This window comes from Copadichromis virginalis, linkage group LG18 (assembly GCF_057382275.1).
Source record: "Copadichromis virginalis isolate Kocher_CV1m ecotype Utaka linkage group LG18, C_Virginalis_male_GT1.1, whole genome shotgun sequence".
Taxonomy (NCBI): Eukaryota; Metazoa; Chordata; class Actinopteri; order Cichliformes; family Cichlidae; genus Copadichromis; species Copadichromis virginalis.
Window position 1 is genome coordinate 26,353,217 of NC_140635.1, and position 70,040 is coordinate 26,423,256.

Sequence of the window (70,040 nt, forward strand, 5' to 3'; positions counted from 1 at the left end):
TTAGACATGCCACCTTCCCATCTTTGGACAACAACAACAACAACAACAGCTGGTTACATGCTAACATTATACCAGCTAATGTAAGACTCAAGGTTCTACTTTTAAAATAAATAAATAGAATACAATTATTCATTAATGCGAGAAAAAAGAAGGACATTTTTGGATGCTGTGTGGATTTTCAATTTAGGGCTCAATGTGACTGCACCTGCAAATGTGCTTATTTATCATTGCAGGTTCAGTCACACATAACACTGAGGGGAGGGGATCCCTCAGTAAAAAAGCTGACAACCCACTCCACTCTTAATTAGGCAAGGGCCTGATGAGACGTGGAGGAGACAGGTAAGCCATTTTAAACATAGAAAAACAGACTGAACAACTCTGAGGTCAAAAAGGAAGAACCAACAAAGAGAAGATACTTCCAGCTGCGCCCTTATTCCAAGCTTGACTCACAGTTAGGAGTCCACTAACTTTTAACTCCTGAGGCCAAGACTGTGTCCCCTCTTGGTGTTGAACCTGGGATCTTTTGCGTGGAAGGCAAATATGTTAACCGCTACACCAGTACAAATGATAATAGAGTTGTGATATTAAACCTCTAATGTATTCACCACCCCCTGAAATTTCAATCAGTGATACTGCTTGTCTTCAATGGCAGGTCCTTCAATATCTCCCCCTCAATTACGAGAAGACTCAGATCCTTCACTTGAACGTCCTGCATGTCATTGATATTCCACTGTCTGTGTGAGTTTTCTTAGTCTGCATTTCATCTTCAGATAATTCACTCTCTTATTAGCTTCACTAACATCAACATGATATTCCTAAAGATAAAGTATGGAGTTAAATATGTGACTTATCATGAAACTGAGCCTGATTAACTGCAGGAATTTAGAGATTACAAGCATAAAATAACCTCTTATAACAATAATTTGGCAGCACTGGTTGACATTTAAAGTCATAAACAAACTATTCATATATTTCATGCTACATGCCACTTTGCTCTCTCTCTCTCTCCAGTTTCTCTGGTTCTCATTTCAGCCTCATTTATTCTTTTAAAACTAGACATTCAGCAGACCAAGCTGATGAAGTTTCAATGACCACCCACCAAATGTTTAAAATAGTTGTACAGGTGTAAAAACACAACATACAAGTCAGCCGTACAAACAAACAAAAAAAAAAAACCCTGCAAAGACACTCCCATACTGTAAACCTATAATGACACATGGTATTAATGGTGTTCTGTAAAAGCAGCAGGAGGATTTATTGACGTATTCTCTAAATAAATATTTCACATCATTAACAAACATCAACTTCAATTAAAATCCAAGAATTTTAGGACATTCCTGGTGATATCTATTAATGCTGGATTCTCAACATTTTCTTTCACATTCCTATTACTAGGACCTGTACCACATAAGTAGTCATTTCAACATTCCCAGGATTAAATATGAATATATATAATACAAGCTGAAAGGAACACAGCTGTTGCCAACAAATCAGCTACAAGAGTGCTCTTAAGGGGCAAATTACAGTACTGAAAGTACTGTATAAATGTGTGTGTGGTTTAAGTGCTTTGGTCAGTGAAACTGGAAAAAGAGTTGCTAAAAGTAACTCTTCAAGTGCAGCTTATTTAAAGCAAGGAAGAAAAGCTGGAAAAAATACTGTGTAAGTTAAGGGACTTCTCAGTGTTACACCTTAAGGACATGGGATAATCAGAACGACTAAATCATGTTTAGGGTGTAAGACAATTTTCTTTTTTCAACTCCAGCACTGATGGTGTTTAACAGCAAGTAAAGAATAATTATAAAAACAGAATTCAAAAGTAGGCTTAGAGAAAGTGTCAGCTTCACGTATCAAGGCAAATAGAACAACAAGGAGAAAAAAAAATGAAGGAGGAAGAAAATAAACACTCTAGCCCTAAGTATTATCCACAAACCAAGTTCAGAGGGATTTTCAAAGAGTGATGAAACATTTTGTTTGTTTGTTTGTTTTTACAGAGAACTGACTGGTCAGCATGTAGTGATTTTGTACCTGCTGATCTCTTATCTCAAATGTAAATAGGTTATATCTGCAGCATAAGTTACTACGGTGATGTAACCCTGTACGAATACAACCCCTTTGTAATACTGACAAACACTGGGTTAAACCTGAAATTACCGCAATAAGCCCAAATCCTGCTCCGTACTTTAGACTTCTGGTTAGACCACAGATAAAAGACTGCTGTGCTCTTCTTTAGAAGAGTCCCTACACTAGGCATTAGCGATATAATTTTCAACACAACCAAGAGAAAGACACCAAGCAATACCTACGGAAGGGGGTGGGAGGGCAAAGGAAGGACAATAAATAGTGATATGTGTTACCCATGTGATCGTGATATCCTCAGAGGCGCATCATAGCGCTTTTGTCCTCGGAAACAATTTTCAGCCCCTAGGAGAAGAAAAATACAAACATAAATGCCCCATTACAAAATCAGTAACTACACTACAGTTCATTATACATACAAAAGCTGCTTGGTGTGTAATCACTCCTTAAAACAAACAAACAAAGTGAACAAAACATATTTTCATATCTTTTAAGTTTGATATGAAAAGTCAGACTCATGAGTGGCACCCTTATGACTCGCAGCCCAACTCTCCCCATGTAGTGGAGGTAAATAATCTGCTCCAGCTTTCTGAGAACCAGACAGGCCCTGCCACACATTCATGTGGGACACAGTTTCCCTATCAGTGTCATGACAAATTACCCTACTGAGAACAAACATTTTAGCAATGGCTTGTTAGCAAGTGGATGAGAAGGCAACCTGAGTAAAATGCTCTGAAGGAAGGGGCGTGTCACAAAACAATGAGAGAATCTAGGTCAGCAATGCAAAAAGCTGAATACACAAAAATGGATATGTGTGCCATGCCTGGCACCAATCCCTGCAGTACTTCTCTAAAAGAGACGCATGCCTTAAATACACTTAAATAGTAAAAAGGAAACGAAATACAGATGTTCCACTGTTGATTCAATGTAATAAAGGCGGCTGTTGCCTAGAATATTAACAAACAATTGCTCACTTCTTCGTGTGGTATTTTGCATATTAGTACTTTCAACTGGGCAAATCAGATTTTGTTTGGTTACCATTTTAGGCGAAAGGTCGTCTGTCTGACTGGAGCCAAGTTAAATACATTTGTCATCATGTTAGTCTGCAGGGAGCTAGCGATGAATGAACGAGTTGAACTTTGGTGTGTGACAAGTCACTATCAGCACAGTGTGTGCTCATAAATTACTCAAACTGCCCCCAAGTGCCTTTAAGACAACTCTGTTTAAAATAAACTCTCTACTATCAGCACATCTATTAACAGAGTAGCAATAAATAGACTTAAATAGTTCCTGCTGTATTTGTAGGTAGGCTGACAATTGTCCACATGTCATGTGTCACGGGGAGATGCGAATGTGCGAAAGGGCGCTACCGGCCTTAGCATTCCAGATATAATTGTCAAATGAAGGCTAATTACTTGCGTTTCATTCCCTTTAACTTCACCACCAAAGAATAGTTCAAAGTTGTGTAGATGCAATTTTAACGTGGTGTCTAGTGTGCAGTGATAAAAGCTAATCAAAAGCTAACGTGCGAGTTAACATTAGTTTTGCCTCAGCGGCGGCCGTACCCGTCAGTACACGCCAGCCAGGCAAGGCGGTCTGTACTTCATTTAATGCTCCTCACAAGCACTTAGCCGCATCTGCTAATCAAATATTTTAAAGTTCTATTAACCCGTAACTTTTTTTTAATTCATACAAAAATATACGCAATTCACGACAACAGAGTAAAGTTAGCTTCTCTGAAACTGCATTTCAAACGAATACAGTGAGGTCGTCAGCCCGCTGCCGCTCTGAGCCTTCCAACAAGCTAACTAGCTAACCTAGCATGCTATGCTAACAAGTTAGCTACAATTTCCTACCTACTTGGACAAAAACCTCTCAATTGGCGATATCTTCCACAGCTCTCGTGTTCAAGTCAAACCGTGTCATCTCTTTAACCGACTGCAAGAATGGTGGTTTTCCCACATATATGAACTACGATAAGGTTATAGTATTAAAGCTAAAGGTAGGCGTTGAGAGGCTGTAACGGCTTCAGACATTAGACACATTGGAGTGACCCGACATGCAAAAATGAGCTCCTGTAACAACTGTTATTTCAAAGCGGCGCGGACTAAAGATCAATATAAAGATTAACCCGTGACGACGGGAGCCCATTATGCAAAAATATTCCACGTGTGTTCCGTTAAATAATCAAAACTAATAGCTCACTCATGTTAGAATAACAGGGTATTTTATAATTCCGTCCACATGTAATTGAAACACAACCATAGAGCGGTAACTAACCTATTTCCCTCAAAAAAAAAGCCACCAAAAATCACGCCGGGTTTTGCAAATGCTGAAACTGTCCTCGGAGTTGATTAAATATAATGTCTTCGCCCGTTTCATATGTTCACGCCAACATGGAGCCGCATTTCCACGCAGAAACCGAGCGATAAGATGGGGGGGGGGGGGATTAGGGAGAAGAAAAAAAACATACCAAGGCCTCAGCGAGTTTGTCCCGCAGCCAAGCACCAGTCATAACAGTGTCCTCGCCCATCCCCCACTACACCCCATTTTCTCTTGGCGAGTCACCACTAGCCCTGGATTAATGACACCCCACCCCCTATCCTTTCCCCAGTCATTCAGACTGGGAAAGTCAACAACAGCTTACATCATCATTGCGATCTGTGTTTTACACAGATTTATCAGAGCGCTTTTTTTTTTAGCTGCACACATAATCCATAATCATGCTAATTCCGGCCATGTGCACGATGAAAATCACAGTCACGCTGTACTGTAATCATTTAAGATTTATAGTGTCTTTAAAAAACACTGCTTTAAAAACAAATCCATCTTCATAATGCAATCTAATGTGTGCTGTATTACAAAGTGAATTGTTTGAATGTGACAAACGAATGCCCCCATTTAAGTCTTACACACCGGGGTGACGACACCAGGTGAGATGTCTATTACACAGTATTTAGTACTGCCTTTGTTACACTGCATTTCCCGGTTACCACTAACAATGGTGTTTGAGTGGAACACTTTAATTCTCACACGTGTTCATAACCCGACCGCCACAACACAGTAATGTGTGGGTAATTACCAGCGACTGGTCATTAGTCACAGCTAAATAGAGTTCTGCCAAAGCTGCCGCATCATCTGTAACCAAAGCAGCGCTGATAATACAGCAGTAGTGTAGTATTTGCATGTAATCAGAAGGAAGCCGTGTGAAACGGGCATTCATTTGTATCTTATTAACTGTGTAGCTGAGAGATGGATTTGCCTGTAGCAGATAAAGTATGATAGTGCAGTGCTTTTTTTTTTTTTTTTACTCCCCAGCCTCTGAGCAGTTTGATCCTCCCACTCAATAATCTCAGAGCTCGTCTTGTCCATTTGAAAATTCCTTTCCAATACCTTATGCCATGCATTCACATGTATGTATGGGTTGATAATATGTAACAAGACTTTTAAGTGCAGAAGATATTAGATTCGAGATGCACTGATATAGCAACTTAATACTGATAGCGACAGATAGTGGCCAGATTGACTGAAGCTATTTTCACCTATCCTTCTTCACAAGAGGTCCCCAGAGCAGATAGCGATGCACATTTGATTTGGTAGATTTTAACACTGTGTGCCCTTCCTGTCACAACCCCTAAGGGATTTGTGTGTCCCCTCATGATTAAACCAGGGGTTGTTTGCTTGGCAGAGCAATCATACAAATCACTACGCTACGGATCCACTATTAGCCAAATAGACTGATATTGATATGTCGGTGGCCAATATTTATTGTTGTGTTGTGTTACTGGGTATGTGGAGAAAAAAATGTAAAAAACAAACAAACAATAAATACATTTTTGTTTATATAGCTCCCAAATCCCAACAATAATCACCTCATGCTTCTTTATCTTGCAAGGTAATGGAGAGAAAACCTCAAGAGTCAGACGACTATCTACAAGCGAGCACTTGGTGACAGTGGAAAAGAAAAACTCTCTATTAACAGGAAGAAAGCTCCAGCAGAAGCAGTAGGCATTTGTCGTGACTGATTGGTGTAGAGGGGAGGCCAAGCAGAAAAACCTATTGTTTGCTTGCAATAAAAATGCAAATATCACCATCACCCGAGGTTCCGGGTGATGGTTGGTGTTGTGGTTAGCACTGCCACTTCACAATATAAGCTTCCAGGATCAAACCCATTTTCTTCACACCTAAGCAGAAGAAAACTGATGGATGGACAGTATCAGCCCAGAGCTGATGCATCCCCAGTCGAGATGGAGCTCCACGAGGAAAAACAAAGGACCACAACACAAAACTTTGCTATAAAATCTCACAAAACATGGCACCAGTGCTGTTTGTCTCCATTAGTTAATTTCCGAGTGATTTCCCACGTTCTGCCTCTGGTGCTCTCTCCTCGAGCCATGAGAAACAGAAATATGTGCTCCATCACTCCCACTGTGTGAGGGTGTTTTGGCTGCCAAGTGAAGAAATGTGAAGCAAATTCCTCATCTCCAGCGCCAGCCTTTACGCAATACATGATTCACTCCAGAGGCAAATATTGTGAATCGACTCACCTTTTTCTGCAAGTGTAAATCCTGCTCACCCATTTTCACCTGACCCACGTGCACATACTCTATACTGTATGTGAATATATAGATATATATGTACGGTATTTCTGCATGCATGTGTGCAGAAACCCCTGGTTTACAAAGTCTGCTTGTGTTTCAGCTGTTACCCCTTAAAACAGGGTTAGCACAGCTTCCCTCTATAATTGTGAGACTAGGAGTGTGTGTGTGGGCGGGAAACTAATCTGCAGGACAATAACAAGACCAGGCTTTATCAAGTGCCTTAGCAACTGCAGTATGCCTTTTTCTTGTGTGTGTGTGAAAGATCATGAACAGAAGATTAGTGGGTATATTTTAGATAAGGACAAATAATTTGACACTAGTGGGTCAGTTTTTCTTTCTTTGTTTCTTCTGTTTTTTGGTGTTTGCAAACCTGTCAGAACAAGCAACGCCTGCTTCTGACCGCTTTCTGAAGAGTTCACATGCAGAACTTTGAGCAGCTGATGTTAATGTGTACATTGGAGGATCCCAACCTTTAGACTGGAGTCTCATGTTGCCATTTCTTTCAGCGGATGGATGCACAGGTGACACGCCAGTCAGCACATAAATATTAAAACCGGGCCCTGCGTCCAAAGGTGCTCTGTGTTGACAGCAATTTAAAGACAGGGGTGGAACAGCTTGGCCCAAAACGCCGCTCCGCGCTGGCTCTCCAAGCCACCTCCCGTGCACCGTTAGGGTGATGCATTGTTGTGTGTGAGAAAGTGAGAGATGGAATAAGAATGAAAAAAGGGAGCAAGAGAAGGGACTGCAGCTCAGCTTCACTGCCTGCTCAGCATGAGCTATTTTTAGATCCAGAGAAACAAAGACGCAGAATCGCCTTTCATCCCCCCCCCCCCCCCCCCCCACACACACACACACCCACCCATCCACCCCCCTGTTAGCATGTTATTTCACCTCCAAATGTGGTGCTTGAAGACAGCCTGCACTTTGTAGCTAAGTTTAGATATAACCTCAAATAAATACAAACGCCTTTCCATCTGCCCTTGAGCATTTTTCCCCCTCATCCTGCTATATCTATGCACAAATTCTTCCTGCTGTCTTACTGTACACGCAGAAGGGACCATTATTTTTAAGGACCAAATCCAAGGCCAGGGTATAATTACAGCAGCAAGCATGTGAGCTGAGTGGCAGGAAGGAGCTCTGTGGTTCTTCTGGGAGGTTGTCTTGTGTTACACTGTACAGTGTACACTGTTAATCAGCTGGACGATGCAGAGAAAGTCAAGTAGTGAGCAGTGACAGTATCAGATCTTGTGCTATAACTGAAAAGGGCAGACGTTCGCTCAATCGCTCAAAACCAAACGGGATGAGGAGAGATTGCAGTCAAGATGGCTCATCAGCTAGGGTCGGTGAAGTAAAATCCACCATCTGGTCAGGCTGTTGAGGAAATTACTGTTTAAAGGGAAGTGGTAAAAACAGGTTAAAAACCCTCCCAAAAAACTCTACAGATTTAATCTGCAAATTGTGTTTTATTTTCAAGCTTAAAAAAGCATTTGTGTACAAAATCTCTACTCATGGTTACTTGAAACAGTAAAAGCCTTATAAAATACATCACATGTGATTACATCACTCAAGATTTAGAAATTTCGCAGATTAAATTCTGAGCGAATGTTTGCTCTCACTCTTTCTTTCTTGCTATCTTTAGTCTTTATTTTTTAAGTGGATTTAATTGTCATTTTTGCTTTTAATGAAGAGAGCCAGAAGTTTAAAAAGCAATAAGATTCCCCCTTATAGAATAAAAGCAGGGATATCCCAGCGATGTGGTTTGCCTGATCAGCATGATCTTTTCACACACGTAATAATAAATATATCCCTACAAAAAATAAATAAATCACACTTTAACACCCATGTCTCCACCAGAGTGAAAGCATCACCCCTCATAATGAATTGAGTTACATGTTTAATGTTCAATCAGTGGATGGAGAGCCACCCTCCACGTTTATCTTTTTCCACTTTTTGAGGTTGCAGAGACACCTTGTGGCCACAATGTAGCTGCAACTTCTTTTTTTGTCTTGTCACAGCATTTGACTTTGAATTTGCCTAAACGTCCTGTAAATGGGGAAGCACTATGGTGCAGTGTGTAGCACTGTTGTCTTACAGCAAGGGTTCAAATCCACCATCTGTGTGGTTTTTGCATATCCAACCCGTATCTGTGTGGTTTTTATCCAGGCGCTCCAGCTTCCTCCCACAGTCACAAAGACATGCAGTCAGTGGTTAACTGTGATTGTAATAGGTGTGAATGTGAGTGTGAGTGGTTGTCTGTCTCTGAGCGTTAGCCATGTAACAGACTAGTGACCTCTCCAGGGTGTAGCCTGCCCCTGAACTGGATAAAGGAAAGTAAATGGATATAGACATATGTACAATATAAGGCCAGAAGCGTTTGAAGTAACTGCTGCGCACAAACATAGTAACAGGCCCAGTCAGAGGTCTGATCATTGTGCTGCCCAACACATTTTAAGGCATTGTAAAGGGAACTCAAATTACTGACCCAGGTATGGCAGGCATCCTGTTCACTTGGGGGTAAGAGTTTAAATAAGACGTAGCCAGCTGCTGTCCCCAGGAGCCTGGGCAGCATTTGGAAGAGCTTCTGCTGACAGTTGTACACCAAAGACTGGATTATCACAACAAGCCCCCCCACCACGAGCGACAAAAGGTAGGACTTCACAGAATTGACATGTTATCGCTGCGGTTTCAATTCAGCATAAGCTAATTCAAAAGTTGGGGCTTACTTCACTTCGGCTTTGAAAAGAAAGAGATTATCACGGACACCGGGGGAGAAACACAGGCCATGTGTGCTTAAAAAAAGAACCGGCACACAGCGGAAAGCTGACATTTAGCACAAAACGGATACAAAAGAGTTTGAATCTTTTACAGATCTGGTGCATGTGCTATTTATTTCTAAGCGATCAGATTTAGATGCAGTGCATTGACCTGTTGAATGGAGCACACTGTGATTTTCCTCCTGGAGTGGCCTAATGAATCATATGTTTTTTACTCAGTCGGAGGAACAGCGCTGCAACCTTCACAACTGCTGCAATAATAAATAGCTGATTTAGTTAACATGCAGCTCACTTTCCCCTGCATATTATACAGCATTACTCTGTGGCCCTCTGTAAAGCGCTTATACTGTACCTATGTGGGCTGCTGAGGGGCAGGACCAGCACTGGGACACATGATGGGAAAGCAATAATCACTGGAAGGACAACATGAACATACCTTTGTTGTCATCTCTTCACTGCCTCCGTTTTGTGCACCTTTGCAATCTTTCTAAATCTCTCTTTTCTCATTTTTTATTTTTTGGTCACTTGTGTTTCTTTTTTGTGGCTCCACAATTACGCGAGCTACCACGTGCCAGCTCTGTTCACTATCATTCAGTCTCGCTCGCGCTCACGAGATTGAAGCGAGGCAGCTGGATGAAACATGAACTAAGGACACACCCGTGAAAACATGAGGGGACGCTGGCTGATCGTATCGGCCTCTGGCTCAGGATGTTCATTAAAATGATAACAGGAAAGTGTGAACAATACGTTCCTGCTGCTGTAAGCATTTCCACACCAGCACTCGGTGCTGGAAAATCTCTTCAAGCACGCAAAAACTGTCACCCTGCAGAGCTTTGTGGGGTTGGACAGTATGCAGACCAAGTAGACTTTAAAAAAAAAAAAGCAGAGACATGAAGAAATTCGTGTTTTTCGAAACTGTCGACAGGCTCTTTGAGCCTCTAACACTATTTCACTGCAGTTTGAGACATTTCACATAAATAGCACATCTCCAGACATCTCTAGAAATATATTTGAGTTAACATCACTTTTAAATAAACCTCATCAGCTGCATTTTTGGTTAGCCTCACTTACCAGCGAGAACAGTCGAGGCCCATTCCTCACAGGCTGTTGTGCTGCCAGTGTAAATCAAACCTGCACTGAGCACAAGGCTCAGCTGCCAACACGTTTACAGCTTTCAAAGCCTTTAAAATGTTTTGCTTGACAGTTAAGTAGACACATGGAGTTAGGGGGTCTCTCTCTGAAATTGTGTGTGCGGGTGTCCACGTTTAGCTGAAATCAATACAGTTATGCACCGAGCTTGAGGCCCTCGAGGGGCAACGGCAGGGTGTGTGTGTGTGGGGGGCTGGTTAAAAGTAATAAGACACAGCGTAAAATTTGTGTGAGTGACTCCCTTTGTTGTGGGGATGCATGCAAATTCGTGTGGAGTGTTTGGAGAGAAGCGCATTTTGTTGATAACATTAATGGTTTCCTTCAGATGTCTTGTGTCACACTGGAGCTGTCTCTCAGCTACATTTCCCCTAAGCAGCTGGGAATGTGATACAATAAGGAAATTACTCATCTAAGAGGAACTTGCTGGCTTGTTTTCTAACTATTCTGGTCCCAGCATTCTGGCAGGGTTGTTATCCCCTCACAAACAAAAAAGAAAAAAAAGAAAGAAAAGAAAGAGGCCGTGTTCATTCTGCTTCCATTTTGAGCCTTGAATGAAGCTAATGTTTTCTTTGGAGGGCTGTTGGGGCGTAAATAGAAGCTTTTTCTAAATAAATTCCAGCCTGCGGAGGAACTGATTTTTGATTTTCAAATAAAAGCAGTGACAATATGGGAAATTCACCCCAAGTTACAGCGTGCACATGCAGTCTTAATAGTGTTTTAAGAACTTAAAGATGACCAATTACTCCTAATGTCTCAGGTGCTTATTCAATTACATGAAAGCTAATGATATTAAAGAAGCTGTACGTACAGCGGCACTGAATGCTGCATGTTTTCTTGCAGTGGTAGGACCTGTGGAGGAGGCCCATGCAAGGTGTTGCTCTTGTGTCTCAATAGGTGCAAATGACTTTGTGTTGACAGTGTTCAGAAAACAGCAGGTAGGTTTTTTCTTTTTTTCTTTTCACGTGTGCCACGTCAGCATGAACGCCTTTCATCAGTGGCAGTCCATCATCTTGTAGAATTCTTTGTGTTCAAAATGAGATGTTTACCTGGCGGGGCGTGCCATATCAAGTGCAGCATAATGAGGAACTGTTGTTCGAGGGCTATTTGAAGTAGTGTTTACTTTATCCGGAACGTAGTGCGTTTTGACAGCCAATATGCACCAGAGGTAAAGCGTGATTTGCGATTCTCACGTCTTACAAATCTCCCTTGGAACCACCGACTCGGGATTTGTGCTCTGTTTAGGACAGCGGTTCTTAACCTGGGTTCGATTGAACCCTAGGGGTTCGGTGAGTCGGTCTCAGGGGTTCGGCAGAGCCTCCACCGTGACATGCACGGCTCATTTTGTGCACCAATAAAAAACAAATCTATGTCTTGAATTTGAAAAAAATCATATTTTATTTTTCACTAAAGAGGGGTTCCGTGAATGCGCATATGAAACTGGTGGGGTTCGGTACCTCCAACAAGGTTAAGAACCACTGGTTTAGGATCTTAAAAATAAAACCGGCTGCACTCTTTCACAGGTCTTTCCAGCAGCCTTTCCATTCTGCTTCATCAGACACAGGCGGACGTGCATCACCATCATTGTCGTCGCCAGGAAAGATGTTCTTTGTGGCAGGGGCCAGAAATACAGCAGGATCGGGAAGAGGAAATGAAAGGAGGTAACAGATTCTCATCATTTCAGGCTTGAAAAAGTATGAAATGTCAAGAGGACTTCGATTGCCAAAAGTATTTCAGCTACAGCTTTAAAAAAAAAACTTAACTCCTTCTAATTTTCCATCATCAGGACAATTTACCAGAAATTTCGAGAGGTAGATATATTGGACAAGAAGAAGACGGTGACCGCTCTGAAGCCCGGAGAAGATCGGGCCATTCTTCTGGGACTTGGGATGATCCTCTCTTCAGTCATGATGTACTTTGTCCTGGGTATCACCATATTGCGGTCCTATGCAGACAGGTACAGGCCTGCTAGTGTTTGGAGGAGGCGGCTCTGATATTTCTTTCAGAAACATGTTTTATTCATCAGATGTGCTTGTTGACAAACTGTTTCTTTGCTCGTTCAAGCGGGAAAAATGCAAAAATGAATAATTTATGAAACCAGATCTCCAGGAGCAGATTACACTTTCCAAACTGAGCTCGTTTCATGGCATAACATCCCGAATGCTGTCTTTCTTTCCTCTTCTTCTTTTTTGTTGTCGTAATAAATTGGATCTTCCTTTAAATGTCAACACAGCGTGTGGACGGAGGAGGGTGTGTGTATTGTTCTCAACTCCACGGTCACAGCAGACATGAACTGTTCCTACAGCTGTGGGTCAGACTGCTGGAGGATATCCAGATACCCTTGCCTGCAGGTCTATGTGAGCGTCAATAACACAGGCCGTGTCAGCCGTTTATCTCACAATGAAGAGACCCGTGATGCCAGCTCTGAAGTGAGTACGGTGCCAGAGAGAAAATACTGGGAATTACTGAACTGTTTCAAATGTTGACAATGGCTGTCAGATGTTGGCCCGGCGATAGATGCCCAATTCAGAAATGTCAGATAGCGTGTTGTGAAATAAAACAAAAGTAGCTCTGAGTGCCAAAAAACAAAAAAGTATGACTGGCTGATTGCCCTCTGGATGACCTCTGTGTCCCTCACTCCTGTCCTTGCAGTGTTTCTATGTGCCCAGGTGTCAGAAGGACAGCACAGCCATGCACGCCATGATTTTGAACATTTCTGAGCGACTGAAGGCGAACCAGCAGGTCCCGTGTTACTACGACCCCAGCGAGCAGCAGGAGATGACTCTCTTGATTCGCCTGTACGATCACAGCACCGTCTTCCACTCGCTGCTCTGGCCGTCTTGCACGCTCGCAGGAGGGGCCCTAATCATCATGATGGTGAAGCTAACGCAGTACCTCTCCAGACTGTGTGAAGAGATAGGGAAGCTCAAGACATGAAAAAATCAAAATAAACCAAGAAATTGATGGTTTGTGAGGGACGCACGACATAAAGGAATTGCTGGGAACCAAATGAATGTTTTGTTGCATCTCGCAAACCGTTCTCTTCAGCTGAGACATTCAGAGCAGCTGATTTTCACCTCAGAGCAAGTGTATAAATGTGAATGAACTGTCAGCTGTATAAAGATCTGAGCGCGGTTGGGAAGATGTTAAAGCATGGTAAAAATGTCTGAGAGTGCTTGTTTACAAGTGTTACATACCCGACGAAAACGAATCAATATTTGAACCGATGGAGAAAAACATCGCTGTCTGAGCAGAAGTGTCTGTGGCTGATGATGTCGAACAATGTGACAATGATAGGAAAGCATTTTGATAAACATGTGCCGCTTCTTCTTTTGTTCATCAGTTGTCCAGTTTCTTCAGATTTTTTAAGGCTACACTCCACAGCATGCCATGATAAGTGAAGTTTTCAGCTAATAGCTTTTTTGTTGGTTGTATTGTTTTATGCCTGTCAAACTGTGTTTGGCAACTAAAGAAATGGGAGCAAATTGTGTGTTTTTGTGACAGACTACTAGTAACAACATGGCAGCGCTGCCAGGTTGTCTGTTCTGTGGTGAATGATTCATAGATGTTATGTGGCTTAACAAACAAATAGAACATTGTTTTGAAAATGTTCATGTACAAGGACTGGACTGAAAATGAGTGAAAAATCAGAGACATCATGACACAGCGTACATGTGCGCTGACTCAGCCTACCAGACTAAATAAATTGATTTTGTATTCCAGGATCACAATTTTTATTGATTACATCTCTATAATAATTTTCTATTTGAAATTACATCTTACATTGTGGTAGTTCGCTGGCTGTGTCTGGCTTGTAACTGTAACAAATGATCAATCCCTCAGCATTTACAAGGTAGAAAACAAATACAGATGCACCTCTGCTAAATGTTCACAGCTTTTTTATAATGAAAGAGAACCTGATTTTTAAAACCTGCATCACAAACACAGGCGGCTGCCTGACTGCATATCCATATGCTTGAATATGGCTTCTTCAATTATCAATTTTTCAAAGTTTTAAGCTGCTCACACTCTAATCACTCAGTAATCTTGACCATTTAATCTATTCCTTTGCTTATTGAATATAGACTGTTTGTTTTACAGATACTCGAGAAATGTGTGGAAATATAATGCCCTGAGTGTACATATATAATTAAATAAAATAGTGCTGCAATCGTATTTTGTAGGCTTGTTCACTTCACGTTTCTATAAAGGGTTTGGACTCTGCATGTGCAATCTGATAGCTTTTCTTTGGAGACATTTCATTTCAAGAAAACAGCGAGCAGGCAGTTTCCCGTCAATTCCCCAGTCTTATCTCATGACAAACTCCTCCACCAGCTCGGTCAGTGTGGGAAGGCGGTCCGAGACGATGAGCCTGTTAGCATCCCTCGAACAGGCTAGCTGTGTGGAGCTAGCGTGTTACCAAGCAGTGCAGTATATTTTCGGGACGGCACGATGACGAACAACAAGAAGTGTTATAGACTTACTCCACTACAGAATATTGACAACCTCGGTGGGAGCTAGGGACGTGTTTCCTTCTGAAAAGCGGCACTGTCCCGACCACCCCGTGTCACTCTTCGGATGGACTAAAGTAGCGCGGCTGCTTGGGAGTTCTGGAGCGGATGGGATTTACTCAGCTAGCCGCGGCTAATGATTGAGCAGTCCGACTAGCTTTACGGCTAACCGGTTGCCGTTAGCTGACACAGGTAAACCTAACATGTTAATTTTGTTGTTGTTTTGTTTTTTTGCAGTGTGTTTGGTTTTGCTGTTGATCGATAAAGCTATCCAGTTACTCACACAACACTGTTCACTCTTACCCTTTAATTACATTAGGGCCAGCGTGAAAATAGCGTGTGCATGAGGAGAGGTCTTCATACTGTATATGACATTGATCTTCTTGGTGAACTTGGCTAGCGTGGCTAGCTAGCTCGTCAAAGAAACATTATCTAAAGTTAAACCACCAGACAGCAGTACACATCCAACCAGTCAATGTGTATGTCAAGTTCAAGGCTTAGCTGTGTTAGCCGTGATAAACCAATATACGGGGAAATTTGCTAGCTAACAAGTTTGTTTACATGATTCTCAAAGACCTTTTGAGTCCACAGCCCTGCATCAGTTCATTTCTGTCCACTTTAACTTGAGCTAATTCAACACCAGCTGACACATGTGGTCGATTTTGCGCATCTGATGAGTTGACAATTTTTGTTATCATTGGATCAGTTTGTAACGTCAAGTTGTTGGCATATGTTGTGCTGCCGCTCTTGTGCTAACCGAGCCAAAGAAACATCTGTTATATAAGTAGCACACAAATACTAAAGAGTGACACTACAGGTATTCTACAATTATTTTTGTTCGCAATTCTTCTAAAATTCTTCATAATCAGTTAAAGTTTGATGTTTCCAACTCCCTTGGATATAGTTACATTTTTGTATATCCTGTCACTGAGAAGCAGCTGCCATAACTGTAGTGAAATATTTACCACAGGCGTAATTCTGCTCCTTTCTGTTTCTCAGTTGGTCGAAATTGCTCATCTGGTAATTACTGGGCTCAGAATAGAGAGGATCTGCTGGCGAAGCCATGGCTCCCAGACCATCATCGGGAGAACTATGGGGGATGCACTTGATGCCCCCCAGCATTCTAGTGGACTGCCTTCTGCCAAATGGCATGATTCTCACGTTGGAGTGCCTCCGGGAGGCCACACTTACTACAGTCAAGCATGAGCTTTTCAAAGAGGCCAGGAAGTACCCTCTCTACCATCTGCTGCAGGAGGAGAGCTCCTACATCTTTGTTAGTGTCACCCAGGAAGCAGAGCGGGAGGAGTTTTATGATGAGACCAGGAGGTTATGTGATCTTAGGCTTTTCCAGGCCTTCCTCAAGGTTATTGAGCCAGTAGGCAACAGAGAAGAGAAGATTCTCAACAGAGAGATAGGTACAGTTCCTGAGTTACTATGCAGTTAAAAACAGCCCGTATTTATTTGGTTATACTGTGTGTTATATACACTGTATTGTGTTGTCGTTGGCTCTCCTTTTTAATACATAATAACAAAACGCAATTGCTTTTTTTCCCTTTCAGGTTTTGCTATTGGTATGCCTATATGTGAGTTTGATTTGGTGAAAGACCCTGAGGTGCAGGACTTCAGAAGGAACATTTTAAACGTTTGCAAAGAAGCCGTGGACCTCAGAGACAGCAACGGACCCCACAGCAGAGCATTGTACGTCTACCCTCCCAATGTTGAATCCTCAGCAGAGCTTCCCAGGCACATCTATAGCAAGCTAGACAAAGGTGAGGCATTTTACTCCGAGGTGGGCAGCACCCCTCACTGTGCTGGAACTGTTTTGCCAATGCTTTTGCCCTCCGTTTCATCTGTTACTTTATTTCCCTCAGGTCAAATCATTGTGGTCATTTGGGTCATTGTTTCGCCCACCAATGACAAACAGAAGTACACCCTGAAGATCAATCATGATTATGTACCAGAGCAAGTGATTGCAGAAGCCATTCGGAAGAAGACGCGCAGCATGCTGCTCTCCCAGGAGCAGTTAAAGATGTGTGTGCAGGAGTATCAGGGAAAGTACATCCTCAAAGTCTGCGGCTGTGATGAGTACTTACTGGAGAAATACCCTCTGAGTCAGTACAAGGTAATCTAATTAAATCTTAGCTTAGCTGCAGCTGATTCTATTGTACTTAGAGGGGGAGAGACAGATCCACCTCACATCAAATTATCATCCAACACAAATGTGTTCGACACTTAGGGCATGAAATTAAATTTCTGAGGAAATGTTCGGCCAGTCAAGTGTGCACGTTCGAGAAAAGCCCCACACACATCACACAAGTGCTGAGTGCGTCAGTTATTGCTGAGCTGCAATTATAAATTCTTGGAATTTACATTTTGATAGGCCCAGATGTGTACGAATGGCTTCAAAATGTCAAAATGACACGAGCGGCGTCAAAATGTCACAATCGCATCTACTTCAAAATGTCACTTTTATCTGTCCTCAACAGTATGTGCGCAGCTGTATCATGCTGGGAAGAATGCCTAACCTGATGCTAATGTCAAAAGACAGCCTGTATTCCCAACTGCCCATGGATTTCTTCACCATGCCGTCATATGCAAGGCGAATATCCACAGCAACACCCTACATGAATGGGGAAACAGCCACCAAGAATCTGTGGACTATCAACGGAACGCTAAGGATTAAGATACTGTGCGCCACTTATGTCAATGTCAACATCAGAGACATTGACAAGGTACAACTGCAGTACATTGTTGTCATCTTGTTTTTCTTTAAAGCTCATCTGGCTTGTTTCTCATTTGAGTAAAATTTATTCTGACTGTAATATTCCATCTCAGTAGCTTGGAGATTATTAAAAGATGTTGCACTGCGTCTAGCCGTCTCTCTCAGTCAGAAATGTGCTGAAAGAAATCGTTATCGCTTCGATTACTTTATAAATCTTTTGATTTGTTGCTGATCTAGATCTATGTCAGGACTGGGATATACCATGGTGGAGAGCAGCTGTGCGACAATGTCAACACGCTACGTGTGCCGTGCTCAAACCCCAGGTTGTGCATAATCAAAGTGTTTTGTACTCTATGATTTTACTGAGCTTTGTGGCACTAATGTGACTGATTCATATCTGTGGTTATGTTCCTGTTTGTGGCAGGTGGAACGAGTGGCTGACTTACGACATGTACATTCCAGAAGTCCCCCGAGCTGCCCGACTCTGCCTCTCCATTTGCTCTGTCAAAGGACGGAAGGGAGCTAAAGAGGTTAGCACTGAAATGTCAGCATTTTATATTAAAATCTTCAAGGTATTGTCGTAAAATTCGCATATTTTCTTTTTAAAAAATCCCGAAATTGAATCAGTCACGGCACAGTAAGTGAAGTTGGCCCTTATAATGGTCCAGTAGCCAAAGATGGTTGTTGACAGTAAGGCATTGTTAGAAATTAATCTTTCATCAACTGCTTCTGGGACCTGTGTTCGCCAGTCAGCCAACTGGAATGCAACTACAACTCATGCCCCGATCTACTCGACACGGGCACTTGTTAAAAAACAAACTAGTAACAAACAAAAAAAAAATGTTTGGGATGCCAACCAAGAAAAAAATGTAGCTGATCTTTTAAAATGACATGCTCTTTAACTATGATCGTGTCTGTGCCAAGGAGGGTGTAGCAGAGAAAGAAACAGCGTCGATGTTGCGTTGGTGTGTCATAGCCTGTGATTCAGTAGGCATTGTCAATCACGCAACCTCATGCATCGAACTCGACTGGTTTATTCTATCCGTGTCTCATCGTGTGACTTACAAGGGTTGAAAAACAGCCTCAAAAATGGTCTTTGCTCCTCTTGAATCAAACCTTTAATATGGAGAGTGAATAACAGCCTAATATAAACCAATCAGTGCCTCAGATGTTATCGAAACTGTTCTCAAAATTATTCTCTGCACCTCCACTGAATTTGGTGCAACAGAAATGAAGCACATTAATCGTAGCTATTGTGTTTTTCTTGTACCATCTCATTAGCCACAGAGTGGTTGTTTTGTTTTGTTTGCCCCCTCTGGGGTGAAAGAGGCCACGATTTAACACCTTGTTGATTTTGGCCAACAAGTGTGTTTTAATATTACAGCAAGCACTCGTGGAGAAATTATTCTGTCAGAAATGTATTAAAAGCACAAGTGGTGTATCTGCCCGACAGCCAAACAAACTAGCATGGTTTTAATTAAGAAGTCAATCAGTAATTGGCCCTTTTCCCAGCAGACCAGCAGCAGATGCGATTAAGTTTCATGGTGCGCGTGGTTTAAATGGATTTCCATACAGGAGCAGGGCAGCAGTTGGAGCTGTGCAGTCTGCCTGCTGCAGCTATTTTTTCTCTTCTTGCGGTTTTTTGTTTAAAAACCATGTTTCTATTAACAGTTATGATCAGCCAAACCAATGATGCACATGTACTTTGGACATTTCATTATCGTCTTACCTGTTCTTACTTTATTATCACCAACTTCCCTGTTTGTTTTTATTCCACTGCACCTGTCTGCTCCGTATCCACCAGATGTTGCCTTGCTGATGATTTTCACATGGATCCTTTTTACTCGTTTCCTGTAGGAACACTGTCCCCTCGCCTGGGGCAACATTAACCTGTTTGACTACACCCACACACTAGTAGCAGGGAAGATGGCTCTCAACCTGTGGCCTGTCCCACATGGCCTGGAAGACCTGCTCAACCCTATCGGTGTCACGGGCTCCAACCCTAACAAGGCAAGTGGCAAAACTTTCTTTGTTGTTTGCACTTCCAGTGTTTCTCTGTTCTGTATATACAAACATGTTGATAATAGTAGCATTGTATCTTTAATTTGCATAAACCTGAATGGATCAGGATGCAGTTTATAAACACTTGAGTTTTTGCCAGCATCTGAAGCTTTTCACATACACGCATTATGCATAATAATAACTTTTAAGCCTCGTGACCCAGTTATAGCAAAGCTGGCGACACCTTGTACAGTTTCAGTAATGCAGCAGCTGCTGCTTAAGCTGCTCGATTTAAGCAACCAAGCTCCTTATCCCAATTAATTAATTACTCATTGACACGGGCGCCTTAATTTGATTACAATAAACACCTTGAATGACCTTTTCCCCTCTTTACCGTTTTCTAAACATACAGGAAACCCCATGTCTGGAGCTGGAGTTTGACCATTACAGCTCCCCTGTCAAGTTTCCTGATATGTCTACCATTGAGGATCATGCAAACTGGAACATATCCAGAGAGCTTGGCTTTAATTACTGCCACACTGGTTTGGTAAGAGTAAACACGTGTTTGTTGGTTTCTGTTTTGCTTTGCTGGTCAGATACATGAACACATTATCTGACGTGATTTTCATTGAAGAGCTGCCACATCATAGTTCATGTGCACTCTACACAGAAAGTATGGGGGCCTATAAGGTTTATCTTTCTGTTAAATATATACACAGTTATATAATAAGGTCATTTTCTTCGCCTCTTGGCTCTGTGATGTGATTGAGAGTGGATATCCCTAATAATGTCATCTCAGGGACTCAATCAGGTGCAGCCAATCAGAAGAAAGGTTTTCCTTAAAGGGAGAGGAGCTGAAACGGATCGTTTTAGACAAAGGATGAACCGATGGGCCTCACCAAGGCTCAGTACAAGATAGACTTAGACTATTTTGAACTGTGAATCATGCAGTCACTATAGCAAATGTGGAGCTGGAAATGAGAATAATCATCCCGCTGTTATATGACAAGTGGCTCTAGAACCGACTCTGACCTCCTTGGTTTGTTTTGCTAAACTGTGTTATTTTGGTGTCATAGAGTAACAGACTGGCACGGGACAACCCCCTGACTGACGGCGACAATGAGCAGCTACGGCAAGTGTGTAACAGAGACCCGCTTTCTGAAATCACTGAGCAGGAGAAGGACTTCCTGTGGAGACACAGGTAATGATGTGTGCTGGTATGCTTTTATAAAGGGCTTTTGAGCTAGTACCCACTCGGGGCGATTCGTCTTTACTCTGCTTCAGTCTTTTTCCATTACAATTGAATAGCACCTAATGTGCCGACATCATTTGTATGCAACACAATAATGGAGGATGTAGAGGAGAGGGTACACCTGAAGCTCAGTGTATGGCTTTTTCTCAGACTGGGGTAGCACGATTTTGTTTTTTGTGTAGCCGTTGCCGGCTCTCACGACGCCACTGTCCAGTCTAATCAGTGGCATGCAGCCTGTTGATGTCACGTTTTCAGATTGACTCAGTTCGCTTGGATCCCTGGAAGAGTAGGCAATACAATACACCACCAGTACCACCTAATGGAAAACTCTAATGACAAAATGAGCAGTAGGACGAGTAGGTACTAGTGGAAGAGTTGGCCCCTGGTTATCAAAGCTGCTAGATTTGTACACAGAAGTCTTTAATGCTGATGGTGGAAAAAGTTATAACTTATTTGTTTTGTCACCAATTTTATTTTAGACATGACTGCATCAATATGCCAGAGATCCTTCCCAAGATCCTCCTGGCTGTGAAGTGGAACTCCAGAGATGAGGTTGCACAGGTGAGTGCGGGGTTTCTACAGCTCATACACCTTGATATCACTTTTTAACAGTGATTGAATATGCTTACTCAAGTTCTCGACCTGTTTTTGCACATGAGCCACAGCATGACTTTTCTAGACCCAGCAGGGCTTGATGCGAGAACCTAAATGTCATACTCAGATGGATTGAACTCGAGCAGTCTTCACCCTGCCAGCTCCCTAGTACAAAGTCTGTGTGATGTCAGATTGAGCCAGTGTGAGAATAGAGCAGGCAGGCTGGAGATTTCACGGGGAGTGAGTGAGTGTAATGTGTCCTGCCTCCTTCAGCAGCTACCTAGGGAACACTACACACCTAAATCTATAGGAGAACTTTGCAGTGGTGAGAATACAACTCTGACACAGAGAATCTGTTGTCTGCAACATGTATGAAGGGGCAACTTCTCATAGTCCTTATACAGCTGTGTATTACAGGGTTGTTCAAAATCTGTGTTCTGTATTTAGCTGCCTTTTCTCATTTCAGATGTATTGCCTTCTAAAGGACTGGCCTGCTATCAAACCAGAACAAGCCATGGAGTTGTTGGATTGCAACTTCCCCGATCCTATGGTCAGAGAGTTTGCTGTGAAGTGCCTTGAGAAATACCTAACTGATGACAAACTCTCCCAGTATCTCATTCAGCTGGTTCAGGTGTGTTTAGATCAAACTAAGCCGCGGGAGCCATTTTCATTCTGCCATGTTTTGCTGATGAGTCACATGTTTTGCTTGATGGACTGAAGGTATTTTCAATATATTCTCTGTGGCCGTGTCTTAGGTTCTGAAGTACGAGCAGTACCTTGATAACCCACTCGCACGGTTCCTGCTGAAAAAGGCGTTAACCAATCAGAGGATAGGACATTTCTTCTTCTGGCATTTAAAGTGAGTTTATTTAAAAGGATTTTCTTTCAGGAAGTTGGAACTGTTTGTAAGCGAAAGGTTAAAGTCTTGAGTGTTTGGCCTCGGGTACGGATGAATTTAAAAAACATACTTTGAAGATGCCTCACATTGGTTTATGTTTTAGGATTTCCAGGGAGGCAGAGTGTATTTTCTTTGGGACAGAACCTCTTAAACTTTTTTTCTTTCCTTGTTTTTATGCGTGAAGGTCAGAGATGCACAACAAGACAGTGAGCCAGCGGTTTGGTCTGCTTCTGGAGTCCTACTGCCGGGCCTGTGGCATGTATCTGAAGCACTTGAGCAGACAGGTGGAGGCCATGGAGAAGCTCATCAATCTCACTGACCTCCTCAAACAGGAGAAAAAAGATGAGGCTCAGAAGGTAATCTGACAGCTGGCAGCTGTTTTGAATGTGATCCACTGAATCGTTTGGTTTAATCTTGACAACATCTGGACCGGCCTGGCCGCAGGGACACCACATTAGAGTGCAGTGATAGAATTTGGAGCTTTGCTTTTTCTCTCTTTTTTTTTTTCCCTCTTAATTGCTTGTAGTAAAATATTCAGCCACACTGGCATAAGATATTTCATCTTTTTAAAAAGCTTTTTGTAATCACTCATTCAGTGTATTTTTTGTTATCATTATTATTATTATTATTATTATTATTATTATTATTATTTTGCTTTTGGGTCTTTATGACATCAGTGAGAGTGAAAAACCTCAATCATCTCAGAAACATAGATAACAGAAGCCCCACCCACCTGCTGTTCCAATTTTCTGTTTGTGAGGGGTAGCCAATCAGAAGACGGGATGCTGGACTTAATCAGCAACCTCCTCGTTTAAGACAGAGGATGACCCGAGGGACTCCACAAAGGCTCAGCATGAAATAAACAAGGATTATTTTAAACTGTGACTCATGCAGAGCAAACCCAGAAGAGTCAAATGAAAATATTTAGTAGTTAGTGAACTTAATATGTAGCTACAGGCTACAAAAATGTTTTGCTACTAGTTGCTATGCCAGTCACAGGGGTTAGCTTGGATGGCTTGGTCATGTATTAAACCAGTATGAAATGCCCAGTGCCCATCCAATCTAAATCTACCTGGTGCTTCTTAGATGGTTCAGCATGGCCACCAGAGGGTGTATGTCATTGCCTGAAAGCCCTCAGTGAAGGAGCATTACCTCATTGTGAGAGATTTTGCTGAAGAGAAGCAGCAGAAAGTTGACTGTGATTGCTGCATATGAACTTAGGCCAGCCCGTTTATCCAGTTGCTCAGCACCTGAGGAAACTAACTGTCACATTTGTTTAATCCCCTCTAAGGTTCAAATGAAGTTTCTGGTGGAGCAGATGAAAAGACCTGACTACATGGATGCACTGCAAAGCTTCACCTCTCCGCTGAATCCGGCACATCAGCTGGGAAACCTCCGGTACTTCAGCACTCTTATCTAACGCAGTCCGCTCAAATGGTTGGCATTTGATTTTTATTCCCCCTGCAGGTGATGCTTTCGCCCTCTCCTCTCCGAGGCTTGAAGTATTACCAGATGTGATAAGAGCTGAACAGTTTGGTTCATATCAAGCACATTAGGACCATTATGAACTGAATGCTTGTAGAGCTCTGTTGCTGTGATGAACACAACCACAATTACAGAGGGCTTTCCTCCTTTCCTTTTATATACATGTATGTGTATTTTTCCTGCTAAAACATATCCATGTCTTTACTTTAGCCTGGAGGAATGCAGGATGATGTCGTCAGCAAAGAGACCTCTGTGGCTTAACTGGGAAAACCCAGATATGATGTCGGAGCTGCTCTTTCAGAACAATGAAATCATCTTCAAAAATGGAGATGGTGAGTTGTGCCTCTACCTCCGCCTGTCTGTCCTCTCCTCAGCGCTGACACTCTCAGCACACACACACACACAGACCTGCCGAGCATGCGCACAGTTCAGCCTGCGCTGCGTCGTTTCATGCTACATAAATACAACTATAACTGCGCTCTTAACGCAGAACTCAGAAGGAGCAATGCTCGTATTTGACCCCCGCTTCACGGCAGCAGGTTGTGCTTTTTTGCTGCAGCGTCTGTGACCAACATGACTTTGAAAGCTCTGCTCCATAATGCATCATGGAGTTGATCAAAGCAGCTCAGCAGCTCATATTCACCTCACCGTTATCCACCTCCTTGTCTCTCTTTGACTCTGCAGATCTGAGGCAGGACATGCTGACGCTACAGATCATTAGGATAATGGAGAACATCTGGCAGAACCAAGGCCTTGATCTCAGGTAGGCTCCTCACTTCGTCATGACAGCAGGGATGCAGGTATCCATTAACAGGCACCGGACCTTTCATGTTCTGCGAGCCATACTTGAATGCAGATTAGCAGGCAGACCCTGCCAGCCACCTCACGTCATTTAATATAAAGTCCATCAGTGCTGTCTTGATATATATATATATATTTTTTTTCTTTATCGCCTTGCCTCTCATGTTTTCTACGCTTCCTCTTCCAGGATGCTGCCCTATGGCTGTTTGTCTATCGGCGACTGCGTGGGTTTGATCGAGGTGGTGAGGAACTCTCACACCATCATGCAGATCCAGTGCAAAGGAGGCCTAAAGGGGGCGCTGCAGTTCAACAGCCACACTCTACATCAGTGGCTCAAGGATAAGAACAAGGGAGAGATGTGAGCTCAGTAGAGATGTTAATTAATGTTAATTATTAATGCCAAGCCTTTTTTTTCTATTTCTACTTCCTTTGTGACGACATCTGCATAAATTTCCTAGACTGCCTCAAATGATTTTGCCTTTTTTTTTTCTTTTTTCTTTTTTTTGCCGTCTCAGGTACGACCAGGCCATCGATCTGTTCACACGGTCGTGCGCAGGCTACTGTGTAGCTACATTTATCCTGGGCATAGGAGATAGGCACAACAGCAACATCATGGTTAAAGATGATGGGCAGGTAATGATTACAGCCACTTCTCTTTCTGAGTTAAACTTCATCTCTATACTTTAGATTTTTTGGTTTATCCTTTATAATTTAATGTGTCATATTTTCTGTGTTCTCAGCTGTTCCACATAGATTTTGGTCACTTCCTTGACCACAAAAAGAAGAAGTTTGGGTACAAGAGGGAGCGCGTCCCCTTTGTGCTCACACAGGACTTTTTGATTGTTATTAGCAAAGGAACGCAAGAGTGCACCAAAACGAGGGAGTTTGAAAGGTAATGCTTCACCCACAGCGACGCTGAAAGGGTGGATGAGGTGCTTTTTGAGTCCTCTTTTTAAACTTTTTTGTTACAACAAATGACTCAGCACAGTAACTAGTCTGTGTAAAAATAAAAATCTGAAGGTGTTAGGAGAGAAACGGAAGAAGTAAATAAATATAAATCAAATGGTAGGCACCACAGGCTTGTAGCAAAGACAAAAGATCAGACAGTCAAGCCGTGACAGATGTGGCCGCTAGTGATCTTATTGTAAACACACACCAAAGGTTTTCTGTCACTGATGAGATCTGAGAGCAACAAAGTGACTGAAGAGTTTGTGAAACAAAGATCCGGAGCCCAGATTCTCATAAACTGTTTCCTGGCGGAATGACGCAAGCTGCTCAAATGTTCCATAGAAATTCTGGATCAGGTTTGTCATTTATCCAAGACATGGAAATGTTTTTCCTTGCAGCGTATGCAAGGATGTAGTCTAATGAAGCTGATGTCCGCAATATTGTTCCAAATTGGATGTCCCGAAAGAGATAAAGGGTCCATGTTCAAAGACTCTCCCAGTATCTTTTGCACCTCCTGCAAAAATGTCTAGGGAATGAATTTTTGGACACAGCCAATCACAGTGTGAATAGGTTCTAATTGAGGTCTTGCACTTCAAATGTAAGAAAGTCGATGATTCTTCTGTTGTCTTTGACTGCACACAGTGCCAGATTTAAAATAGCAGCAGTCTCTGGTGGGTAACTGGGGTGGGTAACAGAACTTGACCCTGCTCGTTTTGCTTCCCTCTTCAGATTCCAGGAGATGTGCTACAAAGCGTACCTGGCAATCCGGCAGCACGCCAACCTCTTCATCAACCTCTTCTCTATGATGCTGGGCTCGGGAATGCCTGAGCTGCAGTCGTTCGACGACATCGCTTACATCAGGAAGACCCTGGCCCTGGACAAGTCGGAGCAGGAGGCCCTGGACTACTTCATGAAGCAGATGAACGACGCTCACCACGGCGGCTGGACTACCAAGATGGACTGGATCTTCCACACGATTCGCCAGCATGCCATGAACTGAGGAAAGAATGGTGGCAGCAGCAGGACACGAAGAACCACAAGAACAATAAAAAATAAGCAAGTTGTTTCCCCTAACACACTAAGGCCTGGTGAATATTTCTGCCAGTGCTTGACTCTGAAACTTTGCCTGCCAGCGAGACTCAAAACGAGCACGCTCAGAAGAAATGCCTAAATGCTCCTTTTCCTTACAGACGTCTGAAATTTCTCTCCCTGCATTATGAACTTAAGAAGGTGGAGTTAAATTTCACCTGTTGTCTTCATAGGAGCTAAGCTAGCGTGGACCTGGACAGCATTGGCCTTTATGTGAACCAAGTATAGACAGGTTACATTTTATCTTTTTATTTTCAAAGCTTCTACAACCATCAACATTAAGAGAGGAACTTCATGAAGTGATACACGATGAGCACAGCTAGCTTTTTATAAAGAGAGATTGAAACCGAATTATTTCAACTACCTATTTTTGAACTGATGAAGGCGGGGCCAGGTGAAGATGGGGCTGTTGTTGCAGCGGGCAGCTCACCTGCCAGGTACTCTCAGAATTTTCCAATAAGATTATATAAACACTGAACAAACCTCAAAGTTTTTTGGGAAAACCTCAACTAAGCATTTAACACTATTTGAAGAAATTGCAATGATGACCTATTTGTAACCTACCCGTGTACAAATCATGTCCCGTCATATAAGTGACTTTTTGTACAGCAGTATATCCATATACTTGTATGCATTTGGTGCACATATTCCTTTTTGAATCTATTCTCTACTGAGCCAAAGTACTACATGCATAACTCCACTAGTCAGCAGTCTTATTGTTAAAAACAAACAACCCCCCCCAAATAATCACTACTATTCCAAGTCTTGTGTGTACTCTTAGCACTGATGTCTGCAGTATTTGTTTTTTTTCTTGTCTGTCAGTATTAGTTTGTGTCACATGTAGAGGCACAAACGTGTCATCTATTCAGTGCACATGGACCCGAGAAAACCTTTCTGATGACCAGCTGGTTAGGGTTCGTCTTTCTTTTTCTTTTCTTTTTTGGATGCCCCAAAATATGAATTTGGCCAAAAGCGTTTTTTGTTTTTTTTCCCCCCTTTTTGTTTGTTTTTGTATTGCGCTAGTTTGTTTCAGGAAAACAAAGTTTTTGCTCAATACGTTAGTTAGAAAAAACATTTTTTAAGGTCATCCTCATCACAGAGTCTCGGAACATTTAGCCAGCACCAGATTCATGTTGGACGACACTGACAGGTCGATAAACGTCAGGCTCGATAACGCGATATCAGCAGATCCCTGTTTTTTCCTGTTTGGTGGTTTTATTGTCGTTTAGCTAACACGGGTGGGAAACAAAGGATGTGCGGTGTTCATTTCATGTGCTGTGCAGTTACTCTATGCAAGTCATAATACTATAACATGTACTGTATACTGATGTCGGGCACAGAGGGAAGCGCATCTTCCCCCTGGCGTGCTCGCACAGAGAACCGTCGGTGGACTTTGTATAGAAAGTGCATGGAAGAAGGAAAAAACCCAAAAAAACTCACTTAAGTTGCCGTGTAACAGTATTGTCTACTTCCCAGCAGAAAGAGCTGTGCAAAACACCTCTGCACCCTGCCTTTTACTTGTCCTTGAGAAACTTTGGAGCTTCGGTCTAAGCCATGTGTTTAAAAAATAAAACAAAAAACAAAACTTTTTTGCTCTCAATCACAGAGAGCAAAGAAAGAAAAGTATCCGAAGTTATATTTTTGAAACCTTCCAAGTGTCTTCTTCCATACCTGTGATTGTTGCCCTGTGCGTGGAAGCGTGGCCGGCGTTATCGCTGCACAGACTCTCGTACGCGTCCATAAGTGTTGTAGCTTTACTAAAGTGATGCCTAACAGGGCGGTTTCCTGGAAACGTTAAGTCTGTTAAAGTAAGCGAAGTTTGAGCGAGGACTTAAAACTGCTCAGGAAACTGTCGACTGACATGCACGCACTTCTGTACGGGATACAGAGCAGTGGGCCGGACCCGAACTGACAGAACTAACCCTCACATATACTTTATAGAAGCCCTATCTAAACCACGCTTTCTCCCTTTGTACTTGTTTTGTTTCTCACACTGCATTATGCATGACTATCTACTTTTTTTTTTTCTTCGACCTGATGTTGTCTACTTGAATTTCATGTATAGAAATGACCTTGTTACTTGTTTAAGGTACAACAAAGTCACAGTGAAGTTAACAGATACTGATACGTGTGCAAATGCTTTCCTTGAATAACTACAGAGGTAATATATTTTTGTATTTTTTAAATGTAAGCAATCTCATGAGTAACGGCTAACCAGGAAAAAGGCAAAAAAAAAAGTTAAAAAAAAAAAGGAGGAGTCACGTGTAACATTCACCATCCTCACGCAAAATCCAGCAAACAGCCTCTTGTCATCGAAAAGGATGTGACTGAAGGACAAGGACTTGGTGCTGCAGTTGGAGTACCATTCTCACATCAAGTGGAGGGAATTTTTGCCCCAAGTGGAAGTCTCTAAGCACAACGCGTACAAAGAAACTACCCTGCATGTTTTAAAATGATCCAGACCCATGCTAGTTATCTTTCCACCTGTATATGTCAGAAAAAAAACACCTCAAATACTTCTTTTTAGTCATCCTCATATCACCATGTCTGTATGCATTCATTTATTGTGCTGTTGAATAAAAACATTTCTCCTCGTGAATAAGTCTGTCGGTTTATTTTACTCGTTTAAAAATTTAGGTCATTTACAAGCCACTTTTTCATTTCCATGCTTACAAAAAAACAACTCCAGAATAATATTTACACAGTGAGCCAAAGCCATGAAGAGAAGCATTATAAAGGTTTCCATAGAAAAATACAAAAAAAGACTTATTAGAAGGGTCTGTGCAATATGGCACACTTGTGAAATGACTCCCATTAACATTATCTAACATTAAATGATTACGGTAAGAGTACCGTAATTGATACTACTGTGCAAAAGTCTTGAGTCATTCCTCATGTTTTTATATGTTGCTCAGAATTGAGAAATAAGTGCATACATTTATTGAAAAGTAAAAACATGGAAACTGTATACAAGGTGAAGGTTGGCAGTGAGTACTTTATATGACTACCTTTATTCTTCATCACAGCCTGAACCCTTTTGGGCAGCTTTCTTGTCATTTTGTTAAGTAAATGGTCTGTATTTGTATAGCGCTTTACTTAGCCTTACCCTAAGGACCCCGAAGCGCTTTACACGTTCAGTCATCCACCCATTCACACACTGGTGACGGCAAGCTACATTGCCCGGGGCAATAGCGGCGAGGCTGCCGGGCCCTCTGACCACCACCAGTGGGCAACGGGTGAAGTGTCTTGCCCAAGGACACAACGACCGAGACTGTCCGAGCCGGGGCTCGAACCGGCAACCTTCCGATTACAAGACGAACTGCCAACTTTTGAGCCACGATCGCGTAGTCCTCAGGAATAGTTCTCCAGGCTTCTTGAAGGACATTCAAAGCGTATCTTTGGATGTTTACTGTTTTTTGTGAGGTCCAGGATCTAGGGAGCGATAATGTTGCATTCTGCATTTTTCTATCCCGGTATACTTTCACTGCATTGGCAGTGTGTTCGGGATCATTCATGCTGATCTGTTCTACAAATTTTGTTAAGATCACCAACACCAATGGCTGAAACGCTGCCCCAAACCACGACACAGCCTCCACCGTGTTTTACAGAAGGCTGTAGACACCCACTGTTGTACCTCTCTCCTCCACTCCTCCATACATACTGACAATGATTTTAACAAAAAATGTCAGTTGCTACTGATTTTAAGTCCAGTCCACTCATTAAGAGAGGCATCTTAACACCCACCCTTCCACTTAGGTTGTTTCTTATTAGGCTTCAGTGAACAGTAGTGCCAGATGTATCTTTAGGTCCTGTGTCAGGTCTTTTCTGGATATTATCTCTTACAGACATGACTTTCAGATACAGTTCATCTGCTATAGATGGTTTTTTAAGGGCACACTGCACACCATGCTGAGTTAGGTCATGTTTTCTGCTACTGGCGCTTTGGGAATCACCTTGTTGGTGTAAAAATACTACTTCATGTTTGTCTCTGTTATTTTATACATCTTTCTTAGAATTTTTCATCTAAGCAAATGGGTACAAGTTAACAGAGTGCCTAAAGATACAATTTAAAATGGTCTTTGTCAAGTTGTCTGTTGCATGTAGACACAACACTGGTTCATCCGTTGAGTTAGTTGCTTTTTTATGCTTGACTGATTTATAGGCCAGTGTTAAGTGGCTTAAAAACAAACGCCAAACAAAGAAGAAATCCTCTGGACATGTTCAGTTATTCAAGGATTGCACTGAAAATGAATGAAGAACAACAAGTGTCCAAAAAGAGATACTGTGAAAAAGCTTCAAAAAACCTGTAGATCTATCTCTCAAAAGCACTTTAAAAATAACAAGAGAGTCTGAATCCTTTGAAGTGAAACATAAAGACACGGGAAGTGCATTGAGAGTTTTACACAAAACTCCAGGATGAGAATTATTTTTAACCATGAATCATGCAAAGACATTCAAGCAGAGTCTGTTATTATTCTAAATATATTGTGTCCAGTACTCCCTCGCATATTATCATTGGACCAATAGAAACTCTCATCCAACTGTGACACATAACATCAATCTGTCACGAATTTCCTCACTTCTCTCAGGGTGCAAATAATCATCCCTCATAAACTGACTTATTAGCCAGCTTGCTATCTGGAAAACATTAAAAAGTATTAGTCAGTGACCCAGAGCCCAGGCTAGATAAATCAGTGTTTGGATTATCAGGAGAGCATTGGAATGCTTCTCTCCTGTAAGTGATCCCTGGCCCGAGAAAGTTGGAGCGCTACCTGCTCGACACTTAACAAATATTGAATATATGCCTAATTAAACATGAGAGGTACTAATTGGTGCTGACTGAGTGTGAAACATCATGAATGGTGTGGCTGGTCAAGCAGACTTTGTTTCTTTCTGCCAACATTTGGACATCAGTGTCTATTTAATAACAGAGGAAGGCACTTTTTAATAAGGAGGCAAAAACTGTATAGATTTTCAATTCTCACACTTCAGACCAACATTTTACTTTGACTAACCTTTTACAAATCAACACTAGATAACTTTATGTACCAGTTAAAAGGCTTACAAAAATGGCATTTTTTGGCATATTACAGCTTAAGCTCTGGACATGTCATGAGGGAGATTGTGCGCTGGACCTACGGAGCAGCCTGTACAGTTTGCCCTGAGTGTATCTTGAAGTCAGCCGGCTCCCTGCAGCTTCACTGATCACCTCTGTGGACAGATGGGCTAGACACTGAGTCAGTTTCACAAGGCCCACCAGCAGAGCTCCACCGCCCAGAAGTATACAGGGCCACAGCAGTGCAAACAGGACCATCTGCAAAGTGTACTTCCTGCGTAAGATGGCGTGGTTGGGGTACCTCGTCTGATCAGTTAAACATGCGGTGTTGTTCCCGAGCAGACTGTCCAGGCTGCCGTTCACTTTCTGGACTTGATCCTGAAGTGCTTTTCTGTCCATTTGGCATTTGGGCATGTAGAAACACTGAGAGAGAAAAAGATAAGATTCAAGTGTAATTTTTTATCAAGTGACCTACCCCTTACAGTTGGCAGGACTGATTGCAATCAGTGCGACGAGCTGCAAGGGTCTTTTTTTTTTTGGTGTCTGTTAAAAAAAGCAAAGGGAATTTACAAGCCTCCGTTTTCTGCACCGGTGCCGAAAAATACTTCATAGCATCTCTCTGAATGGAGCAGAAGTGCAGTGTGAGAGCATCTCCTAATAATATCTACTGGCTTATTCACAAGGGCACAGGCATTAAAAGTGTTGCTGCTTTTCCATCCTGTCAGCTACTTCAGCCTTCATCGCTTTCTCACATGCATTCCCAGGTCCATGCTTAGATGGATAATAAAACACCTGAGAATTAAAATTAAGAATTACTAAACAAAGTAATCTTACATGCTGTGCTATATAGATATAAAGACCTAATATTCAGATTTAATGCTCCAGAGCTGATGTCCTCCTCCTGAGCAGTTCATGTAACAATTCCTAAAACCTGGAATTTTGTGTTTTAAATCCACACCTCGGTCGCGAGGAGAACAGAATCCTCATTTAAGTGGAGCACGGCCTCCTCGGTGGAGCCATTGAAGTAAACCGTCACCGTCGCCTTGAGGCACGGCACTGTGCTCACACCTCTGCAGTCCACCCACTCCTCCAGTATCTCACTCTTCTGCAGCACACAGCTGGCATTACCATCATCCCAGCCACTGGAAGACAACCAGCAGGGAAGCTTCAGAGAAGCCTTCAGACTTACATAATTCACATGCACACCTCAATGGCACTAATTAAAACAGCTGCATAAAGGATTGCTACTGCAATTTGTAGTAGCAAAATTAGTGTGGGATAGACTGACCCATCAACTTTTCCACAGGAGCAGGGTTCCTGCCCAAGTTTTTATAATTTCTTACTTCATCTATGTGGTTCAGTGCAGTTAGCCAATATTTAGCATGTTAACAGTTAAATTAAGATCCTGAACGTGGAAGCTTTAGACTTGCTCAGCATCGTCTGTCATTGGTCTGTCGGTCATTGTCCATTGTTGTGCTGAATTCTTCTGGGAACTCTCAGACAGGCAAGAAAAACTACTGGAATAAAAATCCCATGCAGGAATACAGAGCATAAGCATCATCAGTGATTCCTGTTATACCGGCTTTGTTATTCTGACAGGAGATTATGTGACACAACTGATGGTGAATGCCAATAAAACTTGTAAAAGCTATTGCAGGAGAATAGGGTGCAACAACAATCACATGTCATGTGTTTTTAAGTGCCTTTTATCAGTTTGTTGCGGAGAAATCTTTCAAAATGATTAAGAAAGCTCAGCAGAAGGAAAAATATACACCAGCTGTCACAGGGCAAGAGGCAGGTCACCACTCTATCTCAGGACTAACACGCAGAGAGACAGGCAACCATTCACACTCGCATTCACTCTTAACACACACGTCTTTGGACGCACAGACACGGGGAGAACAAGCCTTCCGTGAGGGGATGCATTTGTAACTGAGCCTGGAAACGAGACAACACTCCCCAGTGTACCTGTTAACAAAGGGTTTGATCATTGTGATGCCGACTACAAAGAACATGAGCACAGAGAAGGCCATCATGGTGCAGCCCAGCAGGATGGCGCGGTCCTCCCCGACGCTTGCACCTGGCACCTGTGTCTGAATCCCCTGTTCTCCGTGCCCGTCAGCTCCTCGGCTTCGATCGCGGTCCTGAGCCACCATCGTGTGGCAGAATTCCCCGGGCCTCACACACACAGACACACACACATATAGGGATTTAATTCAGAAGTGATTCAAACTTAAATGATTTCACGTTTGGTTAATTTTACACTCTTTAAAACAATAAATGACTTACATACAAAATGTATTTAAAGTAATGTAAGTGATAAAAATGAAATGAAATACAACAAAATGTAACCAATACTTCAAAAAAATGAGCCATGCTAGCAGCTCTGTAAGGCTGTGTTTGAAAATACGGGTGGTTTGAGCTAAACGCCACTTAGCATGGTAGCATGCCATTGTACCACTTGCTAATTAGCAATAAACAGGAAGCGCAGCAGAGGCTCATGGGAAGGTCATTAGTTTAGGAACTAGCTTATTTAGCTAGTTCCTAAACAAAGCAAAGCAACAACAAAAAAAAGATTTACTATGAAAACAGTCAGTTCCAAGAAAAACTCTGAAACTCCTTCAGAAGGCCTGGAGAACTATTGCCCTGGCTCTTCTTTAGATGTTCTTCTTTAGTCTGCCTCCTTGGAAGAAAAGTATAAAGAAATGAGGAGTGTCTCAAGACTTTTGCATATTACTGTGTAACCAAAAGGGGCAGATAGGCCTTGCACATTTTTTCACAAGGTTGTGAGGTGCTTTTGATGAAACTGAAGCAAACAAGTTTAAATATGTATAAACCTCAGACATGAACACTGTAAGAGAAAAACACTGCCCATAAACAATAAATCAGTGATTAGAGGTCAAGCTGGAGGAATCATTTTAATTAGTCCTGTGTTAATAATGTGGGCCTTAGTATTTCCTTTAATCGGCAGTTTGTTAGCTGCACCTGTTCGCTGCTTGTTCATGCCTATCACACAGCAGCAAGCAATGCATCTAGCCATATAAACATAGGCTAGCCAGACTGCTGTGAGATGGAAAAACAACAGTATCTCAAATAACCACTCGTTACACCAAATGTAAGCAGAAGATCAGGACAGGTTGAATCTTGAAGCAGATTTGTTACAGCTAGTGATGGGTCGTTCGCGAACGAAATGGCTCTTAGAGCCGGCTCTTTGACGTGAACGACGCGAGCCGGCTCCTTATCGCGAGCCGTCACGTGGTTGTTTTTTTTTTTTTTCCTTTCTCTCAGCCTCTCTCTCGCTCTTTTTTTCCGCTTCACTCTGCACGCGAGCCTTGTGCTTTACGCTGGGCAGAGGGGGGAGGGGCGGTAGTTACACTCAGTAGCACAGGAACAGAGCCAGAGGGAGAGAGAGAGAAAAGAGGCAGGGACAACAACATTAGAAAGGTATAGTAATCATCCACAACTATTTTCGGTTGCAGATGATAAAGGATTGAGAAAGTTTATTCATGCAGGTCCATATGACAGAGAATATGCATGTTCTTTTAGTTTTCATATTATAATTTATATTTAATTGTGTTGTGGTTTGCAGTGTTTTGTGTTCTTTTCACTTTAAATTTGTGAAAGGAAAAAGCTGAAAATGTAAATAGTTAAAACTTGAAATGTGAATAGTTGATTTTTGTATTATATGATTTATTTATTACATTTTATGTGGAGTGAATAAATAAAAGTATATTTACGGTGGCCCCTAGAGACAAAGCACATACAAACTTCAAATCACGTACGAACTCTGAAGCATGTACAAACTCCAAAACACGTAAAAACACGTACAAACTCCAAAACACGTAAAAACTCCAAAACACGTAAAAACAGGTACAAACTCCGAAGCACGTAAAAACTCAGAAGCATATAAAAACTCAGAAGCACATAAAAACTCAAAACACGTACAAAAGAACAACAGAAGTGCTCCAGGATGCTGGGCGCAGTGTTGAGCCTTTGTTATCTTGTGGCTACACAAGCCAGCAAGTACCAATGACCGGATTTGGTGTGTGGTAATAACAGGTAAATGAACTTTTTTTTAAATTATTTGAATATATATATGAGTGCCTGTGTATAAATACACAAACAATACACACATGCTTTCAATTGTGTAATTTAAGTGATCTAGTAGCTCTGCTTTGGAAGTTCAGTTCATGCTAGAAATGTGTTTTGGAGTTTGTACGTGTTTTGTCTCTAGGGGCCACCGCATATATTTATATATAAACATATATAAATAAAACCACTTGTTTTTACGTTAGTAATTCCTTTTGTGCATAATTTTATATTATTGTTAATAATAAATAAATTAAAGCAACAAAACAACCTGAAGAGCCGGTTCGGAGCCGAAAGAGCGGGCTCTTTTTAGTGAGCCGAACCGAAAGAGCCGGATCTCTAAAAAGAGCCGGAAATCCCATCACTAGTTACAGCAACAGCAGAAGACAACACTGGGTGCTGCTCCTGTCATCTAAGAGCAGGAAACTGAGGCTACATTACAATGGGAAAACAGAAGACTGGGAAAATGTTGCCTGGTCTGATAAGACTTGATTTTTGCTGCAACATTTAGATGGTTGGATCAGAATTTGGTATAAATAACACAAAAGCATGGATCTAGCCTGCCTTGTATCAACAGTTCAGCTTCATGGGATATTTTGTTAACACAGTTTTGCTACTGACCACATCCATCCCTTTATGCCCACAGTGTCCCCGTCTTCTGATGGCTCCTTCTAGCAGGATAATGCACCGTGTCAGAAAACTCTAATCAGCTCAAACTGGTTTCTTGAACATTGCAGTGCACCTTTGGGATGCAGTGGAATGGGAGATTCTCATCATGGATGTGCAGCTGACAACCTGTGCGATGAACTAAAATCTCTGAGGAATGCTTCCTGCACCTTGTTGAATCTGTGCCATGAGGAATTAAAACGAAAGAAGACAAAAGTGGGGCTGATCTGGTACTAGCAACGTGTAGCAAGTGGCTGGTGAGTGTATACAGGTTATTTCTGATATATCATTCCCCTTCAAGCCATACATTTAGAAATACTCTGTGCTGTGCATGTGCTGTAATCTCACACATGCATATATGTTGAATCGTTTTTTCTAAAATCTTGACTAGTCCTTTGTTTACAACAGTGCATATCTGTTACAGACTGCTGCAGTTGTTTGTATATTTATACAATATTTCTTTTTAACCGACGCCATTAACAGACCAGCAGGATGTCATGAAACTTACTGGTTTTGTAACCTGTTGGAGGCAGGACAGGATACAAAATATAGGCTTTTTTTTAAAACTTTACAAACAGAAGATGTACATTTTCCAGGCTTATAGTAGTAATCCTATGCCCAATCAGTGGAATGCAGTATGAACTGACTGATGTCACCACAAACTGGTTTTTATACATACCCAGTGAGCACCTATAGCGTGTATAATGTGAAGCTCTGTTTAAATTCAGCCGTGCTTTTCCTTCATAATGAACCCAAAAGTGTTGCTGCCTGGCCCAGTCGATTGCCGGCTCTTACCGTGTCTGCCGCCTGCGAGCACCGTGCAGGTTAATGTTAATGGGGATGCTGGATGACCTCCGGGGAGAATCTGTGTTCAACCACATGCCCACTCCTATCTGAGCTACCTCCTGTACAGTATATCCACCTAACAAGCTCCTCTCTATCTGAAAGTCAAATGTCCTTCTGCCAGCAGCTGATCATTTCATATCTCCAACAGGCTCCGGGGCACTGCTGTGACTGGCTGAGTGGACTCGATATCAGTTTAGTCACCGGGGAACTTCCTGTTGTTTACCAAGGCTCAAAGGTGAGTGCAAAAACACCTTCCACCCTCATATGTGTTTCTATAGAAACCACCACAGGTAAGGCAGGTAGGATGCTAATGGCCTCTCAGCGGGCCTGTGACACTCAGCAGCAGCCGTTTGTCACGGAAAAGCTGAGCCGGATGAATCCCTCCTTGATTACCGTTTCCACAGAATGAAACACACGCAGTGACGCTACACTGGTGAGTACACATGCTCTATGAAATCATTTTTCATTAAAAAAATTACAGAAAGGTCAACACTATGGCCAACAAATGCACGCATACATATATAGTAGATTCCTACCCAAATACATGAGTCCTGCGACTTTTCATCACTGCAGGGGCCTGGTGAGCTCGAAACCTCTCAGATTGTCTAGACGTTATTTGGCATGAGCACATGATGCTGAGCGAGTTTATATCTGCTATTCAAACAATCAAATGTTTTGTATTATTCATGGGTTGCTGAAAAACATATGGCGGTATTAACTTGGTGACAGTTCTGTTTAATACAGCGAGCCCAAGGCTAGGAACACCACAGCAGCTTGAAAAAAGGAGCTACAGCTCAACACAACAGACAGCAGTGTCATACCTAATTTATTCAGTATTGAATACATTGCAGCGTTAAGCTGAATAGTTTCCTCCGTTGCCCGCTCTGCTGTTAAAGCTCCATAAGCTATAGTCCTTGTTTATCTGATGTATTTCATTACTTTTTGTTTTATCACTGTGTGATTTATTGTGTTTTTGAACAGCTAAATTTAGCCCCATGCTTGTAAAAAGCACAATTCCTATTTAAAGACCTGTGCAAAAGACTCAAACCACCTCTTATTTCTTTATATTGTGCTATAGAAATAGGAAACAGGTGCAGGGATTTATTGAAGCATGTGCAAACATGCATGGAAACACACAGTATGTGAGGCAAAAACAGAGTTTGTACAATTCTAACAAACATGAACGGCAATAATTGGTGTGACTTTATGTTGGCTGCCTTTTTTCTTCTGTTCTTTGTCAACATGATCCCACACTGCTTGTTGAGGTCCGAGCTCTGGGGAGGCCAATTCATGACTGGTAGTGTTTCACTGTGTGTTTACTGCATTGGCAGTGTGTTTGGGATCGTTGTCATGCTAAAACATTATCAGAAGCTTTCCAGATTGTACTACATGATGGATCCAAATTTGATGGTGCTTTTCTGTGTTCATCAATTTGGACAAGATCTCCAACACCACTGACCGAAATGGAGCCCAAAACCATGATAGAGCTTCCACCATGTTGTACACACTCTATGTTGTACCTCTTTCCTGACCTCTGTACATACTTGAACCAAGTATTTCATATTTGGATTCACCACTCCATCTGTTGTTTCTCATTTTTAGTTTAGTTATTGTAAAATCTGGCATTACATGATAACCTCAGCCTTTTGTCCCTGTTTCTCTTCCTTTGGCTTCTTCCTTTCATTGAGATCATTTCTCATTAGGCTTCAGTGAACAGTAGATGGATCAACTTAAGCACCAGATGCATCTGTCAGGTCCTGTGTCAAGTCTTTGCTGGATTTCTTCAGCAGTTTCCTAAAATCCTTAAGGACAAACTGCACACCATGCCGGGATATGCCGAGTTTTCAGCTAATAGCTCTTTGGGAATCACATTACTACGCCAAAACTACTATTTTATGTTATCATTGGCATTTTTCATAGATTTAACTACAGAAATTGAACAGAAGATGTGTTTTTGCAACAGGCTTCAAGTAACAAAGTGCCTTAAAGATACAATTTGTCCGATTCTCTGTTATGTGTAGGAGCTTTTATTATGCTTGAATGATTCATGGGTCAGTGTTAAGTGGCTTAACAGAAAAAAAAAACAAAGCAAAGCAACAACAAAAAAAAGATTTACTATGAAAACAGTCAGTTCCAAGAAAAACTCTGAAACTCCTTCAGAAGGCCTGGAGAACTATTGCCCTGGCTCTTCTTTAGATGTTCTTCTTTAGTCTGCCTCCTTGGAAGAAAAGTATAAAGAAATGAGGAGTGTCTCAAGACTTTTGCATATTACTGTGTAACCAAAAGGGGCAGATAGGCCTTGCACATTTTTTCACAAGGTTGTGAGGTGCTTTTGATGAAACTGAAGCAAACAAGTTTAAATATGTATAAACCTCAGGGTACTTTACCTCACCGGGCAACCTGAGAACTTGCCTCGATCTCGCAGCGTGGTGCTACACCGAGGACTGGAGTCAAACAGAATTTCATCTTTAACATAAATGCCTAATGGAATTGGACTACTGCAATCATTTCATATTTGTTTGTATTGTTTCCATGTTTGCTGTGACGTGGTCCAGGCTTCGTTCGTCCTGAGCTTTTTCTGTAAGAAAAGCCTCCCATCGTCTTTGTTGTCCATCTCTAAGAAGTTTTGCTGTGACCTTGTAAAGCGCTGCAACAGATTCCTCTGATTATCTGGGCCGGCAGCTGTAATAGGATGCATGGTGTCTCTTGTTATCTGATTATGGCTCTGAAGAATGTTTCAGAGCAGCATGCGCAGATAGAGGTTGGCATGTAAAAAGAAGCAAGTCAGTGAGGACAATGGATAATCACCAAAAGAGGAATCTTACTTTTCTCACCATTGGACTGATATTCATGCTGAGTGGCATAGAGTACGGTAAGTTCATATCGAACTGGATATCATTTCAGGGTTGTTTTTGGCATATTAATGCACACGTCTCAACCCTTCTCTGTTGTTCCTCTGTGGTGGCCTCAGCTGTCATTCTTCCTACAATATGGAGGTATCTACAGATTTTGGAGGCTCCACCTTACTTCCTAGGTCTCGGTCTGTCTGCCTTCAGCTTGAGTGCACTGGTCACGGGCCCGCTATTTGGCATCTGGTCAGATCGAAGCAAAACTACAAAGTCCATTGTCCTTTTCTCAAATGTTTTCGAGATTGTTGGTAAGTAGTCAAGCCACGAGACATCACATGACTAATTTAGACTCTGCGTCACGCTTCTGTATGAAGAGACTCTGTGGGTCATCTTTTACGCATTTATTTTCACCTCATGCAACACAGAGAATTCCTTATAGATGACCGAGCTTACAAAAAATCTGATATCAGGTCATTCCTTTCATCTGAATGCAATCTAAATTTCTCTTTGAACGTAGCCTCCGGGAGGAAGAAAGTCAAGTGAATAGTGAAAGAGGCGCAGAATTGATTTAAACCTGCTTTCTTTCTAATGGCCAGCAGAAGGTGGCTTCTGCAGTTGCAAAAAGAAGTCTGATTGTAGAAAAGTCAAAGAGGAAATCACCCTACTGGTCCCTTCCCAAAATATTGATTCTGTTCTGAGTCTCATTTAGAATAAAAGACACAGTTAAGCAGGAAGTGCTTGCTAAATTGTGTTTGGCCATTTCCTGCCATGTGATTGTCAGTCACACTTCATCACGTGTGGTTTCATAAAAAGAAAAAAAAAGGCTTTAGTTATGTAGACCTATACTGGCTGGCAACCCCATGGCAACCACCCGCTGGGTTGTGTTGGTCAGTGTTTGCTGGAGGTTACTAGGTGAAATCGGTCACAAAGAGGGTACTGTACCAACAACGTCCTTGTGATTGCTTTTGTTGATAGCAGATTGCTGCAGTTGCCCCATAGCTTGCTGTTGTAAAACTAAAATAAGACTTGAAACAGAGAAGGTTCACGTGTCTTCCATGCAAACTACTGGTGACAGCAGCAACTTGCTAGAGACCAAAGCAACTGCAAGAAGGTTCCTGGTAGCGCACGGTATACCTCCATACCGCTTTGTGACCAATTTCATGCTAGTGCGTGCCAACCTCTAGCAACCACTCTCCAAGCAGTTGTGGTTGGTGAGTGGTGAGAGGGCTATTAACAGTGGACCTTTAACCTCCTGCAGCCACTGGCTAATCTGTTAGTTGATGCACATGTTTCCATAGTGACCATAGTTACCAGATAGCCACTGACTAGTCTCTAGGCTTGTGTGAAGGTACAGGCTTCAAAATGAGAACTCTCTAGCTGCCTCTGCGATTCAAATTTTTATCTACAGGATGCACACAATGGATTATGGGAATTTCTAAAATAACTATTTATTTGTTCTTTAAGCAAAGCATTATAGGGATGATGTGAGTCATTGTTAAGAAATTTATGTTGTCAACCAAACAACAAAATCACCTGAATGCTATTAGACTAACAGTATATTCTAAATAGTAGCTAAATATTAGTAAATACTAGCTAAAACCTAGCTACTATCAGCTAAAATCAACTAACTAAAACAGCAGTACCACATGATCGTCTATTATTGTTAATGTGCACTTTACTAGATACAGTGTTTTTCTATTGTCACCGAATGTGTTGGAATCAATGACTGTAGACCTTTTTAGTAAAAGAAAAGTTTTTTTTTATACAGTCATTGGTTGGCGTGTTAGCATGCTAACATTAGCCAACTAGCCAAAGTATAGAATAGTATAGAAGTTAATGGAATTGTTACAGGGTGAAGCCAGTACTTTTTTGGAAACATTTAAACAAAGATCTTGCCTCAGATGAAGATGCATTTCACAACAATTTTTTATTTTTTTTTAATTTCTTCTCAGGTAACTTTATGTATTTCATTGGATACTCAAAGTGGCTTTTGTTATGCAGTCGGATTGTAGCAGGTGACAAATGCACACACATGCACGCATGCATTACGTAAAACGGTTAACACTCAATGCATGTAATATATCATAGTTTGATATGTTTGCCCTAAGGTGTCGGAGCAGGAGCTGGGTCCTCCATCTTTGGCTTTTTGACTCGGAGCACTCAGCCGGAGGAGCGAGCTGGAATATTTGCCGCCATCATGGCTGGTCGACAAGCCGGTCTTCTTGTTGGTCAGTTTCTACCCTTTCCACTTATCCACAGAGAAATAGGTGTTATTTCACCTCTCACCACCCCTTCTGCCCTGTGAGGAAATATCAGACAACGGGAAGGATTTCGTGATCCTTTTTTCCCCTTTTTTCTTTTTTGATGTTTCATTTAAACTGTGAGCAGAAAAAAACATTCAATAAAATCACTAAGGAGCAGGCTACTGTTTCCACACATCTTCCATTTATCTCATCTTTAAAGCACTTCCTCCTGTCTCTACAGGGCCGGCGTTCAACCTGTTCCTGCGGCTGTGTGATTTCAAACTGGGGCCCTTTGTTGTGAACAAGTATACGTCTCCTGGGGTAACAGCATCCAGATAATCAGTAATCTAAGGTTCTGTGAAAGGCTCATGAATACAGAAATAACCTTCAGAAATAGTCGCTCTACATTCTGTGCTCACATATATATTTTTCCTCCTTTGTTCTCCTGTGAGTAAGAGGAATACAAAACACCTGCAGCGGTACTCGGTCCCGTAACAACCTGTATCGATCTGTTTCTATCTAAGTGTGCCTCAATAAAACACCTGTAGCGTGGATGAAGCTTAAATGAGACTTAACAAAGCTCTTATATGCCTGCTTCCATTTTTTTCCGCATAATATGACCCAGAATCCCTCTCTAGAGTTCACTCTGCCAGGCAGCGCTTCCATAGCTGAACCACTTTATCTCTCCTGAAAGCTTCCAGGGATTCTGGTCCTGTGAAAATATCTTTTTTTGTGTGTTTAAACTGTAAGATCTTTGAAGACATGTGGGTTTTTCCTCCATGCTGTCAGATCTTCATGTGCCTGTTGTGGATGCTGCTCCAGTTTGTCGTCCTGGCTATGTACTGGGATGTACCACCCGTTAGCTGCGAGGGGGGAGCCACGATGATGGAGATGAAACAGGAGGAGGTAGAGGAAGAGGTGCCGCTGATGGGGTCTGACGAGGAGCCGGTGCACACCTACAGAGCCCTCAACTCCGACCAACTGGAGACCTCCACCTCGTCTGACATGCAACCCGTCCACAGAGCTTCGGACCCCTTCCGAAACTTCAGCGCCAGCAGAGGTGAGCCGGCAGGTTTGACTGCCTGTCTCGAGCAATTACAGTCAGCTTTCCTCTGCCCCATTTTGCAGCGTTCAGGTAGGAAGAGGTGTCACTGCCAATGCACATGTTTCATATCTGCTCTATTGATTTTGCTTGTATTTGCTCACTCAGTCTCGCACACACTTTCCATTCTCCAGGTCTCTCTGAGGAATTTTCTGCAGCATGTCAGATCAGATTCCCGGTGTATTGATTGGACTTGCGTGTACATGTCTGGTTTATGTCAGAGCATGTATATACATGATGTCAGGTGCACTATTGGATTAGTGTCATAGTACGTTTACATGGCGATTGCGATTGTTTGCCACTACTCAATATCCTTTCTGTACTTTCTTTGACTGTGTGTGTGTCTTGGGAGTGAGTGGGTTGAGTACTTACTCATTTGTCTTAACCATGTTGTGAGGACCTAAAGCTTTGATCGTAGATTTACGCACTCACATTCTGGGGATTTATTTTTCTTTTGGGGACGTCGTTAAATTTAAGCTGCAGACGTGTTTAAAGCTTACGGTCGAGGTGAGTGTTGGGGTCAGAGTTGTGTTTAAGACTGAAGTAACTCTCCAGGAAATGCGAGTCGGTGTTGTGTCCTCTAAAGACACAACTGCGAGTGCGTGTGTTTGTGTGTATGTGCTGTATTGATTCTCTCACTCTTTGAAGACGTGGTAGAGGGAAGGATGGAAGACTTCCTTTTTTATTGACTGACTTGCTGTGGTTGACTTGTGGATGAAATGGAGACAGAATTGGTAATGTGGCCAACATTCCTCTTATTGATTCCTTTTTGTACGAAGAGAAGCTACAACACCAGAAACGCAGCAGGAGCGGAGGATGTTTTCTCTGGCACATGCAGTAGGAGTGTCTGTTAGCCCTTACAGCGTGTCTGGTATTCGCTCTCTTTAATTATTGATCTTTTCTGACTTTTTGTGGAGAAGCTTTGAAAATCAGGGCAGATCTTTCACTTTCTTTCATCAAATCTTGATTTTTCTGGTAGGTGTCGTGGAAAGAAAAAAGTACATAACAGCACCAGTAAAATCTCTGTGAATCTTTGCTTTTGGAACAAGGAAAACTACACAACTGCCTTTTTTAGTCCATGTACTTGTATTGTATCTGATCTGGATCAGATTTTACACATGCTTACACGGCACTGCAGGTTTGTAGCCTGCTCTGTTTCACGCTCTAGTTCTTCTCCCTTGAAAAGACTGAAACATTCAAAGATGTATTATCTGAAATATACTTAAGAGATATTTTGTAATCAAGAGTTAGATTCCACTTTCATACTGAGCAAAAAGTCCAGATGCAGGAGTGAATGCCTTCATTTGTTTAACATGTATAAAAATATAGAAATAAAAGAAATGCAGGTTTTACTCTGTGCTAGATCCTCTGCTAGTAAATGTCTTCCTGGATAACTAACAACAATGATATCAATGAAGTCAATATGTGGTTTAAAACAGTTCTAGGCTATATAGCTTCTTAGTTTTTCCAGTTAGATCAAGAAAGTATGATTAGTTTTAGGGTTGAATTTTGGGTTGATATTTTCAGGTTGTACCCCTCCTCTCACGAGTGATGAAATGTTTAGAAGTAATGGTAAGCTAATTTTAATGCCATGCTAGCTAGTCTCTTTCCTAAGCTAAGCTATACAATGAATAAAACGGTGGAACTTGCTGTTTTGCTTTGTCTACTTGTGGCGTCACCAGAAAACCATCTTTAGGTCAAAGCATTTTCCTCATAGATCTTTTTATTACTTATTTTCTGTGCAGCATCAAATGTAAAATGTATCGGCTGAGCAAGAGCATGTCTTTAAGGTCCAAAGGAAAAGCATCAAAGTGGCCACCTGGATTTTTAAAAAAAGTATAAATAAATCTTGGGCTAATTTGGATTGGCCGCTGAGCTGCTTTTATCCATAGATGGGATAAAAACTAGTTTCCGAGTCGTTTGCCGTTTGAATTGATGCTTTGATGTTTTTGCTGTCACCATTTTTTTTTTTTTTGGGGGGGGGGGGTGTTTGAAGACAGAGTTGATGTTTGGATGAAGAATCAGGTTTTCAGCTCACTCTAGCAGGTTTGGTTACCAGTCTGCTTCCATAAACTTCATAGGATCAATGAACAGACAAACAAATCAGCTAATTAGTGTTAACAAAGATAATAATCAAATATTAGACTTTTACTCACCAAACCAGAAACACAAACTTCTGGGAGAGTTCGTACCACGCAGAAACACATCATATTAGCCAATTAAAATTGTCATAAAAGGCACCAACAGCACAAGCATGGAGGTAAGATCCAGCTCAGTGGCTTGAATTAGCAGAGGTGATACCTAGAAGACCCAAACTGCTTACAGTTGCTTGTGTCTGGATGCCTGTTGGTCAAATTGGCCGCGCCCCCAGCTTCTAGTATCCAGAGTCCTTAAAAAACCCCTCTCTGCTCAGAGATTTTGTAATAAGTGAAAAAATGCACAAACTATTTTTTGTTCTTTAACGATGCTTTCTACTGTCTGGATATTTTAACATTAGGATTGACCTTCTTTTAGAGCAAGGCAATTTTCAGCTCCAGTGGTTGCCCTTTGCTTTAATACCAAAGACCTGGCAACCCTAGCAACCACTTTGTAACTTTTTTTGTCCATTATTAAGCATTTTTGATTCTAATAATCAGTCTGTAGATTCAGACTTTGGAATAAAAGCTGGGAAATCTTGGGGAAAAAAATCTGTCTCAGAACTTTCTGAGGTACAATAAATCATTTTAAAGCCACATCAGGTATTTACCTGCACACATACACATCCAGTGACATAAAATAATCAAACCATGTCAATAGCAGTGCAAACGCTGAACACAGAGAACTGAACTGTAGTGGATCACACAGTGTAATATCAAGCCGATTCTCCAGCCATCTGGCATCCAAATTTAGCAGCAAGCCCAGCTCGTTTTCCTCCTCTCCAAGCCCATAAGGAGGAATTTGTTCCAGGAAAAGCTGGTATCAAAATTTGGAATTTATTGAAAGCTTCCCCCCCCTTTTTTCCTGTGTAATCATGTTTTGGATATAAGATAAATATCAGAATCCATACTTCTCTCCATCAAAAGAAATAGATATAGAGCGTCTTGGACGACATGATCAACACGACCAGGCGGCCAGGATTTGTCACGCCTCCTTCTATCTTACAACCGCTTTGAGATCGTCCAACTTTTCTTTTCTCTTAAAACTTCTTGATCTCGAATTAACTTGCCAGTTGAAACTTTCGATTTGAAGCTAGCAGTTGAAGATTTTTGGGGATTTTTCTCCCTGACTTCCCTATTTTATTTCTTCTGGTATCTCTCTCTCTGTCCTTCTCTGCACAGAGTTCCTGAGAGAAGAGGTAGTTGTTGTCCTCACGGCTCAGTTCATCACTCTCTTCAATCAGACGGCGCTGGAGGTGAGAGCAGCGACCATCGAGATCCATCAGGCAGCGATTCCAAACATTTCACACTATGTCACACTGTTTATCATCCAGAGTGAATAACACTGAGTCTTCTAAGACCTAAACTTTTGGGAAAATAATCAGTTAAATGCTGAAGCACATAATCAGCCTCTGTGTAAAGATCCATTCTCACCTCTTATTAAACTGACCTAACTGGATACTCTGGTTACCTTTCTTTACCTCTGAATGGACCGCTTTGCCTAAATGACTGGTGTCTTTCTAAAAATTCACAGACCATGGTGACCCCTCTTACGCAGCGCCACTTCAACTTTGGCGAGCTGGGCAACAGCCTCATGTACAGCCTGTGCGGGGTGGAGGTCATCCTGGGCTTCTTCTTTGTACGCTGGCTGAGCAGGAAGGTGGCGGACCGCGCCGTGCTGGCAGCGGGCCTGGTCATCTGCTGCACCGCCTGTATCTGGTGCCTCATCTTCCTCTGCAACCCCCGAGGTGCTAACCTGCCTGTGAAAAACCACACCCACAGACACACACACACAAATGCAGGCACACACAGACACAAAAATGCCTCTTTTTCTGAGCCAAATCCTTTCTGTTCCACCAGTGTCGGTGTGTAGAGCACAGCAGAGCCATATTGGGTTACACACTGGCTGAACTGAGTGTGCTCTGTAAATGATATCATTCAGCAGGATACCATAGAGGCAAACCGGATCCTGTATGTTAATGTTGGCCTGCGTCTGTTGCAGCTCGTCACGTTTATCGCTCTGATTACAAGTGACAGGTGCTGGAGCTGGGTAGTGCCTGAGTACATATAAAAGGATTAGAGTAATCAAATTTAGCAAAAATGCTATTTGTTAAAGCGTGGCTGTCATTTGTTTGCCATTTGTTAACCGTTGTGGTTAAAGCAACCGAACAAAGACATAAAACCCGAAAGAAAGACACCTAAAGAAAAACTATTTTATCCTTTGGGGCCACCGAGAGGCATGTTTGATTGGTGAAACTGTAATTTGATCGTAAAATGATAGACTTTCAGCTCATGCAAGAACTTCCAACAATTAGAGTCGGCACAAATTCATACAGGCATGTGCATGATGCAAAGCAGCAGAGAACAAAAATCAAGTGGTTGCCAGCTTGGCAGGGGTTTCGTTTTTCGGATTGAGCCGTCTCTGGTGTTGCCAGCCCATTTGTGGGAGAAACTTAAAAACTGACGGACGGACGAGCTGGGCAACCGAAGCATGATCTGCCACACTCTTTGAATGATCATGACTCCACATGAGAAATAAGAAGCTTCAGAACTGTCATATTTATTGGCCACTAGGTCTATCAAATATAGGTATGCGAGGGTTTATGTTGGATTGCGCTAAAGGTAATTGCTGAATTATGTATTCCATTTACTCTGTGATAAACTACTTTAATTTAGCGATCCTGTGATATCATCTTCCCACCCCTGCCAGGTGGTTATGGATGGGAGCTGTCAGCCTTCATCATCGGAGTGTTTCTGCAGCTGCTGGGGCTTCCCTTTGTGGCCGTGTCTCAGGTGTCTCTCTTCTCCAAAGTCACTGCTGAGAAAACACAAGGTTGGCTCATATTACCTTGGCACCGTGTGCTGGCTCAACACATTAAAACAACAGATTGTTGCTCAGCGCATGTGATGCATAGAAAAAAAAATTACACGTAGCGAACTTTAAAGCCATATTGTTATGTTTATATCTGAAATAAATAACCTAATATTTTGTGATCCCTCACCAAAAGGATTCAGCCAAGGTGTCAGACGCTCAGTTGGGGGCCTGGCCACAATCTTGGGTCCCTTGTGGGCTGGAGGATTGACTAATAATTTGTACATAATGTTGGGCATGATGCTGGCACTACTTCTTATGATCACAGTAAGTAGAACAAGGCGCTCAGTAATAGTGTAGTGTTACACAGACTGGCTATGTGGCTGTGTTCTGTCAGGTGTTTAGCTTAGCTTGGCTTAGCATGTAATCTATTATGTGGTACTAACACATATCTACTATCACTGATAAACCAACGGGATAAGACATGCCATATACAGTTATTTAACCGATACAAAAGAGAAACTGGAAAGTTTTGTGTTGTTCAAATTTTTATTCTTTATAGAGTGCTAAGCTAAGCTATAGCTTGTAGCGTTTACGTCATAGATCCAGACCTGAAATTCCTCCAGAAGTAGTGATGTAGCTGCTGCAGGACAGCGATTTAACTGCAAAATGACATAAGCGTTCAGCAAGCTTGCTTAAATAGAGAATTAATTTTGTTTTGCAATCACTTGAGTCAAGTCCCCTGTTGCAAGGAGACCTATTGCAGACAGGTTGCACTCTTTGGTGCAGAATAATTGATTGATTGCAGTGAGCTGGCAACCTCTACAAGGTATCTGAGAGTGATTGCAGTCAGTCTGAGGGGGACCATGATCATCCACCTGTGCAGTTGCCTTAGTATTAAAAGTGCGCGCCACAAACTTTTCTGTTCAGCTCAATTCTTTTTATATAGCACCAAATCACAACAACAGTTGCCTCCATGCACTTTTTATCCGGTTGTTCAGTCTGACGTCACTAGCCGTGTCTGGGTCTAAACTCCGCTGCAGGTCCATATATCAAACGATCACTATGGCATTACTGAGAGTTGAAAAACTGTCTAAAGTCTTTCATCTTTAATAAAATGATCAGCGTTCTGCTCTACCAGGTGTAACAATTGAGTTTAACATCCAGGCATCCATGAAAACGGAATTTATGACATTTAACGGAGTTAGAAGTTAGCAGGGAGTTAGCTCGCTAGCTTCTATCTAAATACAATATAGCATGTCCTGACTGCAGGGTTTTGGAAAGAAATTAAAACGTACAGCTCTGTTATCACTTCCAGCATAAATGAAGACAGAAAACTAAACAGCAGTGACGTTTGAAGGGTTACTGAAGTTGGGCTAGCTGGTATATAATGATGTGCTACGTGACCGCTAGCGACACAGCTATGTTAGCATAATATAAACAAGCTAACTTTTTTTTTCCACTCGATAAAAGTTAACGTGAGTGTTCTCGGTGGTCAGGAACAAATGTAATCGCATGGCAGGATGCTGTAAAAGGACCAAACTTCAGCCAGGAGAACAACTGAGATAATCCATCCACAATACGAGGTTAGTCATTCATATACTGCTGCATGGGCTGGGCTGTAGTTACATCCTAAGGTTTTAAAAACTGAGCTTAAATAAATGATTAGCGGTAATAAAAGCCGAGGGAGGTCAGCAGTGATCACTGACTGTTTTAGGAGCTTTTTGAGATCAAATAGAAGAAAATACATAACATTAAACATGTTAACAACACAAAAGCCATATTAAACGCAGACTACTTTAGGCCCGGAAGTAGGATTCGTCGTGTCATCACTGAACAACCGGATTGTAAGGTTAAGACCTATGTCTGTGAAGGTTCTCAGTCATCCAGGTCATCATAGTCTAAGGAGGTTTAAAAGAAAAGCGTCTGGACTTCTTTAGGTTTCTTGAAGACGTTTCATCTCTCCTCTGAGAAGCTTCTTCAGTTCTAAGAGCAATTGGTGGACAGTCCCAGATTTTAAGCCCTAAGTAAAGGTCCTAAAATAATACATAGAATACAGAAAAAAAAAATCCAACAATCAGATGACCCCTTATGAGCAAGTGCTTTGGTCACAGTGGGAAGGAAAAATTCCCTTTTAACAGGAAGAAACCTCCGGCAGAAACGGGCTTAGTGAAGGGTGGCCATCTGCCACGACCGATTGAGGGTGAGAGGGGAGAAAGACAAAACACAACAAACAACATCAGTGCATAAACCCTGCAATCACCAATTTTTCCTAGTTGCAAGAAGGTTGTTGCTCAATTTTTGCTATAGTGCGACTGAACCAAAAATGTTCCTTTTAGTTTTCCCTAGATTATATATATACTCCATAATCTGTTAAAAGCTCAAAATACGGTTTAAAACGCCTTTCTCCCCTTTAAACTTATATTTAATACAGCCATCTGTGCTTTGGATTATCCCATAGTTCATTTCGTGATTGTCTGGGTAGTGTGTCTCTCTAATATAGTCTTGGTCATTAGGCAGACTGACTGTGTATGGCTTTAAGAAAATCGCCTTCTGCTAAAGGATAGCTTACTTTAGCTTCACATAGCGTTGAGACTGAAAACAGACGCTACAAACTAGCAGGTGGGAAAGCTCACTGGAATATAACATGTTACATTCTACTGTTGTTTTTTTTAAAAAAAGTAATTTGGTGATAAAATTCCAAATAGTTCTTTTGAATTTATGTTTATTCTGCATGCTAAACTAAGTTTAGCTGTGTGGTTAGCTGTAGCTTCACATTTAGCATAGACACGAGTGTGGCTTCAGACTGATCATTTAACGCTTACAAAATCTTTAATGGTTATTTTAATTTTAATGTCAGCAGAGAGAAAGAGCTCCGTTTTCTGTCCTTCATCTACCTTCCCTGTTTGAAACTAGCCGAAGCTACTGCTTAAAAAATTTTTTTTTTCACCAATCCAGTGTGAAAAACAGTAGCCACAGGCTGTTCTAGCCAGTAAAATCTTTAACTCAGCATGTCTTTGATAGCCTCTACTTATTACTTGGTTCTCTCTATTCTCCAAAGCCATATCACACTGTACATTTTCACAGGTTATGACAGCGCTGTCCTACGACCGCCTGACTGAGCCGCGAGCGGTGCAGAGTGCACAGAGCTCTGACAGCGGAGGATAGAGCTGCAGTCCTTGTGAAGAGCAGGAGAGGCTAAAGACGGACAGAGGGAGCGCCCTTCACCTCTGAGAGAATCAATACAGGTTTACTGCAGAGGGAATTGTATGAATGTGGAATAAAAAATGTTCAAAACACATGCTGGACCTCAGAAGCTGCTGTAAAGGTGATCACACTCTTTCACGGTTAAATAACACTGTTCGTTTCTAAGCTGTGCTATCAGATTCAATTATAATTGACCTTAGGTGCATATTTACTATCAGACTGTTAATTATATTTTACACAAGGGGGCACCATTGCTCTCATATTGAATATTCAGAGGCATAAATGAAGATGAAAGCCATTATTTTTAAACCAAACTATTTTTATTCCCCCGGTGTTTGTTGGAAAAAATAAATAAATGAGAGAAAGAAGCAGGTTTTTCCGAGTGACCTTTGTAGCAAAGCTTTGTTTCTTGTCTTTCTTCCTTTGGAAAAAAAAAAGAGAGAGACGGAGAACAGATGACACAATGAGTCCAGAAGTGGAGTTGTCAACATCTGAGAAGCTCCATGTCAGTGCTGCTGATAGAAGAAGGTCAGACAGAGTGAAGATTTTCAGATTTGTTGTTTTGTTCCCTTCTAATGCTGGAATAAACTAGGTACTTGAATGTAACACAAACAAAAATGCAAAGCTTTGAATGAAAGTAAACCAAGCTTGTTTTGATCTGATCCTCTACGCCGGCTTGGCATTCGAGGAGCTCTGAATTAAAACCAAATTTAAAAAGGACTTACTTAATTAGTCGGCTCTATCTTCTTACTAAGGGGGGATTTAAAGTTTAATTGCCTGTGTTCATAATTCAAAACATGACTAGGTGTGAGTAGTGTACAGTCAGCTGTTCTTTCCTATAGTCTCCTCTAGGATGTGCTGCGTGCTACATATCTGCACTACGAGACGAGAATGCAACATCAAGGCATTGTAGATTCCCTTTGTAGCAATGAACATGGGTTTGGCCAATCTCTCTGTTTTTGCATAATTGCAGATAAGGCTCAGTAACCTTTCCAGTTTTCTTCACTCAGCATGTGATGTTTGGTTTTTCTAGAGGCTTTCTGCCTGAAATGGAAATTCTAATCTCTGGGACTCAAGGACATAATATATATAAGTACTTTCATGGCCTGATCAGCGCATTCAGGTACTTGACATTTTAAGGGAGATAAGAGGGAGCGTAGAATCAGGTCAATCCTGAATTTACTCTCCTTTTTTCCAGCATGATTCCTGCTATCCTGTGGTTTGAAAGAAATTCCTATACTGCAACATAAATATAAACAAAAGACATTTAAATCTGTTAAATATCTGCGGTTTAATAAACTTAAATTAGTCGAATGTGCTCTTGCTAATTTCAGAAGTCTAAGCTAGCTTAGTGTGGTCTTACCACCTTTGTAACAGATAAACATTTCCATGGTGGCGTCATCGCATCACCAGGCGACAAGTTCTTTTGTCTTTCTGGGGCAACAAGCAGGAGAAACATTGACATCTTTTTTATTTAAGTGCTTTTTTTTCCAGCATCTGTGCCTTTATGTGATAGCATCAGAGCCGAGCTGACCAATAACAAGCAATACAGACATGCATCCACTCAACCCAAGGACATGTGAATAATGAACAGTCCTGCTTTTAAGACCGTCTGGACCGGCGCAGTCAACTATCTTCCACCTCAGCCTCTGCGGCAGCGTATAGAGGCAGAAGCACACAAAGGACATAAATAGAAAAGTCAGAGGCCTTGGGCTTTTATGTTAAATATACCAAAGGTGGGCACAGACGCACAAGTTCTCAAAATTTAACAGCTTCCACGGAACAACTGTTTGATGCGGGAGCAAACAATTATTTTTGTGAACTATGGATGAGAGTTTGTTGCTATGGAGATGGGATTTTTTATTTTTTTTGTGAGTGGGATAGAAAGAGGCCAAAAGATGAAGTAATGTTGTGTAATTGGAGAGCGGAAACCCTGGCTATTCTGGTTGTGGAACAGATGAAGGTGCCGTGGAGCTTTAGTGGATGCATCTGCATGTTGTAGTACCACATAACTATAAATGACTCAGTCTGCTTTCTGTGTACAAACTGTTTTCATGCCATGTCGAGGAATAATCAGTCTGCTGTGTGCGGTTATTTTAGCTATCGTGTAAAAATATCTTGCTGGATGTAGCCATTACTCCGGGTTTTTATGTTACTGCTGCTCTGTGGTGAACCGAGCTGTGAACAGTGAAGTAACTACAGTTTAATGTGTTACACTCAGTCTGAACCAATCGTGCCAGGTCTTTGTGGTTTTACTGTCATGACATTTTTCTCATGAATAAAAAGCTAAAAGAAAGTTTTTAATATACACCAGATCTCAATGAGGAAAAAAAATATGTTGGATATCTGGACTGATACGGACTGGATAATGTGTTAGGAGTGACAGGACTCCTACAGAGGGCTGAATTCAAAGATCCCTGAAAATCAAAGTGGAAAAACAATGCGGCAGGCTTGTCCATTTGACAGAAAATTAATTTGCAGCAACTTGAAATGGTACTTGGTAGTTTGTATGGTCCCTGCATACTTGTATGCATGGCTGATAGCGTCGGGGATGCTCTTAATGAGACAACAGATGGTGTCCTCGGGGATCTCCTCCCAGATCTGGACCAGGGCATCAATGAGCTCCTGGGCTGTCTGAGGAGCAACTTTGTGGTGTCGGACCAAAACAAAACGTCCCGGAGGTGTTTTGGTGGATTTAGGTCAGGCGAGTGTGGGGTCCAGGAACTGCCGCATACTCTCCCCACATGAGGCCGGGAATTGTCATGCACTAGGACCCACTGCACCAGCGTAGGGTCTGACAACAAGCACAAGGATTTCATCCAGATACCTAATGGCAGTCAGGGTGCTGTTGCCTAGTCTATAGAGGGCAGTGCAGCACTCCATGGATAAGCATCCACAGACCATCACCAACCCACCACCAAACTCTCATCTGTGAAAAGTACAGGTCACCAGTGATTGACCTGCCAATTCTGCAGGGAGCACAGGTCCACCAGAGGACTTCGGGGTCTCATGCCACCCTCGTGAAGCCCATTTTTCATATTGTTTGGTCAGACACATTCACACCATTGGCCTGATGGAGGTCATTCTGTAGGGCTCTACTTCTGGCAGTGCTCATCCTGTCCATCCTTGGACAAAGGAGCAGATACTGATCCTGCTGTTGGATTACGGACCTTCTACGGCCCTGTCCAGCTCTCCTAGAGTAACTGCCTGTCCCCTTGAATCGCTTCCATGATCTTGAGACTGTGCTGGGAGACTCAGCAAACCTTCTGCCAATGTCACATATTGATGTGCCACCCTGGAGATGGTGGACTACCTGTGCAACCTCTGTAGGGTCCAGGTATCGCCTCGTGCTACCAGCAATGACACTGATCTTAGCCAAATGCTAAAATAATGTAAATCCAGTCAGATAAAATGTCCGTGGCCTCCAGCTGTAAAAACATTCCTGCTTTGTGGATTGTCTCATTGTTACCCCTCTAGTGCAACAGTTGTTAATTTCATTAATACCAAAGTAGCTAAAACTGATTAACAATCCCCTCTGCTACTTAACTGACCCCATCAATAACCCACAGGTTAAAGTGACTTGATAATGTGTAGCATAATGACATCACCCTTTGGTTTTGAAGGCTGGTGGGGAGCAGCGGGTCTGACTGTGTAACCACACACTCATTGGATAACGACGGTTTCATATCACTGATAAGGTTCCAGTTTGAAACATTGTGCGACCACAAGTAACAAAATAGATTTAATTTTATAATTCAATATAATTCATATTGAGTTAGTGAGACCATAACTCAGCAGGAAAGTGTTTACAGAGGTCAGAGCAGAAAGCCATTTCACATGTAGCTGTTTTCCAGTTGTACATAGTGCAACTCGGCGTGCTTTGACTCAACTCTACTGGGTTTCTCTCTTTTTCCATTACAATTGAGTGCCACCTAATGTGCATCAGGTTGCTATAACAACGCGGCCGAAAACCCTGTGAGGTCATATCTATGTGACACGAACACAACACTAAAACGGAGGATGTCGAGGCGATGGTATATCTAAGTATGGCTTTTTGTCAGGCTCTGAGACCAGGGTGCTGATTTTTGTGTTGCCATTGTCTCGTTGCCATTTCACTCATTGAGTGACGGCAGTGACTTGCCAGTCGGTGGCATGCTGTCTGTTGGTGTCATACCGGCTGAGCTGTTACTAAAAATTTTAGTGGTGCAGGTACTACCACCTAATCAAAAACCCTACAAACTTAGTCGGATCGAGCCGAATAAGTACTGGTGGAAAGGGGCTAATAGGCTAACCACAGCTATCGCCATCTGGTGGCCTTGAGATAGAAAGCAGATTTAAGTCACTTCAGAATTGGCTTCATATTTTCAGCGCAGAAGCTAAATCCATCTTTTTTCATCGTCCATGCTCCAAAACTAACTTCACAGCAGAAATAAACAGGTTTTTAATTTTTCTATAGCTTACTTATTTACTTACTGCAATAACCTGTTTGTGATGTTGGTTCTTTCTGTACTAGTTTGTAAAGATATCCTCCTGGGAATAATATTCACTGCTGTGTGGTAATGTTTTATTTTCACATTACTTCAGCAGGTATCTGTATATGATGCACACACGGAGTCTATGGAACAAGCTTGGTAACTATCCTTACTGGAGTTCGATGTTAGCTTAGCATACTTGGTTACTTCTGATAGCATGGATGATCAAGCTAGAGTCTGGGGGTTTAAGGATGTCTATATTTAATATACAGTCTGTGGATTTCATGGATTGAAAAGTGCCAGCTTCGGGCAGTATAGTAATGTGAAACCACAGAGTGAAGACAGAATATGTAATTACATGCATTACATGAACTGTATCTTCTATCACCTTTCTAATGCACACATTTCCATATGCAAGAATGTAAATTTTGTGGTGTTTTTGTATTATAATTTATTTGGTTTGGGGTGCTTTTTTAATTAACACATTAGTCAACATAAGATGACTTTTTTTCCTCCTCCCCATAGAAATTTAAATGCAACAGAGATTTGATCAAATGCATCCACTCCACTTTTATCAAGGGAAAAATGTACAAACGGCTGTTTGAAGCCAAATTGACACTGTCATCTGACAAAGATAAAGGTACTCGGTCCCAAAGCAAAGAAAAAAACCAAACACCTGCACCCGCATTCGAATGGAGATGATCTGTAACAATTATGTTAGCAGCAACAGGAAGGCAAAGAGTGTCTCTCCTCTTCCTGATGGTATTACGGCTCTACTGAAGATGGTCATTAATAGGTCGCAGATGATAAATGAGTTATTAGCTACGGAGGTGGGGGGAGGGGGGAGAAATCAGGCCAGATATATTCATTCCACAACTTTCTTTCTTTCTTTCTTTTTCCTTTTCTGGTTGCCATCCATATTTTTGTGCAGAAAGATTTGTCCTCGCAAATCATTTATTAAGAGGTTTAATTATACAGGAATGTATATATCCAGGATGTGATTCTGTTTCCTCGGAGGAGACTATCCATCAAAAAAATCTTTTAAATAGATGTCGGCGGTTGGTCTCCTGCCAGCTTGGCCGAAGATTTACAGTTTCACACACATTATTGTTACCGGCTTAAAAATCTAACTTCTGGATGTCATTGCCAGGGTGTGGCTCCTGTCCAATAATATGTGTGTGTGTCTCTGTCCCCCCCCAACACACACACACACACCCATACACACAGGACTAAAGGAGGGACATTTCTGGACCAATTATGCAAAGGTTTTCTTTATCTAATTCTCTGTGTGTGCAGGCATAATTAGATGAGAGCTTGAATCTACACCTTATAGCAATATCGAGATGGGCGACTAATGAGCTGACAGGGGAGTGGGAGAGGGGACATCGTGTGCTTGTGGCTCAGTATCGATGAATACAAATCACAATTCCTCATGTCTTTTTTCTCATAAGCAGCTTTAGACTCCAAAACAGGACTAGCTGGCGGGAAGGCAAATGATTTGATTTATTAGAGGCTACAGTCACTCAGGTAGCCCTCCCTACTCTGACACACACACAAACACACACACCCCGCCGCCCACACCCTTCCTCCGTCGCTGTTTTTTGTGTATTATGTACGGCTGGCATCGCCTCAGATACATTGAATCAATTGCCTCCACCCACACCAAGCATCCACCCCCAAACTCATATGTGAGCGTCAGTGAAATGAATGCCTTTGGGACATATGCGAGCTCTGACTTTTAAAGGCAGGCTCATTGATTGGGGACCATTGTAAGAGGAATGGAAATATATTCCGATAATTATCAAGCTCATTTATTTATGTGGCTTGCTTATGAGCCCCGTGTTTTGTGAGGTGACAGATTCTTTTTCCTTTTTTTTCCTCCTTCCTTCCTCTTTTCATCTGAGGAGCAGCATCAGACAGCCTCAGAGCTGACAGTAAATTTGCTCATCAACCAGTTTCGTTCCAGTGCGAGGTAAAAAATTATCCAATACTTCACGGTCTAGCCCTTTGAAGGTGGCGTTACTCAGCGGCGTGCTGTGGAGCCTAAAAATGTAATAGTGTCCAAGCTAGAGATGCAAGCATGAAGAGATGATGAGAACCGGGGGGGTGATGGGGGCTCGCACGGAGAGTCGCCATATCAAGTAAACAAGGCATCCTCGTGCGTCGTCCCTCGCCTTCTCTCTCCTGTGGCCGCGCACAGCCCGATCATGCTCAAGCGCTAAGGTCAAGGTTTACGCGCGCGGACCTGTGGGAGTTCATTGATCGCATCAGCAGCATTTGTGGAGAATATTATGAAATGATGAGAACTTCATAGGAGGTCAGCGGAGGATCAATATTAAATCCTATCTCATTTATAATCCCGCTGAGGAGAGGCGCTCCGCGGGGCTTAGCTGCTTAAAGAAGACAGCGCTGACAATTTACTTTAATGTTCGTATGAATAAATGTAATGACACACAAATGCTTGGAGACGAGATGTTTTCATTGTCTGTTTGGCAGCCACTTTAATACTGTGTCAGTGTCAACAAATGCTCTATAAATACACTGACGAGGCTGGAGAGGCTTGACCGGAAAGCGTGCGCGCATGCACACACACACACGTGCATGATCAAGGATGTATTGACGAAAGAGGCAATATGAAATTAAAATCAAATCATCAAATGTTTCTTGCATCTCCTGGCAGATTGATGCTGCGTTCTCAGCTATTTTTAAGGAGATTTGCCTTCTCTTATCTGGCATCTCCCACCCTCTTACACACAGCATCTTAAGATCGGGGATTAAACGTATCACTTAGAGGATTAACCCTTATCTCCCCGAGTTAGGAACCTGGCTGCTGATGGATGTAAAACTTGATGAGGGCCCCGCTTCACTGCAGTTGATTTTGAGACAAATTTAAACGGGCAGCTGCAGAGAGACTGCAAAACTTTTTTCTTCTTCTCCCACTCTCTCAAATTTTAAGGAATGTAACCTTTGATTCTGTATCTTCCTGAGCCAATTAAGCTGTGAGATTTGTTTGAAGTTGCTGATTGAAAGGAGAACTCGCCGGTTTTTCGGGCCCAAACGGTGAAGGGAGACCACAGGGGTCCGGGTTCCCAGAGCCTGCATGTGTAATCCAGTCTAACATGCATGCAAATCTCATCTGTGCCCGCACACAATGGCCTGTCTGTGTTGAGGAGGGAGGAAGGGAAGGAGAATCACGAAACGGAGAGGAAAAGCTGAAAGTGTGTCCTCCGTGCCGGAGCATATGCCACGACAGGTCTTAGGAGACGGAGCGCAGACAAACTAAGGTTCGCAGACTAGTAGGAGTCTTTGATCGAGGTTGATATTTAAACATCTGCATAATTAATCCAATATCTGCAGAGCTCTCCGAGGAGAGAGAAAAAAACGCAGCATCGCCCGTGGAAAAAAAAAAGAAACAGAGAGAGAACATTGTAAATTCTTGGCACTGCTCTGAGTACAGTTCTTCTTCTTTCAGTGTAAAAACACAAGTTGGCAACCCGTATCTCAGGGGAAATTAAAAAAAATCTTTGTCTTATCCAGCCAATTAAATGAAATACACTTTTTTTTTGTACGTGGCTTGAGCTGGCCCCCGAAATCTATTTTAGACCGTGTTGTGGTTATACGCCTGCTATGCTATGCAGCTTGCCGCAGATGAGGCTGGAAACAAGGGCTATGGGGGTGAGAGGTATGAGGCTTTTTCTCTTTCTTTCCCAGTGGCACAGACTGAGAGAACTTACTTTCCATCTGTCTCGATCATATAGATTTATAGGATTAGGCCAAATGCTGTTTTAGTCCTCGGCAGAGGCTCAAGCCTTTCATGTGAAACATTGGATTAGATAGTCAGGGGAGCCCTTTGTTTCTGTGTGTCGTCTCCAAGCTTCCAATGGCTCCTGTCTCTGGCATCTTATTGTCGTGGCTGGGCCTGCTTCTGTATGCGCGGCACGCCTTAGAACTTTATTACATTTCGATAACTTTATATATGTGTGTCTTTATCCTCCTGAGCCATAGTACCTCTGCTCTATTGAGACCTCAGTGGGCAGACCATAGCTCAGCAGGGGGCCTTCACTCCAATTTGCTATCGTTTGTCACCATTTGTTCATCCTGACAAACAAAATGTTGGCCCTCTGTCCCCTCCCGTTTGGCCCTGGCACACATGGGATCAGCTGCTCCCCTCTTCTCATGACTCCATTGTAGCGGTATCCCTTTTGTATCCCGCCGAGTAATTCCCGCTCGGTGATGCTAGCTAGCTGGGCGCACACATGCGCTGGAAATAGTTCCCCCCGTCTAATTACCTCATTTCGTCTGGCATTAATATTATAGCATGTTGCCGCTGCATTATTGATGGTGTGTTTGTCTCGGTGTATGAGACGTTAATTAAAAGATAAACTGGAAGCCGTGCCTGTGTGACAGTTTCTTTATCCCAGAGGTAGCAGAATTTCACCCCGTCTATTCTTCTTTTTTGGGGGGGATCCGTTCAGCTTCTGTCTCGCAGCCTTAACTTCATTGTATACTTACATGTCTCTATTACAGGCCATTAGACTTCAAGGTAGCGGTATAATGCACTTCAAGGCCAGTCTAATGATGAATTCCTGCTGGAAATGTGAATGCAGTTGAGATGTTCGAGGCAGATTTGGGCTTTGGGCCTATCAGGCTCGGCTAATGCTGATTTCCGAGCATCGTATCACTTTCTAGCATCTCCGCTGAGGTGAAGCAGACTAACTAAAACATGTTAAATTGCTCCCCGGCTCCATAAAAACACAGGAAGGTCAGGCAGTTAAAGAGCTTTCTGTGGCTTCCTGGGAGAGTTAAGCATCTCTTTGGATTGCTGGCAAATGGACAAGCAATAAACTTTAGGTGACTTCACGGTGTTAACAGCGAGGACCGACTCCAGTCTCGGGGATTTGGTTTCACTTTCCCCTCCCTTTCTCAATCCCTCCCTCCCTCCTCCTCCTTTCTGCTCTCTGATGTTCTGTGCCACCAGGTTTTAGCTGCGAGCTGTGAGATGAACCGACAGATGACCGTACCATTAGGCTGGAGTGGCTGGCTGGTTCTTCGGGCAATGAGGCCACAGCGACAAATAAGTTGGCAGAGATTTAGACAAGAGGCTCCTTGGCACAGAAGCCCAGGCTGCTTCCTTTCTGGCCCCCAAACGAGGGACGAAGAACAGATGTCGGCTTTAAAGCCACCGAGTTTCTCTCGAGCTGCAAATTTTGTCTTGTTTGAAGTGAACCCCGAGGCACGTCTCATTTTCAGCCCTCGCACCAAATCATATGCATACCTTTATTCACATCTTGAAGACCCTCATTACGTGAAATGAAGATTGTCAGATATGGAAGAAGCTATTAAGGAATAGCAGCGAGCCCAGTGGTTTGTTGTAATTGGAGACACTCGCGCTGAGATGAGCTTTATATTACCAACGGCAGAGTAAACACACTGACCTTGCTGTTTTCATGTTTGTGGGCCTTGAGAACGTTTTTTTATTCTTCTTCTTTTTTTTTTTTTTTAGCTCTGCTTATGATTCATAGAAAAGGAATGGTGAGGCATAAATTCAGTCTCAGAAAAGAATGCAGATACTCTGGCCTTTGCCCACAAACCCGATCAGTAAAAGGATGCATGTGCAGAAACCTCAAAAGCTCTGAGATTATTAAAAATATTTTCTAATTGTCATTAAATCCCTTCCAAAATAGGAAAACCAACGAATTGTGCCTCTTTGCAAGTACTGTATGCGTAGCAGTAGCCTGATATTACTTATTCCTCTGTGTCATAACTTAATTGTTGTTCAAAAACTATTAAAACACACCAGTGAGCCATGCTGTTGCACTGGGACGCGTTTTCCTTCATTATAACCGCCACGAACCCTTTGTTTATTTTAAGTCGGTCCCACATATGCTGCTGTAAATACTCACTAGGGCATTAAATCTAAAGGAAGGAATCTCTGAACGTGTGTGTTCGGGTGATATGATTTACTTCAGCCTTGGCAGGTATATTGCTGGAGGCCACAGTAAGTGCAGTGTCGAGTTTTAAGTCATTTGGGTGGGCTGTTCTCAAATTTAGGCTAAAAGTTGGGTTTTGAGTACACCCAAAGTATCTTTACACAATCTGGCTTCACTTTCCCTGACATCAGCCATCAGATGAAGCCGTCGCACGAAGGTGGTTATAAACTCAACAGGCTAATCCAGGGTTTATCAGTCTAGCTGCAGCACGTTCACATGAAAAGGGTTGGCACTGGCAGGATGTGACCAATCACAAACATGGATAAGTGTGCTGGCAGCCGAGCGGCTGATTTTACTAAAGGAGATAATATGAGGAAAATATGAAGAGCTTAAACACATGATACATACTGACAAAGTGAAAGTGTTAGTGTTCAAAGAGCTATATGAATGTTTGTGCTTTGGTCAGTAACACTGGACAAGACCTACTACACTAATAAAGGTTTTTTTGAAACCAGGAAGGAAAGCCAGCAAAAACGCTGACTGTGCATGTAAGTGTCTGAGGATCAATGCTCTGTCGTCACAGCATTTGAAATGTGCATTTGATAGAGCTTTCTTGTCATTTCTTTAAGTCGTCTTCAGGAATAGTTCTTGAAGCTCTTCTTTGGATGTTTCTGCCTTTTGTTCTGTTCTCTGTCAACATGATCCCACACTGCTTCAGCAATGTTGTGCTCTGGTTCTGTGGAGGAGAAGGCATGATTGATACGCACTGGCAGTGTGTTTGGGGTCATCTTCATGCTGAAAAATGAAGCCACCGTGGATCATATGCTTTCCACATGGTTCTGCATATTAGATCAGATTCAGACTGTATGTTTCTGTGTTTGTAATTAGATCAATAACAAATCCAACATCTACCGCCACCATAAAAATGAGTAAAAAAGCAGCCAATTTGCAAAGAAAAACTCTGAAAGAACTATTTTTGCAAAATTAGAAGAAAGTCTGGCTCTCCGGAAATATTATATAAAGAATAGAGGAACAGCTCAAGATTTTTGCACAGTACAATATATTAAAGCTTAGAAAAAAAACTGCAGTGAAATGATTAGTGTCAAAGAATCGATATTTCTTCTTGATAAATTGGAAATAGAAAACTCTAGATCCTGTTGCTATCTGTGCACAGACACAGGAATCTTCCAGGACTGGTGATGTTATTTTCTGGACAGCTGACTGATCTCTAATCTGGAACACAACCTGCTGCCAAGAAGGTTAAACCTGGAGCTTAAGTTACCATGGCGATGTACCCTGGTAAGAGGTGAACACTGAAAACCCAGGGTTAATCCCAAAGATACTCAGATAAGTCGTGTTTTTTTTAAGAAATCTTTAAATAAAAAACAATGTAACTCTTTTCTCTGCTCAGTCTCAAAGGAGGTCGACTGCTGTGGTGGCGGGAGGCTGAGGCGAACGACTTCAGTCCCTCGTTCCTGTCGCCTTTGCTTCTCGTGGGAGCTGCAAACTTGCAATTAGTTGTTCCACAGAGCCACTGCACTAATACAAGTTAATCCACAGGTGAAAAGTTACTCATTAAAAGTGGCCTCTTCAAATAAAACCCTGTAAAGTTCAGCGCTCAGCCGCTTTAGCAAATTTCTGACCTTCTCTTAGCTTTTATTGTAGCACACTGGCAGCTACGTGTCTGCAGGCGCGCTAGGGGCACCGTTAGGTTGTAATTAGACGGTGCTTTGAGCTAAATGCTAAAAACAGTAAGAAGAACGCTAACATGCTGCAGGTATCATGTTTTCCAGATTCACCAGCTTGGTTTAGTGTGCTACCGTGTTAGCATTTGTTAATTAATGCTAAGCACAAACCGCTGAATGCTATTACATTTGCAGGTCATAAACTAAAGGACATGTTGGACTAAAGTAATGAGTATCAGCTGCCTTGTCCTTGAATAATTTCAACACAACGGTGTTAGGGCACAATACAACATTCATCAGGGGATATTTTCTAGTAATAAAAACTATTTGTTAAACTTAAGATCCGTTCAAGCATCTAGGCCCTCGAGATGATTATTTATCACTGTAAAATCAATTATTTCATATAAATCTTCCACTTTGATCACTAGATTATTAGTTTAAGTGACTGCAGTGAATTCTCCCCACAAAATTTATTTTAATTGGAAGCAACACACTGATAGTTTTGTTCCCTTTCAGCTGATTTACACTGTGGATAATTTTATTGGTGTCCATACTCTCCCAAGGGTATCCTTGTCCCTCTTTCACAGGGAGGTTATAGGTCACGCTCAGTATTTTGACTCAACTTGTAAAAAGAAAAATGTTCCGTGTCTTTTCTGATCACCTTTCAGTAAAAAAATCTGAATGTTTAATAACTTTGAATGCCGTGGCTGTCTTTCTCCGAGGATCCAACTGCACTTTAACCAGGATTAATTATGCAGCAGCAGATGTAGTTAAGAGCGGTTTTCCAAAGCGCTTCACACAAGGCTTTATAACAAGCACGTTATAGTGTGTGAAAAATGGAAGCGTGGAAAAAGCAATTGTAATTTACATTAGCTGCATCCCTTGTGGGCCATGCTGATCATTTCCACTCACAGGTCACTTCACTCCTCACAGATTTTGGTCCACATTGACCTGATACCATCACACAGTTGCTGCAGATTTGTCAGCTGGAGAAACATGAAGTGAATCTCCTGTTTCGTCACATCCCAAAGCTGCTCTATTGGTCTGATATCTGGTGCCTGTGAAGACCATCTGACTACAGTGAACCCATTGTCATGTTCAAGAAAGCAGTTTGAGATGATTACTTTTTGACATGGTGCATTATCGTGCTGGAAGTACTCAGTGTACCCACAAGTGTGCCCATAAGATGGGTAAATTGTGGTCACAAACACAAACTGCAGACAGCAACAATGCTCAGGTATGTCAAGAAGATATCCTCCACACTATCACACCAGCAGCATGCTTTCATGTTGTTTAGACTAAAGTTTGAACCTGCCATCCAAAAGTGTAAGAAATCAAGTCGCATCAAACCAGGCAACAGTTTTCCAATCTTTAATGACCAGTTGTGAATTAGAGCCTCAGATTTCTGTGTGGTCTTCTGCTGCTGTAGCCCATCTGCTATGCTCTTCTGCATACCTTAGTTGCAACGAGTAGTTATTTGAGTTACTGCTGCCTTCCTGTTAGCTCAAAAACATCTTTCCATTCTGCTCCCACATTAACATTACATTCACGGGTATCTGATCTTTTTTTGGACTATTCTCTCTAAACCGTGGAGATAGTTGTGCGTTCAAAATTAGTTAAATCCCCTTTCTTCCTCTAAAGATTTGATTTCAAGATCGGGATTTGTGAGATTTGAACTTCAGCGGGTCATCTTGACCCTGTCTCATGCCTAAATGTACTGATGTGCTGCCGTGATTAAGGATTTGTGGACTGTCAAAAGTGACTTTAACGCCGACTGTTCTGACAGTCCTGTTTATTGCACTCCCTGGTCAGGTTAGCCAATCTCTGCACATTAGAATGAACATAATCAACATGGTCAACGTTTTTATTGGGTGTTATTTCAAAATATTATAGATTCGAACCCCCCCAATCCCTATGGGGTTTGCTAAATTATATTTATCTAGAACTCCTCTCTGTCTCTAAATGTTGGAGAATTCTGTGTAGGATTAAAAGTGTCTAATGTGGACCGTCTATTTCAACTTTCTGGACTGCTGTATTTTGCCTATGACTGGCAGTTTCAAGTGGACATCTGCCAAACAGTTTATAGAAACTCTGCCCTTGGTGTCAAAATTTTAGAAATTTGGCCATAAGTGACATTTATGGTGTTGTCAACCCACCTGAGGTTTACTTTTCCCACTTCTGGTGATATTCCTCCCTCGAACATTTGCAATTACCCTCTGGTGGTGTGGTCAAGTGGGTGCTATAAGAAACAAAAGCTCAGGACAGAACAGTTATCAGGTCTCTATTTAATGGACCACTCTGCTGCGATAATACCCAAATGTTATTTTCCTCATGAAATGGCACTAATTATATCAGAAACAATTCCTGGAAATCTGGCTTGGTGCTCATGTTGTTAAAACCAACATTTGCTATGTGTGTGTTTTTTTTAGGTAACTTGCGAGTAATGTGAATAATAAGAGAGAATTTGTCTGTGTTAAAGGGTCCTTTTTTTAAGATGAGTGCAATCAGTGACTGTCAAATAAAACACTTCAAAGCTGAATTAACTGAGGTGTTTCGGCCTCCGTTTCATAACCATCCAGCATTTTCTAATCAAATTGCTTTCATCAAGAGCTCATCTAGTTGTTGCAAACTATGTTAATGTGTTAAAACGAGCAAAAGGATCCACCAATGTGGTTGCAATCAGCACAGACTTTCATTACTGTATGTTGGCGAATAATGGGAAGGCGCAGCAGAGGAAAAACAAGCCAGCAACAGAAGAAAAAAAAAATCTCCCTTCTAATTAAATCAAGCGTACTCTTCACTTCACTAAACTTCCAGATCTTGTTTTGATCCCGTGGTGGCCGCTGGTAACCTGCACAGGATGTCTGAAAAATAAAGTCCCTGAATTAGATTAAACTCTGCTTCTCGCAGTTTTCATCAGCGTCCTTAAATGGAAATCACTCGAGCGAAAGGTTCGGTTTGATGCAGACAGAAGGTCCACTACTCTGAGGCCTCAGACTGGCAACTGCGGCAATGAGATGCAGACATCAAATAAAATAAAATAAACGTAGCCAGCTAATCTCAGAAAGGCTTAAAAACAAGTTAATTAATCGTGTTTTCACTTTTTTGTGCAAGGAGGGAAATGCTAGATTGATCCTCATTCTCTTCTAGAAAATATAGAGCGTCACATTATGAAAAGTCATTAAAAGGAGAACATTAAAATGTTATTTAGAGCATTTAATCAAAGTTCTGTCCTCTAATAAGCAGCACATCTGCCTATGAGGAGTGTTGCTATAATTAAGCATCTAAAGCCTGGTTTTATTTAAAACACTAACTAATTATTTATCCATCTGTTACAGGCAATCAGTGAGAAGAAGTTTCCAGGTTGTAGAAAACATCCCTCTGTGGCAGGTGTTCATCATGTATCTCTGATAACAGTCAGAAATGCTGCTTTAACATGTGTTTCTCATGCGTTTATCTTTGTGTTCAGTCTGAGGATATGGAAGTCAGTCATTCATCAAGTCTCCAATCATCTACGTAAGCTGTCAAACAGTTCTAGCGCTCAAAGTGACGAACCCGGCGTTCAAGGCTGGATTATACGTGGGAAATGTAGTTCACGTTATTTTACACCCAGACAGAAGATGACAGGGAATAAATGAACACAATGTTACAATTTTTAATGGGATTCTGATTTACTTAATTTTGTCAAACCTTTTTATTTTTAATGTTTAGCTGTACGTTTTCACTCATGACTACCAGACTGTCTATTCTTTACAACTGGCCAGGTTGTGCTCATGTGTCTCATATTTGCAGAAAAAAACCCCTGCATTTCAATGTAACTCCTACAGCCTGCTAATACATTTATTAAATTAAAATGTTTTGTTCCTACTGACCTTCATCGGGCATAATGGGAATATCTGTGTATTCCCACACATCCACCGGAAAACCTTCAATCATCCAGTTAGAGGTTACTGCCTAATAAACCCAATAAACATCATGTGATGTGATTAGTCGGGTGATGATATTAGCAGAAACATCAATGTGAGTAATTGTGAGTCACATTTATACAAGTTTAAAAATCTTCATAACTACAAAAACCATCATCGCAAAAATCAACACCTCACAATGGATCAGGCAGAAATAAGAATATTAGATATAACATCTTACAAATAGTATGAAATGATCAATATAATGAACATGATGCCAGGTATCATTCACAAATTAGTACAACTGCTACGGTACAGTCGATTACATCAACTACTCAAGAATAAGTGCCGAATATCGAGACCAATGCAAACATAAGTCAGGTGATACATGGGGACAGGGCTGGACTGGTGATCTGGCATTTGCCTGGTAGGCCGATGCACTTTTAGGACCATTGATCAATTGAAGGGCCACTATGCGCTGGCCTTGTATGCACTGATAATAGCCCATTCGTTCATTTTCATTACTGGCACTGGATTGGCCAATCAAATCTCTTAACGAGCTGGCCCCTCCCCTACCTTTACCGCACTCATGCACCTAATGGAACAGAGTAGAAGAGGTGGTTGATAAATATAGACAAACAACAGCAAAAAAGGTGGAGCTGAAAAGCAAAGAGATAAACTAAACTAAAAATAGATGCAGCAAAATGTTTCGAATGAACCTGCATTGATAGCTGTTGGGGCTGCAGCTGCTGCGCCGTCAACAGTACTACCAGAAACAACTAGAAACAGGCCCTGCAGTCACAGGAGGCTGCTGTTGTTACAGTTAGCTGCAAGGAAGAGATGGGGGTAGGATAATAGATGGAGTGATATCATAAGGAAGAGAGGGGATTTAGGTAAAACGAATGGCTACTTTGACCATGAGCCACTGCTAATAGCTAAAATGTAGCTTTTAATGCTGCAGTGAGACGGTCCAGTGTCCATGGGAACATAATTTTGGCACATATTTAACCTCATACATTTGGAGACGAATAAGGAGAAGTGCAATCCTGAGTCATCTTAAACACTACAGTATGTTTTACTCTAAAACTGATGATTTAGAAAGGCAGATGTAGCCACTATGATGCCACCTAACTGGTTTTGAACTTCACATTTTTGACCACCAACGTGATGCTTTTTAGAGCTCGAAGTTTTTAGTCGTGACTCATCAGCCAACGCTCTCCTGCATGGTTAGCGATATACGTCCATGAACTGCATGGGTGCAATGCACACACACACAAACACACATATCAGCTATTAGTGCTAAGACTGATAAGATATTAGAATTTTACCCCCCAAAACTGAAGCACAACCCAACGAGCTACAACATTAGTCGCACAGTGAAGCGATCTATTTTAATGGATGTGGTGGAGCACACCAGTCGATTCCCGCTGCCTGTGTTCTGTCGGTCAATGCAGCCACGCCCACTAAATCAATAATCCAGGTGGAGGAGTTAAAAAGAAGAATAAAAGAAAGAAAATCACCGCACTCATAGTTGTTATGAAGGGGAAGCTATCCATGGAGATCTACGCTGTAAAAATGCTTCTAATGGTTAAAAGTTGGACATTTTAACATGGGAGTCTATTGGGAGTGACTTTTTTAGGAGACAGCCTCAAGCTTTGGGTTTATTTTTCAGTTCTTGTCTCTTGGTCTGGATAAAAGCATCAGCCCACTGAATCAAATATGAAAAGCTTAATGTCCAACCAGATGATGTAGATACAAGTGGCAGATTCCAGCGTACAGTTACTTGCAGTGACCTCCAAGATCAGTGGCACCGGCTTGTTCTGTGATTAGTAGATTGACATCGTTCCCCCCACTGACCCTGTTGCAAAGACTACAAAGCTTTGTGTTGTTACTGAGAGGAATATTGCTGACTGAAAGCTGCTTCTGAGCCCTCACAGGTCCTTGAGCTCTCTGAAGTTCACTCTTGTTTTACCTTCAGTTTCTCTCACCTTTTTTGGCACACCGACAATGGATTTCTTTTTTTTTTTTCCAGGCAGTGTTTCCACGGGTACCCCAGTTGTTTTGCTGTCCACAGTTTCAGCTACCTGGGGAAAGATATAAATGGCTGCTGGGCAAAACAGAAGCGCTTTCCTCTTCCTGTTCAGG

General features: G+C 42.0%; 5 protein-coding genes across 16 annotated transcripts in view; 3 read left to right on the forward strand and 2 right to left on the reverse strand.

Annotated features, from left to right (window-relative positions):
* The window catches only part of tbl1xr1b (TBL1X/Y related 1b), a 27,147-nt gene extending 22,522 nt beyond the window's left edge, over positions 1-4,625 (reverse strand). Inside the window, exons 1-2 of one of the 6 annotated variants that reach the window (XM_085438409.1) lie at positions 4,550-4,625; positions 2,355-2,421 (exon numbers count right to left, since the gene is read on the reverse strand). The gene's annotated coding sequence lies outside the window, so the exon portion shown is untranslated. Of the gene's footprint in view, positions 1-2,354; positions 2,422-3,932; positions 4,170-4,356; positions 4,493-4,549 lie in introns of those variants that run through there. The other 5 variants (XM_085438410.1, XM_085438411.1, XM_085438407.1 and 2 more) reach the window with 5 other exon arrangements.
* Positions 4,626-12,140: 7,515 nt separating this feature from the next.
* kcnmb2a (potassium large conductance calcium-activated channel, subfamily M, beta member 2a) lies at positions 12,141-14,765 on the forward strand. The gene is made up of 4 exons (XM_085438186.1): positions 12,141-12,258; positions 12,384-12,554; positions 12,831-13,026; positions 13,250-14,765. The coding sequence occupies exons 1-4, from the start codon at positions 12,200-12,202 to the stop codon at positions 13,532-13,534; spliced, it is 711 nt and encodes a 236-aa protein (XP_085294312.1). The 5' UTR covers positions 12,141-12,199; the 3' UTR covers positions 13,535-14,765.
* Positions 14,766-14,863: 98 nt separating this feature from the next.
* Positions 14,864-29,170, forward strand: LOC146688052 (phosphatidylinositol 4,5-bisphosphate 3-kinase catalytic subunit alpha isoform). Its single transcript, XM_085438183.1, has 21 exons — positions 14,864-15,300; positions 16,108-16,523; positions 16,668-16,877; positions 16,980-17,230; positions 17,595-17,840; positions 18,068-18,153; positions 18,255-18,360; positions 19,688-19,840; positions 20,244-20,378; positions 20,908-21,032; positions 21,563-21,644; positions 22,144-22,308; positions 22,433-22,536; positions 22,760-22,931; positions 23,867-23,973; positions 24,271-24,392; positions 24,745-24,823; positions 25,049-25,219; positions 25,377-25,494; positions 25,602-25,753; positions 26,539-29,170. Exons 2-21 carry the CDS (start codon positions 16,172-16,174, stop codon positions 26,807-26,809), a joined length of 3,207 nt encoding a protein of 1,068 aa, XP_085294309.1. The 5' UTR covers positions 14,864-15,300; positions 16,108-16,171; the 3' UTR covers positions 26,810-29,170.
* A 320-nt stretch (positions 29,171-29,490) lies between these two features.
* Positions 29,491-34,616, reverse strand: kcnmb3 (potassium calcium-activated channel subfamily M regulatory beta subunit 3). 2 transcript variants are annotated; one of them, XM_085438185.1, is made up of 4 exons: positions 34,536-34,616; positions 33,923-34,132; positions 32,913-33,096; positions 29,491-32,377 (listed from the first exon to the last, which is right to left on the reverse strand). In XM_085438185.1, exons 2-4 carry the CDS (start codon positions 34,108-34,110, stop codon positions 32,009-32,011), a joined length of 741 nt encoding a protein of 246 aa, XP_085294311.1. In that variant the 5' UTR covers positions 34,111-34,132; positions 34,536-34,616; the 3' UTR covers positions 29,491-32,008. The 2 variants fall into 2 exon arrangements, with proteins under 2 accessions (XP_085294311.1, XP_085294310.1); XM_085438184.1 differs by lacking the exon at positions 34,536-34,616 and adding an exon at positions 34,244-34,434.
* A 675-nt stretch (positions 34,617-35,291) lies between these two features.
* Positions 35,292-51,997, forward strand: mfsd8l2 (major facilitator superfamily domain containing 8-like 2). 6 transcript variants are annotated; one of them, XR_014916341.1, is made up of 14 exons: positions 35,292-35,398; positions 36,781-36,966; positions 37,704-40,427; positions 40,527-40,712; positions 42,357-42,419; positions 42,513-42,632; positions 42,889-42,968; positions 43,437-43,707; positions 47,067-47,140; positions 47,419-47,632; positions 48,595-48,717; positions 48,893-49,023; positions 50,196-50,282; positions 51,784-51,840. XR_014916341.1 is itself a non-coding variant. In XM_085438736.1 (14 exons), exons 4-14 carry the CDS (start codon positions 40,352-40,354, stop codon positions 51,862-51,864), a joined length of 1,419 nt encoding a protein of 472 aa, XP_085294862.1. In that variant the 5' UTR covers positions 35,294-35,398; positions 36,781-36,966; positions 37,704-37,790; positions 40,111-40,351; the 3' UTR covers positions 51,865-51,997. The 6 variants fall into 6 exon arrangements, 5 of the variants coding, with proteins under 5 accessions (XP_085294862.1, XP_085294861.1, XP_085294860.1 ...); XM_085438736.1 differs by lacking the exon at positions 50,196-50,282 and having other exon boundaries at positions 35,294-35,398; positions 37,704-37,790; positions 40,111-40,427; positions 51,784-51,997; XM_085438735.1 differs by lacking the exon at positions 50,196-50,282 and having other exon boundaries at positions 35,294-35,398; positions 36,690-36,966; positions 51,784-51,997.
* The last annotated feature ends 18,043 nt before the right edge of the window (positions 51,998-70,040 follow it).

Bases quoted from the DNA above. Each gene is read 5' to 3' on its own strand.
- kcnmb3 (XM_085438184.1), bottom strand. From the start codon at position 34,407: ATGGCATGCTACCATGCTAAGTGGCGTTTAGCTCAAACCACCCGTATT. The intron at 34,133-34,243 runs GTAAGTCATTTA...TGTGTGTGTGAG, and splicing joins ACTTTAAATACATTTTGTAT to GCCCGGGGAATTCTGCCACA. The intron at 33,097-33,922 runs GTACACTGGGGA...GTTGTCTTCCAG, and splicing joins ATCAAACCCTTTGTTAACAG to TGGCTGGGATGATGGTAATG.
- mfsd8l2 (XM_085438735.1), top strand. From the start codon at position 40,352: ATGGATAATCACCAAAAGAGGAATCTTACTTTTCTCACCATTGGACTG. The intron at 40,428-40,526 runs GTAAGTTCATAT...TGGTGGCCTCAG, and splicing joins GCTGAGTGGCATAGAGTACG to CTGTCATTCTTCCTACAATA. The intron at 42,633-42,888 runs GTCAGTTTCTAC...CTGTCTCTACAG, and splicing joins ACAAGCCGGTCTTCTTGTTG to GGCCGGCGTTCAACCTGTTC.
- LOC146688052 (XM_085438183.1), top strand. From the start codon at position 16,172: ATGGCTCCCAGACCATCATCGGGAGAACTATGGGGGATGCACTTGATG. The intron at 21,645-22,143 runs GTGAGTGCGGGG...TTCTCATTTCAG, and splicing joins CCAGAGATGAGGTTGCACAG to ATGTATTGCCTTCTAAAGGA. The intron at 24,393-24,744 runs GTGAGTTGTGCC...TTGACTCTGCAG, and splicing joins CATCTTCAAAAATGGAGATG to ATCTGAGGCAGGACATGCTG.
- kcnmb2a (XM_085438186.1), top strand. From the start codon at position 12,200: ATGTTCTTTGTGGCAGGGGCCAGAAATACAGCAGGATCGGGAAGAGGA. The intron at 12,259-12,383 runs GTAACAGATTCT...TTCCATCATCAG, and splicing joins GGAAGAGGAAATGAAAGGAG to GACAATTTACCAGAAATTTC. The intron at 12,555-12,830 runs GTACAGGCCTGC...ATGTCAACACAG, and splicing joins TTGCGGTCCTATGCAGACAG to CGTGTGGACGGAGGAGGGTG.